The sequence below is a fragment of the Cottoperca gobio genome, chromosome 6 (genome assembly GCF_900634415.1).
Source record: "Cottoperca gobio chromosome 6, fCotGob3.1, whole genome shotgun sequence".
Lineage (NCBI taxonomy): Eukaryota > Metazoa > Chordata > Actinopteri > Perciformes > Bovichtidae > Cottoperca > Cottoperca gobio.
In genome coordinates this window covers 784,079-845,026 of record NC_041360.1, presented here as the reverse complement: position 1 = coordinate 845,026, position 60,948 = coordinate 784,079, and the positions used below count along the sequence as shown (strand labels likewise).

The following is a 60,948-nucleotide window of genomic DNA, read 5'->3' as shown; positions in this document are numbered from 1 at the left end:
CCAAAGATCAGGTGAGCAGAGAGCTGAAGAGTAAAGCAGCTGGCCCGGACAGAGTGTGTCCAAGGATGCTAAAGGCCTGTTCTGCTGAACTCGGGGAGCTCAACGTTCAACGTGAGCTTGCGGCTGGGGAGGTCCCAGTTCTCTGGAAGACTTCATGTCTCATCCCTGTCCCCAAAACGAAACACCCTAGGGAAAACAGATGACTTCCGGCCGGTTGCACTGACTTCACACATGATGAAGACCATGGAGCGGCTGTTGCACCATCACCTCAGACCCCAGGTCCGCCATGCACAAGATCCTCTGCAGTTCGCATACCAGGCGAAGGTGGGCGTGGATGACTCCATCCTCTATAACACAGGGCTTACTCTCATCTGGACAAGGGGAGTGGCGCGATGAGAATGATGTTCTTTGATTCCTCCAGCGCCTTTAACACCATTCAGCCCCTACTCCTGAGAGATAAGCTAACAGAGATGAGGGTGGACTCACATCTGGTGAGATGGATCACGGACTACCTCACAGAGAGACCACAGTACGTCAGGCTGAAAGGCTGCACATCCGACACTGTGGTCTTGTTCACCATCTATACCTCTGACTTCCAGCACAACTCTGAGCTCTGCCACATGCAGAAATACTCAGATGACACTGTGATCGTTAGCTGTGTCAGGAATGGACAAGAGGGGGAGTACAGGAGCCTGGTTGAGGACTTTGTGAGGTGGTCCAAGTCGAACCATCTGCAGCTGAACACCTTCAATACCAAGGAGATGGTGGTGGATTTCCGAAGGATCAGGCCACATCTGCAACCTGTGTCCATCGAGGGGGTCGACGTGGAGGGGGTCAGGTCCTACAAATATCTGGGCCTGCAGCTGGATGACAAGCTGGACTGGACGGCAAATATGGACACTTTTCATAAGAAAGGGCAGAGTCGTCTGTACTTCCTGAGAAGGCTGGGGTCCTTCAAAATCTGCAAGAAACTACTGTTGATGTTCTACCAGTCTGTGGTGGCCAGCGCTCTCTTCTATGCTGTGGTGTCTTGGGGAGGAAGCAGCAAGAAGAGGGATGCTGGGCGGCTGGACAGACTGGTGAGGAGGGCTGGCTCTGTAGTGGGCACAGAGCTGGACTCCCTGGTGACAGTAGCAGAGAGAAGGACCCTTGATAAACTGTCATCCATCCTGGACAACGCTCACCACCCTCTGCACAGCATATTCACCCGGCAGAGGAACGTGTTCAGCGGCAGACTGCTGTCCCTGTCCTGCTCCACAGACAGGCTCAAGAACTCTTTTGGGGATTCCAACTTTTGTAATTATTTATAAAAGTCTATATTCTTACATTTGTATTTATAATGTACAGCCTTTATCGCTTATTTTAAATTTTATTTGTACTTACCTTTTAATGGAGGGAGGGGTGGGGGGGGTGTAATGTCAAAAAATGTATAATGTCTTTTAAGCTACTGAATGCCAAAATTTCTGGATGAATAAAATATCTATCTATCTATCTACATTACATTACTGACGCTTTTGTCCAAAGCGACTTACAATAAGTGCAAATAATGATGAGGATACAACTCTGAACAGCAAGAATCTTGCAAATACATTAGCTTCAAATAGGTACAATCATTTAAGTGCAGAACACTACCTTCAAATAAGCCAAACAAATGTGCAACATACAGAAATAATATAATATGAATTCAACTAAAATATGAATCCAATAAATAAGCCAAACCAATGTAAGTACAACATACAAAGAACTGTGTTTATTTTGTTTTGTTTTTCTCATTCGCCGAGGTGCAGTCGAAACAGGTGAGTTTTCAGTCTGCGATGGAAGATGTGAAGACTGTCTGCTGACCTGACATCAATGGGGAGGTCGTTCCACCATTTTGGAGCCAGGATAGCAAACAGGCGGTTTTATTTGAGAGGAATCTGGGTCCCACTCGCAGTGAAGGAGCAGCGAGCTGATTGGCCGATGCAGAGTGAAGTGAACTTGCTGGGGTGTATGGTTTGACCATGGCCTGGATGTAGGAAGGGGCTGATCCATTCACAGCATGGTAGGCCAGCACCAGAGTCTTGAAGCAGATTCGGGCAGCCACTGGTAGACAGTGAAGGGGAGTGGAGAAGCGGTGCATTGGGTAGGTTAAGTCAGGGTGCTGCATTCTGGATGAGCTGTAGAGGTCGGATGGCACATGTAGGCAGTCCAGCAAGGAGGGAGCTGCAGGAGTCAGTGAAATGACAAGAGCCTCGACAAGAATCTACTTTTACGATATCATACTTTTACATTATCGCACTTTTACATTAATGTACTTTTACATTATCGTACTTTTACATTAATGTACTTTTACATTATCGTACTTTTACATTAATATTGTACTTTTACATTAATGTACTTTTACATTATCGTACTTTTACATTATCGTACTTTTACATTAATGTACTTTTACATTATCGTACTTTTACATTAATATTGTACTTTTACATTAATGTACTTTTACATTATCGTACTTTTACACCATTGTACTTTTACATTATCTACTTTTACATTATCGTACTTTTATATTATTGTACTTTTACATTATTGTACTTTTACATTGTTATACTTTTACATTATTGTTCTTTTACATTATCGTACTTTTACATTAATGTACTTTTACACTATTGTACTTTTACATTATCTATTTTTATATTATCGTACTTTTATATTATTGTACTTTTACATTATCGTACTTTTACATTATCGTACTTTTACATTATTGTACTTTTATATTATTGTACTTTTACATTATCGTACTTTTACATTATTGTACTTTTACATTATTGTACTTTTACATAGTACTTTTACATTATTGTACTTTTACATAGTACTTTTACATTATTCTACTTTTACATTATCGTACTTTTACATTATCGTACTAGATCCTAGGGGACATATCCTCCGAGATCCGTGCCTCCATCTGGGTTTCAGATCTGGGAAAAGACAGAATCAATTGAGTCATCTGTCATCTGCGTAGCTGTGGTAGGAGAAATCATGAGAGTGAATGACAGAGCCAATTGAGTTGATGTACAGAGAAAAGAGGAGGGGACCCAGGACGGAGCCCTGAGGTACCCCGATGGTGAGTTGGCAAAGGTCCGACAGAGCCCCTCTCCATGTTACCCTGTGGGTAAGGTCCTTTAGGTAATATTCAAGCAGGAAGAGAGCAGATTCTGGTGGTTCACGGTGTCAAACGCACCAGAAAGGTCCAGAAGGATGACAACAGAGGAGAGGGAGGCTGCTTTAGCAGCGTGAAGTTCCTCAGTGACAGCGAGGAGGGCAGTCTCAGTTGAGTGGAGCCTTGAAACCAGATTGGTGTGGATCAGAAGGGTTGTTCTGGTGACGGTAAGACAAGAGTTGATTAAAGACCGTATGCTCAAGTGTTTTGGAAAGAAATGGAAGAAGAGAGACAGGTCAGTAGTTGTTCACTTCAGAAAGGTTGAGTGAGAGTTTCTTTAAGAGAGGGTTCACTCTTGCCTCTTTAAGAGTGTTAGGAAAGCAACCAGTTGTTAAGGAAGTGTTGATGAGATGGGTGAGAAAAGGATGAAGGTCAAGCGCAATAGACTGAAGAAGGTGAGAGGGGATAGGGTCCAGAGGGCAGGTGGTAGGATGGGTACTATGAAGCAAGATTGTTGGTTTAGCGAATGTTGAGCCTAAAGCTAGAACTTTAAATGTCACTCTGTTTTAAATGGCTCGCCATGGTAACTTATGCTACAAACCTAAGGTTATGTTACAGTTATGAGTTTCCGATTGAAATTGGCGACAAAAAGTTCCTTTCACAAATCAACTCCTTTTGAAATGGCATCATCATGCCATGAAATTAGAGTAGTGCAAACTTTTTGCATCACAGTGGGATTTTTTCAGTTGGTAATGCAAAAATAATGTATGCCGCAAATCTCATTGTTTTTCCTGTTTGCTTCAGGTAATATTAACACTTTACATTTCATACAGCATATCATTCATAGTTTTTCAGCTAATAGAACGCCGATAAGAAAATTGTCTATTGGTATTCATCACAGCTAATATTCAATCAATAAAGTGAACTTCACTTTGATTTGGACAAAAACTAAAGTGATTTCCACATATCCTTCATTACGAGACAGTGTCAGACCTAAATGCAGTTCTTGAGTACAAGGTATAAATCTGCTGCATCAAGTTTAAAGTGTAAGAGTTGTACACACACACACACACACACACACGCACACACACGCGCACACACACACACGCACGCACACACACACACACACACACACACACACACACACACACACACACACACACACACACACATTCAGACCCCTTCTCACTGCCTGAGGGGATTGCTAGAGGTGGATGGATTAGACATGTTCCTCTGCTGACAGAAATGCACCTTGTTCCTAATGGCAAACAAAAAACACTGACATGGATCCAAATAACTAATTGTATTCAAAACTTTTTTTTTTCATTGTTATATCAAGTGGTTGTAAGAGAGATAGAGGGAGAGGGAGCGAGAAGAGAGGGAGAGATGAAACTGTGTTTAACAGAAGAAGAACAATTCATACATTGAGCCGCAGTTTGTGTTTGGGAAAAAATTTCCTTGTATTTTATTATTAGCAAACTTTGATAATTTATAAGACGATAAGATGTGATGTAATTAGATGTGATGAGATGTGATGTAATTATCACATTTGTATATAGAGAGAGTGTTGTAATCCTGTAAGGTTGGAGGCAACAGTAGGAACAATCGCTGAGGCCTGGCACCGTATCATTATATCACAGCAGGGTTTACACAAAGAAGAAAACAAAGACTTTCTTACGCCTCAGTGCCATTGAGATATAAACACAAAGGTTTGCTAAGAATAGCTGCTGGGAATTCTCAAACGTTGTGTTACATCATCATAGTCTGACACAGCCTGGAGCTGTTTTGTCTGTGTGTTCTCATGTCAATGGCTCATGTGTGTGTCATTGCTGTGTTGTATTTCTTATTGAGGATTTCCTAATGGACTGAAATAAATAGATACAATTGTTTTTTATTTCTGAAATAAATAAATATATTTTAAATTGTTTTATTCCTGAATGTTCTGTGTAAATGAATTAAAAAATATCTTGGTGCTCTGAAACAAACAAATACATTTAAATGTTTTTATTGTTTAGTTTTTTTTGAGTGAAATATCAAAATAAATAGTTTATTTCTGAGTGTAATAAACAATAACATCTGTTCTTAAACAAACAGTCAAATACACTATTCTTCTTTTTTCTTTCTCTGAGTGTTCTAAAACTAAATTAATAAAGTTTATATTAGAGTTCTGAATAAATAAATCAATAAAGTTATATGTGTTCTCAAACAAATATATGTTAAAACAATACATGAGATTTCATTTGCCTTTGTTCTAAAATTAAAATGAAAAGTAAAACATATTTGTGTCCTGAAATAAACAGGTAAATGCATATTAGTCTTACACAAACGAATGAAAAGCCTCTGGATTTAACTCTTAGGTAGATTTAAAGTAGACTGAGAGCTCCCTTCAGCCAGTGTTCTGTTTCAACACACTGTTTGTGTTTGACAGCATATTTCCTGAGTGCCGTCAGCCTCTCGGCACTCTGTGTGTGGGTGTGCAGAAAACTCCTGGGCTACGCTCGGCCCTATAGGACTACCTGTAGGCTACTTTCAATTAGGAAAGAGGAAGTAGAGGAACAAAATACCGTTTCCATTTCCTCATGGCCGGTTATTCCCAGGTGCACCGGCTCAATAAATAGTAGACGGCTGAGGATGGTGGCAAGCAAAATCGAAGCAGATCCCCTCGTTAACAGTCAGACAGAAGAGAGAGAGACAGAGGATGGACATGAAGCAGGTATGTAAGACACAGACAGACAGAGAGACATACGGAGAGACGGAGAGACAGAAGCTGATACTGTTGCTCTCTGCTGCCCCATCACTTCAACTGTCTGTCTACCCCTCCACAGATTCTCATTTTTGGACTTCTTCTCGTACCTGTGTGGACGTGCAAGATGAACCGGTGCCTCCATGAGCACGAGCTGAGTGAGGCAGCAGAGAAGCAGTTGAGCCACTACCCGCAGCATCCGGAGCTTTTACAAGCGAAAGAATCTGGCTCACCTTACTCCTGCCCTGTGGAGATGTTCCCGCAGCAGCTGCCTCAGCACATCAACGCCAGATCCCTGTCCCCCTGGAGATACGTGTAAGTAACATCCTGTCACCATTAGCACAGTTATTAGGCCTATTTCAAACTGTTCAGATAGGCTACACCACAAAAGTGGAATCAGTGACTTTAAAGGGTTGGACCGCTTAATTGGGCCCCTAATGGAGTCTGACGGAATCGAGTATACTCTGTAGGAACTATGATCCTGACAACATAAAACATGGCCAAACTGGTTGATGCATGCTTGTCCCAGTGATTGATAGGTTGTGAGCTCAGAGGGGACTTTTGAATGGCATGCTTTGTCATTATGTGCTTTTGCTTCTTCCAGGTGTTAACTTCCTCTGAAACTTTAATTAAGCTCATATGTCATATAGTTTAGAATTGTCTTGGAAAAGTTGTGAGAGCAACTGGAATGGAAAATAATTGCATAGAGATCCTAAATAATCCTAAAGATCCTTTATAAAATAATATTCAAGCAAGATACATTTATTTTTATTTCATTATCTATATTTCTCTTTCTAACCAATTTTGTTATTCACTCTATTCTTTGGTAATTTCATATAGGCTATTGTCATGCATAATCATAATTGAGATTTGGCAACACATGCCAAATGCCATGCCAATAAAGCGTATAGAATCTAATTGAAATTGAGTGTTTGCATATGATAGGATGGTGCAGCCATAAAACTCAGGCATCACTCAGCATCATAACGTTTCAGTAAAACTATAAAGTGACTCTTAAAGGGAAAATAATATTTGCACAATATTTGCTCACCCCACGCCACCGCCCCGGCAGCTCCAGAAAGGCAAAATTCCCCTCTACATGACGGCAGCTTTGTTGACACATGGACGTGTGTCACATATGTGTCAACGTCATTCCAAGCAATTGTGTCACTGAGTGAAATGTGCAATCCCTAATCTAAAATGACTGCCTGTTTGTCAGTGATTGGAGAGTGTTTACTTACAGTCCTTCTGCGCTTTCTAAAGTCCCAGTAATGCTACAAAGTCCTCCTCCATAGCTCTTCCTTATCTTTAGGAGCTCACTTAATAAGGTTAGATTTTTAATGAGGAATAAAGGTGAGCAAACCTTCTTTGAATCTGTTTGGGTGCCCCATGACAAAACATGACTTGTGAGGCCCCTTTGTGCTTTGTGTATGTCTGTCCCTCGTAAATCCCTCTCAAGGGCAGTGCACAAAGCACACATTAAATTGAAGTTTTATTATTTCCCGAAAAACAGCCACTATGCTTGAGTGCTTACTGACTGTGTCACTTTGTAGTAATTTGATTAAACACAACTGTATTTATGAAAATGGTCCGACGCAGTGTGCCCGGGGCTTTTGGGCCCCTAGTTGGTGTGCAGTCCATGATTCAATGTGGACTCAGGTCAAGATAGGGAGAAGTACCCTCCAAATGACACCACTGTACTCAGAATATTTCCATTTGGATTTAATGTGCAGGTTTTATGTATGTTTGAACATACATAATTGGATATCACATATCTCAGTCACTCCTCACTGTCTTTAGATAAGCTGCTCACTGAGTCATGTTGTTCCTTTCCAGACTTGAAACGAAGGAGGATCACTTTCCTTCTACCTACGCCAAGGCTCAGTGCCTGTGTTCAGGATGTGTGCTGATCCAGAACAAGAGACCCCCAGTGGAGAGCCCCGACTACAACTCCATCCACATAATGCAGAGCAGGGTGTTTCTCAAGAAGGAGCCCTGTGGGGACGGAAAGAAATACCGTTTGAGGCCAGTTAATGTGAATGTAGCTGTGGGTTGTACCTGCGCCACAGTCAATTCCTCCTTCTAGAAGGGATCCATGCAGACCTGCTGTCACATTGTCACACTACAGTTCATGTTGTGTTTGTTTTAAAATACACCAAGGTGTGATAAGTGAGCAGACTGTTGTCTCAGAGGGAACAGGGTCCAGTCTGCTCTCTTATATACACGGACGACCCCCTGCGATCATTTATGAGGCTTCAAAAGTCAAAAGTCACATCCGCCTGTACCTATAGGCCTATTTATTGTCATAATGGATGACATAATTGATACATCTATAATGTGTTTTGTAGGTCTTTGTAGGCCATATGCTCTTTATTCTGACTTGTTTACAGTTCTGCCTAGTGCAGCCAATGTTAACATAATACACGAAATAATGTATTTATTTTCATATTGATGGCTTTGTCATCGGGAAAAATAGCTATTGTATAGTTTTGTAAATTAATTATTTAACTTCTAATAATATTTAAATAACTATCTATTTATTGGGTTTGTTTGACATGTGAAATGTTTGAGCTTTTGAAAGCTGGTGAATGCACATCGAGTGGATGTGGAAAACTTTGTATTTATTTATGTTGGATATCTTGTAGATTTTGTTCCAGTGGGACATACAAAGTCTGATAAAGACTGAAAGTTAAGCTTCTTTGAAGCAAAATAAAGAAAATAATTTGAAAGAACTAATTCTCCTGCTTCCTTATTGTATTCCTTTCAACATGTTTATTACAGTAAAGCTACCAAAGATGCAGAAGTATAGATAAAAAATACAACAATAAATTGACCTATTTTAAATTGTAATGGGTACTTACTTTATAACCCCAATATGTGAGTCACACTGTAAATACACAGTAGAGGCTACAATATATAATGTATTAATTATGAATCATCATCATCCAACATAACTGAGAAATAAACTCTGCACTAGCTCACTGAATAGAAGACTTTTTACCAAGAGTATATAATAAGTAAGTAATTCAAGGAGACTCTACAGGCAAAAACATCGCAGTCAATTTAGAGATTTTGGTCTATTTAGCTTCCTTACATGTCTTCATTCAGACTAGTGGGAAGAGTTTATTTGACTAACTTTGTCTGTAGATTTCTCCTAAATTCACCAAAAGTTAGCATTACATAATGCACAATTCGCATTTTTAGACATAACATTTCATAAAACTTGTAACACAAAAAATAATTGTCTTTATGCAAGTAATAAACTGGGGAAGTTTGATGGCGATATCTTAGTTAAAAGGTGTACACTATTCACCTGTAGTGTCAACCCCATGACGCAGTTGGAAGTTTGCTAATTGTAAACACAGAACAGGGTTTACTTACACATGCCAGATGAAACAGAGGTGGGACTGCTCAAACAAAAACACATGTTGCATTAATCTGGGAGTCTTCATGACAGACAATATAACAATAAGCCCCTTTTGGATTAATTACACATTTGTTAAGGAATTTGCATCACTTTAGTTCAATATCAATAGACAGATCCTGCATTGTTAGCTTGTGTTGAGGGTCTGCCTCGTCTCATTATCCACTCCATTATTTAGTTATTGGCTTTTTACAGAAGACATGTTGCCATATCACAGTACGAAATGTACAGGCGTACATAATAAAATGAATGATTGCAGCATTCCATTTAGCTGCTTCAGCTTCAGGGTCCTGGTAGTTCATGTTGGCTCATTGTCACACTGCCATGTCTCACTGGGACACTTGACAAGTTGGAAAAGTCTGGCAAAGGTTAGATGTGAACTTGTGACTGCCTACATACACAATGCACAGCAGGTGGAGGTTGCAGGGCTAATGGTGGTTCCAAAATTCTTCTCTCATGATGATGGTGGTGGAGATTGCCGTCTAACATGTCACTGTAAAAACCCCCAGGTGTTCAGCTGGGTGGAGATCTGGTGACTGAAGGTCCTAACATGTAATACTTTTAGCATATTTCACATTTAGTGATATCTCAAATGCAACATGGAACATTGACATGGCTGTAAAACTTCTGACCACAGAAGCTGCAAAAGCCATCTTGACATAGTTATGACATATTATTTTCAGTGTAATTTTGAGTTCAGGTTAGGCATCAGTAGGTGTAAAGGCTATACTTTATGAAATTATAATCCAATTCTAAATGCAACTACAAACATGCTGACACAGGAAAGCTCTAGCAGCCACACTGACGGTGCCTCAGCAGTGCTCTCTGCTGTCTGAACAGCAGGCTGTACCAGTTTGTTTCAGATTGTGAAATAAGGTTCAGAAATAATTTCAGAGATAGTAATTGTCTGTCACTTATTCAGAGTCTTTGAAAAGACAATTATAATTCTAGAAAGGGAATGGAATAACAGTGATTTTATTAAATACACCTCTCAGTCAAACAATAACAGTAAATCATTCCATTTATTACTTTATCAAAGCATTTTTTTTACAAAGTGGTGACACAGTAACACTTGTTAAAAAAGATTTTAGATGTCACAGTGAGGTAACAATCCTGAACACCGGGCTGAGACATCTTCGCTTCATTTATGTGGCAAACTTCTTCTGGCGGACAGGTGCAGGCAGCTGAGACATGATGTCCAGCAGGGGGCGCTCCACTACAACAAGAGAGTGGTCATCCAGTAAACGCACACACATGAGGTGCTGTGGGACAAGAGAACAAAACACATCAGTAGGATTTAAAAGGAAGGTTGAAGTATAAGGTTTGTTTGCAAAATCAAACATTTATCAAAGTGTGGTTAAAAGGGTCCCTACTGGCTTATTACCAGGCATTTAATACAGTGTACCTTCACACTATCACTATCTATATAGGAAGGACGTTCAGCTGCATGGAACAGTATGCATTGCAGTGTTTTAGGAGACCATCAAAAAGAAAATACATTTAGGTCACAGGAAACTCTGATGATAATGAAAACAGTAAGTGAGTGCTTTGGATCGGAATACCCACAAAAAAGACTCCACAAATTTTGAAATCGGCAGATCGCTGCACTGTTCACACTACAGAACTTGCTAGTCTCACACACAGTTTTTGAAAATGAAACGCATATAGTAACATTCCTTTTGTTACAGGCGACCCACCACCAGGCTTCCTCTCAACCTACGTTATCAAATCAAAGTTTATTTATAAAACCAATATCACAAATTTGCCTCAAGGGGCTTTACAATCTATATAGCATAAGAAGCCCCCTGTCCTTAGACCCTCGCAGTGGACAAGGTAATACTCCTTGTGCTCCCTGAAGAGAGCTTTGATCTCAATAGGATCCTGCTTAAATAAAGGCAATAAATAAAATAAAACAGGTAAAGTAGAGCTCCACTGTGCTCAGTATAATGGTACCTGGAAATTCTTGCATATCTTAAAGGCATGGCTGTGTATGATCCTCTCTGACTCAGGAAGACTCCTCAGTGTCATCTGATTGTAGAGCAGAGTCTTTGCTTCAGGGAGGGGCTGCATGTGGAAACAAAGACAAAAAAATATCAGAATTATTTAACCTCCATACCATCACCATCCTTCTATCACAGAGGAAGACAACTGAAACGTGCATGGCACAGATAAAGCAACAGTCATCACTTGTTTTGCAACGACATGGCAAAAAGGTGTCAATTTTAATGACTGCTCGCATACCAGACTCTGGTCAATGATGCAAAACATGAACATGTCGTGCAGAATGACATGAGCTGGATTTTTAGGATTGAAGGTGACGTGGGTGATGGGTGTGTCCCTCTCCAACCACAGAGAGTGCAGTCCTTGTTTCTGCAGCTTCCGACTCCACTCAGTGTACTCCTTTTTTACCAGAGCGTACTCAAAGATCTGCAACACACACACACACACACACACACACAACAGAACAGAACAGAACATATACACTGTAACTAGACCGGTGCATCCATCTCAATATTATCTTTGAAAAATATTATGTTGTATTACCGTAATTTCCGGACTATAAACCGCAACTTTTTCCCCATTTTCCGACCCTGCGGCTTATACAACGGTGCGGCTTATCTATGGATTTTTACACCTATCGGCCACTAGGGGAATTCCTAAATCTATGGATTTTACAGGTTACAGTCCACCGGATGCCGGGAAAGAGCACGAAAAGTAGCAAAAGTAAAAGTGGAACCGCGAGTGGTACGAGAGACAGAGAGACATTACGAGAGCGAGACAGTTTGAGAGACACCCTCATTATGGAAAAAAAACGTAGAAATGCATATGATGCAGCTTTTAAATTAAAGGCAGTAAATCTGGCAGTAAACGGAGGAAATAGAGCTGCTGCACGTACCCTTGGCATCGATGAGGCAATGGTGAGACGTTGGAGACACCAGCGGGAAGAACTGTCTCAATGCAAAAAGTCAAAAAAAGCTTTCAGAGGTAACAAAAGCAGATGGCCCGAACTTGAAGACTTTCTTGAAGATTGGGTGAACACACTGAGAACAGACGGCCGAGGTGTTTCCACCGTGCAGATCCGACTGAAGGCCAAAACAGTCGCCACCGAAATGAAAATTGAAAATTTTAGAGGTGGACCATCCTGGTGTTTCCGATTTATGAGGCGAAAGGGACTGTCCATCAGGGCGCGGACGACTGTGTGTCAGCAACTCCCTCCCGACTACCAGGAAAAAATAACAAACTTCGGCAAATTCACACAAAGAAAGATAAAGGAATATTCCATCGGACCGGACCAGATCATAAATATGGATGAAGTGCCTTTGACGTTTGACCTGCCTCTCACTAGGACTGTTAACAAGAAAGGTGAGTCGTCCATCACGTTGAGAACCACTGGCCACGAGAGAACGAATTTCACTTGTGTTCTTGGCTGCACAGCATCTGGATTAAAGCTTCCGCCAATGGTGATTTTTAAGCGGATTACAATGCCAAAAGAAAAGATCCCAAACAGCATATCCTTTAAAGTTAACAAGAAAGGGTGGATGCTGGAAAGCGTAATGAAGGAGTGGCTGAATGAGTGCTACGTCAGGCACCCTGGAGGATACTTTCGCAAAGAAGGAGTATTAAAACATCCACGATCACCAACGGGTTCCGAAAGACTGGAATGCTGCGTGATGAAGAGGAGGACGCCGCCACAGCTGAGGCATTTCAGAGGCTGTTCGATTGAACAGTGATGAAGAGGAGTTTGTTGGTTTTGAGAGCGACATCGAAAGAGAGAGGAGAGTGGCTGACGAAGCCACCCTGAGCCTGTTCGTTTCCGACACTGAAGATGAGGACTTTGGTGGTTTTAGTACGCAGGAAGAAGATGAGAATTAATGAATCCCCTCTGTGCACGAACGTAATATATGTTATGTTATGTTATATGTTAATAAAATATTTAAAAAACCTGCGGCTTATAGTCCAGTGCGTCTTATATATGTACACATCAGTCAATTTAGCGTCTGCGGCTTATAGTCAGGTGCGGCTTATAGTCCGAAAATTACGGTAGTCTTTTTTTTTTATGGTAAGCAGAGCAGATTATGAACAGCTTGTTAAAAGATAAGAGTCTGACTTTACCTGCTGGTCAGCATGCACCACCACTAGGTTGCTGGTTGTTGGGTGGATTGCTATGGCAGTGGGACATGAGCTGTAGACTGGAACTGTACAATGAAGCTGCAAACAGAGACATTGGGAGTTTACCGTTGTTGCTGCTTTGGCTACAATTCAAATGTTACCCATCAAGAAATACCATGGATAGAGTTCAAACTCACCTTGAGCTTTTCAAGATTGTAGACAAGGATCTCACAGTCTGTGTTTGCTGTAGCGAGCCATTTGCCATCCTCACTGGCAAACAGCAGGTGGACTGGCTGTCTGGAGCCTGGACATTACACAGAGACTGGTTATACACTGACACTGACATAGAAAGCTGCAGGATGCTAGGTAAAGGTCACACATATCCGTAAAGTATGCTGGTGTATACGAAATATCGGCAATACGTTGATATAAATTAAGCGCAAGTTGTGATCGTTTGAAGGACGCAGACGATACGCCGAACACGCCAGACATACGGCCCTGTCACACATGCCGGCGTATATGAAAAGTAGCTCAAAAGTTGTCAGAGTCCAAATACGTCCAACTTTTTTAGCTGACTTATACATAACAAATACATAATTAATTATTATACGCATGTCAAACCTATTGATAGCGTATCACTTATACAAAACGTATCAGAGCGTCTGGCCAACGGAGCTGGAAAAGTGCCATTTGGTTCACGTCATGCTGATGCTAGAGAACAGAATGTACTCTTGCCGCAGCCTCTCAGCATCCTCCATGCTCTCTGATGATGGGTTGATGTATTCATCAAGACGTGCTGTGAAGAAGTGAGGATGAGCTACTCACAGGGACCCTATATACTATATTCAAACCCCAATAAGCTCCCAGAACACTAGCTGTACTGTAGAAACACGTTTAATAAGTTACCCCGTCGTCAGACATAAGTTTAACATAGGGTAGGAATAGGTTATCCACTCGTTATCAATAAATTGGCTGTAGGATTCACCGTCAGCCGACGTAGCCTATATCTAACGTACCTCTAACATAATCACGTACTGTATTTACGTAGGTAAATATTAACGTACGTATTGCGTATTCACGTATGTCTAACGTAACGTCATTTATGTGTAACGTCTGCATAATTTGAAGACGTCGGATACGTCCGGTAATTTTGAACATGCTCAAAACATCAGCGTTCAACAACGCACCCCAGCGTAACACCGCCTGCTCTTAACGAATACTATCTATACCTTATATCAACGTACACCAGCGTGTTGCCGATATTTTGCATATGCCATATTTTTGTATAAGTTATGCATTTGTTGGGTATTCGTCTGATTCATTTTGTATAAGTAAGTGATACGCTATCAATAGGTTAGACATGCGTATCTGTACACGTTCACTTTTCCGATCCGATGAAAAGTTGGTCGTATTTGGACTCTGACAAATTTTCATATACGGCAGCATACATTTCTGTCATACGGATATGTGTGACGGGGCCTTTAAGTAGTATGTGTGCGGTGTAACTTTTAACATTGAGTCAACTAGTTGTGGTGGAACGTTGGTTACGTGGTTACGGTAAGCGCGTCATTTCCGGTTGTTAATGTTTCTGTGTTGCTGGTAGCATACTTCGGCAGCTCCAGCTTGACCCAGTTAATGTTGTTATATTCTTGATCACATCGGCTAATTACCTGTCATCTATCTAAACCTATACTTGTACTCCCTAAGCACTTACAACTCTCTCCTTATTCTCCCTTCTTAGCGACTCTCGCTAAATCCTCAATTCTTTACGCTCCGTTCGGCTCTGCTAACGTTAGCTGCTGCAGCTCGGCAGCTAGCGATGGCATCTCCCTCTTCTGCTCTCTCCTGCTCGGTGTGTTTCATGTTTAGCTATTGCTCGGCCTCCTTTAGTGATAATGGTACGTGTATTAAATGTAGTTTATACGCAGGGTTGGAGGCGAGTTTTAGAGGGATAGATGAGCGGCTCCGCACCATGGCTAGTCAGCGGTTAGCAAGTGTAGCTGTTAGCAAGCCCCCTATAGTCGGTGCGGGCCGACCAGTGGTATCTCCTGTTAGCCGTCCCCCGGCGGGACCCGAGCAGCTGGGAGACTGGGTGACTGTCCGAAAGAAGTGTTATCAGAAGCCCACGGTTCACCACCAACCGCTTGCTGTTTCTAACAGATTCTCCCCACTCAGTGACACACCAGCTGAGAAGCCAACTCTGGTTATCGGTAGCTCAATTTTGAGATACGTTCATTTTGAGACACCAGCGACGACAGTCACGTGCATTCCGGGGGCCAGAGCGGGCGACATAGAAGCACATTTGAAACTGCTGGCTAAGGCTAAACGTAAATACAGTAAGATTGTTATTCACGTCGGCGGTAATGACACGCGATTGCGTCAATCGGAGTGTACTAAAGTTAATGTGGAGTCGGTGTGTACATTTGCCAAAACAATGTCGGACTCCGTAGTTTTCTCTGGTCCTCTGCCAAATCTTTTGAATGATGACATGTTTAGCCGCATGTCATCATTCCGTCGCTGGCTCTCACGGTGGTGTCCAGATAATGATGTGGGCTTCGTAGACAATTGGCGGACTTTCTAGGGAAGACCTGGTCTGATTAGGAGTGACGGCATCCATCCTACTTTGGCTGGAGCAGATCTCATATCCAATAATATTACACAGTCTATTAGTGGACCTAATCCATGACAACCCAGAGTTGAGACCAGGACAAAGAGTTGCAGTCTTACACACTTCTCTGTGCTTCTTTCCGGGCAGTCACCCACTCAAATCCCCATAGTGACTGTGTCTGCCCCACGACCACTGAAACTAATCAAGTCTATGGTTAACAGAAGAGGAGTTATACATGAAAACCTAATTAAAATAAACACCACCGCTGCAAAAGTGCAACTAAATCAAAAAATTAAATGTGGGCTCTTAAACATCAGATCTTTATCAACGAAAGCTGGATTGGTAAATGATTTAATATCAGATAATAAGATTGATTTATTTTGTCTCACTGAAACCTGGCTGAGACATGAAGAATATGTCAGTCTAAATGAATCTACTCCACCTGGTCATATTAATACTCACATTCCTCGAGGTACTGGCCGAGGAGGTGGAGTTGCGGCCATATTTGACTCAAACCTCTTGATCAATCCTAAGCCTAAACTAAACTATAACTCTTTTGAAAGCCTTGTTCTTACGCTCTCAAACCCAACTTGGAAAACAATAAAGCCAATTTTATTTGTTACTGTGTACCGCCCTCCTGGTCCGTATTCTGAATTTCTATCTGAATTCTCAGAATTTTTTATCAAATTTAGTCCTTAAAACAGATAAAGTAATTATTGTAGGTGACTTTAATATTCATGTGGATGTTGATAGTGACAGCCTTAATAATGCATTTATCTCAATATTAGATTCAATTGGGTTCAGTCAAAATGTACATGAACCAACTCACTGTTTAAACCACTCTCTGGACCTTGTTCTGGGATATGGTGTTGAAATTGAAAGTTTATTAGTGTGTCCACATAATCCTCTTTTATCAGACCATTTTTTAATAACTTTTGAAGTCCTGTTACTGGACTACAAGCCAGTAGGCAAAATATCCTACGCTCGATGTTTATCTGAAAGTGCCTGTGACTAAATTTAAGGAAGTGATTCCATCAGCACTTAATTCAATACCAGGACTCAATATCAATATAACAGAGGACTCCAATGCTAACTTTAGTCCCTCCCAAATTAATCATCTTGTTGATAGCGCTGCAGCCTCACTGCGAATAACACTCGACTCTGTCGCTCCTCTAAAGAAGAAGATCATAAAACAGAAAAAGAAAGCTCCATGGCTTAATTTACAAATCCGCAAACTAAAACAAAAGTCGAGAAATCTTGAAAGTAAATGGCGTTCCACTAAATTGGAAGAATCTCGTTTAGTCTGGTTAGATCATCTTAAAATGTATAAGAAGGCTCTCCGTAATGCCAGAGCAGCTTATTACTCTTCCTTAATAGAAGAAAATAAGAACAACCCCAGGTTTCTTTTCAGCACTGTAGCCAGGCTGACAGAGAGTCACAGCTCTACAGAGCCTTCTGTTCCTATATCTCTCAGTAGTGACGACTTCATGAGTTTCTTTAACGATAAAATTATAATTATTAGAGACAAAATTACTCTCCTCCTGACCTAAATTGGTAATGACTTAACTTCAACTGTTGGAATTTTAAAAACATCTGTAACTCCTGAAATATATCTAGACTGTTTTACTCCAATCAACCTTAACCAACTAACTTCAACAATCTCATCGTCTAAACCATCAACCTGTCTTTTAGACCCGATTCCAACTAAACTGTTTAAAGAAGTTTTACCCTTAATTAACACTTCGTTATTAAATATGATCAACCTGTCTCTATTATCTGGCTACGTACCAAAATCCTTTAAAGTAGCTGTAATAAAACCACTTCTTTAAAAAGCCTAGTCTTGATCCAGAGGTTTGATATCTAACCTACCCTTTCTCGCTAAAATCCTTGAGAAAGCAGTCGCAAAACAGTTGTGTGACTTTTTACATAATAATAGTTTATTTGAGGTTTTTCAATCTGGATTTAGAGTTCATCATAGCACAGAGACGGCACTGGTGAAAGTTACCAATGACCTTCTATTGGCATCAGACAAAGGACTCGTCTCTGTTCTTGTCTTGTTAGACCTCAGTGCTGCTTTCGACACTGTTGATCATGACATTCTACTACAGAGACTGGAACATTGTGTTGGCATAAAAGGAACAGCACTAAGCTGGTTCAAGTCCTATTTATCTGAGCGATCTCAATTTGTACTTGTTAACGATAAATCCTCCATGACAGCCAAAGTCAGTCTTGGAGTTCTGCAGGGTTCTGTACTTGGACCGATTCTATTCACCTTATATATGCTTCCTTTGGGCAATATTATAAGGAACCACTCTATAAACTTTCATTGTTATGCGGATGATACCCAATTATATCTATCAATTAAACCAGATGAAACCAATCAATTGGCTAAACTTCAAGCATGCCTTAAGGACATAAAAACTTGGATGTCTAGCAACTTTTTGATGTTAAACACAGACAAAACTGAAGTTATTATACTTGGCCCTAAACGCCTCCGAAACGCATTTTCTAATGACATAGAAGCTCTGGATGGCATTAACTTGGCCTCCAGCACCACTGTAAGGAATCTTGGCGTCATCTTTGATCAAGATCTGTCGTTTAACTCCCACATAAAACAAATCTCAAGGACTGCCTTCTTTCATCTACGTAACATTGCAAAAATAAGACACATCCTGTCTCAAAATGATGCAGAAAAACTAGTCCATGCATTTGTTACTTCAAGGCTGGATTACTGCAACTCATTGTTATCAGGTTGTCCCAAAAAGTCGCTTAAGACTCTTCAGTGTACGTGTATTGACTAGAACAAGGAAACGGGATCATATTACTCCTGTATTAGCTGCACTGCACTGGCTCCCGGTAAAATACAGAATAGAATTCAAAATCCTTCTCCTGACTTACAAATCAATTAATGGTCAGGCTCCAGCATATCTTAAAGATCTCATAGTACCTTATAAACCAACTAGAGCATTACGCTCCCAGACTGCAGGGTTACTTGTGGTTCCTAGAGTCTCTAAGAGTACAATGGGAGGCAGAGCCTTCAGCTATCAAGCTCCTCTCCAGTGGAACCAGCTTCCAGTTTGTGTTCGGGAGGCAGACACACTCTCCACATTTAAGAGTAGGCTAAAGACTTTCCTTTTTGATAAAGCTTATAGTTAGGGCTGGCTCAGGTTTGCCCTGGATCAGCCCCTAGTTATGCTGCTATAGGCTTAGACTGCCGGGGGACACCTCCCTGCTCTCTTCCTTCTCTTCCTCTCTCCTCCCCTCCCTCTCTCTTCTTCTCCCTCTCTATCTGTATGCCCGGAGTGTCTGTCTCTCATGTGGCAGGTTGCCACTGATAAAGTTTACGTCAGGATCATGAATCGTGACAGCGCCTGCTGACCTGGTCCTGCTGGACACCGGGGAAGCCTTATTGACGTTTTCCTGGATTCATCCATACTTTCTATTTCTTATTTTTCCAACACAACATAATTTCTGTCAAATGTTGTATTTGTACTATGTTGTTTATCCTGTACACACGACATCTATTGCACGTCTGTCCGTCCTGGGAGAGGGATCCCTCCTCAGTTGCTCTCCCTGAGGTTTCTTCCATTTTTTCCCTTTTAATTTTGGGGTTTCTTTTTAGGAAGTTTTTCCTTGTGCGATGCGAGGGTCTAAGGACAGAGGATGTCGTAACCTGTACAGTCTGTAAAGCACACTGAGACAAATGTATAATTTGTGATATTGGGCTATACAAATAAATTTGATTTGATGATTTGAACTAATGTCATCGGCAGATTGCCATTTTGGTCGGATTCATACAAGTATGCATCAATAAGTTTATACATAGTTGTTTTTGTTGTCTTTGACATCTGGAACAGGATTTAGCATCTCATAAAAATGCTATAGGAACACAGGCCTGACAGGCTACTGAGAAAAACTCTGATCTGGGTAAAAGGTTTTGGTAGGATCATTTTAGAGTTTATTGTTGTGATATTCATTTAGGCAAAAAGTGCACTCGAAACACTGAGTAATATTATTTGTTAGCAAGTTATGCAACATTACCGTTATGTCTTTCTTTTGGACAGAAATTGATTTTAAATCGCTTTTAGTCCCATTTAGAACAAGAGGAATAGGTGCACTTCAGCCTCTTGTGGCTGAAATGAGTATGACAACAATAAACACATGGATCCTTAAAGGTTCAATGTGTAAGATATGCCATCATTTAAACTTAAAACATTAAAACAATTAACTAACATCAACAGAGTGTGAAGAGGTAACAGTGATGACGTTATGTCAAACACATCTCTGTGTTGTGTTGCAGAGATATCTACTGAAGTTAGCATGCTAACAGCTAGCTGCACTCCATCTAGTCTGTAATACCACTTGTTCCTCTAGAGGCGATAGTGAGTCAGTGTAGCTGCAGTCTGCCTCAGTACAGAGGGAGAAGAAGTACAGCTGCTGACTCTCTTGTAGATATTACAGCCATGTTTCTGTTTTATAGTTTGTTTATTTGGTTACATTCAAAGTGGCAGAAATAAAGGTTACTTAGAACAATGACTCTGGCAGAACTTTTCATCTATTCTCAAGTCAAACACAGGAGAGAAAACATTCATGATCACCAGAGAAAATGTCTCATTTCACTGGCCCGACAGGTCTTCCGTACAACTTCTCTTGGATATAATTGCAAAAAACCCAATGTGTATAAAAACATTGAATTGCCTTTAAGACACCCAGGATTATGGTTTTCTAGATTCTACTGGCGTGTTATAAATGACCCACCCTAATTAAGAATAAGTGCTTGCATAAGAAGAAAATGTGATTTCTTTCAGTATTATTTAAAGAGCAACATAACAGCCCGTTTTCTGCTTTGACACGCACCTTTCACTCAAAAAGAATGTATTACCCCACTGGGCCATAGCCACGGATATCATGAAAAGGGCAATAAACACCATACACAGGGACCAGGATCAATTGATAGAATAATAAAATAACTATAAATATAATTAACTCAAGAAAGTGGATTTAATGACCTACTATGGGAATTTTTCTCCTAAAGTAGCATATAATGCCATGAATTTGTAAAATAAGTTGCACATGCTGGTACATTACTGTAAAGTGACCAAGGTTCACATGAAAATCATCATATTTGTTGACTCTGCCTCTGTGGAATGTGCTTCTTATTCTACAATATTACAGATTGGACTCACTCACCTGACTTGGGTTTGAGGGTATGAAGGTATTTGCACTCCGGCTGGTTAAGGGCAACCACAACGACTGATGAATGGTTGGAGGAAGCAAAGAGTTTGGAAGAGTCAGAAGAGAAGCAGAGCTGGTGGGCAGAGCGAAGGTCCTTAGGTAGTTTGGACACCTAAAAAGGAGGAAAAGGACAGAGAGGTGTGAGCTTTATCATAGTTCTCATTACATTACATAAACCGCCCGTTCCAAAAAAAAAGAAAAGTTGCACACTAATATTTTGTTGGACCGCCTTTAGCTTTGAGGACGGCACGCATTCGCCGTGACATCGTTTTGATAAGCTTCTGCATGTCACAACATTTATTTCCGTCCAGAGTTCAATTAAATTTCCACCAAGATCTTGTATTGAGAGAGAGGCACGAGACATGATGGTGTATCACTTCATCCGCCTCTCTTCTCACCCTGATGCACCGTCACTCTGGAAAAGGGTGAATCTGGATCATCAGATCGCATGACCTTCTTCTCCGATCTCTTGAGTTCCCTTCGCATTGTGCGTGAGGAAATGTTCTTGCTTTCACTATTAACATAGCCCACGACCACAGGATGTGTCTTCCCACATGGTGGTTTAAGAAATGAGAAGCTACTCACCGCAACCGTTTAAAGAAGTTTTACCCTTAATTAACACTTCGTTATTAAATATGATCAACCTGTCTCTATTATCTGGCTACGTACCAAAATCCTTTAAAGTAGCTGTAATAAAACCACTTCTTAAAAAGCCTAGTCTTGATCCAGAGGTTTTAGCCAACTATAGGCCGATATCTAACCTACTCTTTCTCGCTAAAATCCTTGAGAAAGCAGTCGCAAAACAGTTGTGTGACTTTTTACATAATAATAGTTTATTTGAGGTTTTTCAATCTGGATTTAGAGTTCATCATAGCACAGAGACGGCACTGGTGAAAGTTACCAATGATCTTCTAATGGCATCAGACAAAGGACTTGTCTCTGTTCTTGTCTTGTTAGACCTCAGTGCTGCTTTCGACACTGTTGATCATGACATTCTACTACAGAGACTGGAACATTGTGTTGGCATAAAAGGAACCGCACTAAGCTGGTTCAAGTCCTATTTATCTGAGCGATCTCAATTCGTACTTGTTAACGATAAATCCTCCATGACAGCCAAAGTCAGTCTTGGAGTTCCGCAGGGTTCTGTACTTGGACCGATTCTATTCACCTTATATATGCTTCCTTTGGGCAATATTATAAGGAACCACTCTATAAACTTTCATTGCTATGCGGATGATACCCAATTATATCTATCAATTAAACCAGATGAAACCAATCAATTGGCTAAACTTCAAGCATGCCTTAAGGACATAAAAACTTGGATGTCTAGCAACTTTTTGATTTAAACACAGACAAAACTGAAGTTATTATACTTGGCCCTAAACGCCTCCGAAACGCATTTTCTAATGACATAGAAGCTCTGGATGGCATTAACTTGGCCTCCAGCACCACTGTAAGGAATCTTGGCGTCATCTTTGATCAAGATCTGTCGTTTAACTCCCACATAAAACAAATCTCAAGGACTGCCTTCTTTCATCTACGTAACATTGCAAAAATAAGACACATCCTGTCTCAAAATGATGCAGAAAAACTAGTCCATGCATTTGTTACTTCAAGGCTGGATTACTGCAACTCATTGTTATCAGGTTGTCCCAAAAAGTCGCTTAAGACTCTTCAGTTGATCCAAAATGCAGCGGCACGTGTATTGACTAGAACAAGGAAACGGGATCATATTACTCCTGTATTAGCTGCACTGCACTGGCTCCCGGTAAAATACAGAATAGAATTCAAAATCCTTCTCCTGACTTACAAATCAATTAATGGTCAGGCTCCAGCATATCTTAAAGATCTCATAGTACCTTATAAACCAACTAGAGCATTACGCTCCCAGACTGCAGGGTTACTTGTGGTTCCTAGAGTCTCTAAGAGTACAATGGGAGGCAGAGCCTTCAGCTATCAAGCTCCTCTCCAGTGGAACCAGCTTCCAGTTTGTGTTCGGGAGGCAGACACACTCTCCACATTTAAGAGTAGGCTAAAGACTTTCCTTTTTGATAAAGCTTATAGTTAGGGCTGGCTCAGGTTTGCCCTGGATCAGCCCCTAGTTATGCTGCTATAAGCTTAGACTGCCGGGGGACACTTCCCTGCTCTCTTCCTTCTCTTCCTTCTCTTCCTCTCTCCTCCCCTCCCTCTCTCTTCTTCCCCCTCTCTATCTGTATGTATTTATGTAAATGTATGTTACTAACTCACCATGCGGGGTATCATCCCCGGAGTGTCTGTCTCTCATGTGGCAGGTTGCCACTGATAAAGTTTACGTCAGGATCATGAATCGTGACAGCGCCTGCTGGACACCGGGAAGCCTTATTGACATTTTCCTGGATTCATCCATACTTTCTATTTTTTCCCAACACAACATAATTTCTGTCAAATGTTGTATTTGTACTATGTTGTTTATCCTGTACACACGACATCTATTGCACGTCTGTCCGTCCTGGGAGAGGGATCCCTCCTCAGTTGCTCTCCCTGAGGTTTCTTCCATTTTTTCCCCTTTAATTATGGGGTTTCTTTTAGGAAGTTTTTCCTTGTGCGATGCGAGGGTCTAAGGACAGAGGATGTCGTAACCTGTACAGTCTGTAAAGCACACTGAGACAAATGTATAATTTGTGATATTGGGCTATACAAATAAATTTGATTTAATTTGATCAGCTCGGGTTAAATAACTTGATGCCAGCAGAAACATATTAATCACTGCAGTAATTATCCAATGGAAGGCTCTTACCGATCTGCTTAGTTAAATCCAGGTGGTGACTTTTGTTTTGGACAGGCAATGCATCTGCAGTTTATCAGACTGTAACACGGTATTTCTTAAACACATATCTAATGTTTACAGAACTTACTTTTACATTTAGCTCATGCTGTAGACAGACTTGGAATGAATGAGTTAGTGAGGTTTTACTCATATACATATTACTATGTTGACGTGTGAACAATGACTAATACAGAGAGTAGCACAAGAGAGCAGCATGGTCAGTGTGGATGAGCCCACCTTGGTGATGCTGATGTTGTTGTTCTGTAATCTGTAGAGACGGAAACTGGTGACAGTAGAGTATGCCAGCCAGCCTCCACATGGAGACAAAGCACTGCAGCAGATATGATCCTCTCCCTGCAGAAGCAACAGCACAGTTAGATTTTGTTTCAAGATCCTCTAAACTCAAAGATAATACATTTTTTATTTAGCCTTCATTTATACAGGTAAGAAATTTCATTGAGACACAGGTTCCCATTTTCAAGAGAGACCTGATCAAATGGCAACAGCACCATACAAGTTACAGACTTACAGGACACTAAACACAGAGGCAACAGTCAAATAAAACATCATAACAAAAATCATAAAAGTCCATTTTCAATGACAAGAACAAACACCGACAGCTGATTTCTCTAGATTTTTTTAATGAGTTTAAAATGTCCCAGGGGATCGAGCTGGACAGCTTAAGTTCCTGCTGAAGCGTGTTCCAGGTTGAGGGGCCGAGTATGACGAGGCCTTTTTTACAACTTCCGTGCAAATTGAGGGGACGGACAGAGTGATGCAGTTCTGAGATCGTAGCCCATAGCTGTACTGTGTGTGTGATATGCAAGTGGATATGTAGATGACAGCAGCAGTCCAAGCAAAGATGTGTAGATGAATTTGTACCAGTGCAGAGATCTGCGCATTGATAGTGATGTCCAGTTGACTAGAGCGTACAGTGGTGTGTGAGGGGTTTACAGTTGGTTATGAACCTCAGAGCACCGTGATACACAGCGTGCAGCAGATGAAGGGAGTGATGTTCCGTTAAGCCAATATTGTCATCGACAGATTTTTTAAAAGAATGATAGATACATCTGAAGACAGTCTGTCACCTGGTGTTCCCCGGCGTACACCGTTTCCTAACAGGTTCTGCCACTATCATACTAGTACAGTCCCCTGATGTGCATCTCCCATAAATATATATTTTTATGTTTTAATTGACAAAGTTGCACAACCCAGCACAGTTTCTCTAGTCTAAATGGATGTTGTTAGCTTAGCCGTAGCCAGTCTGACTAATCAATAACAGCAATCTAGAGCTAACCAACTAAATTATATTGGTATTATTTTGGGGATTTATAATATTAGAATGCGATCATACATTATATACAATTCCAGGTCGCAGAACATTAACTAGGCACACGCATATTAATTATCCACCATAAATATGAGTGAGTGGCTTACTTGTTGCTATTGTAGCATTATCCGTTGTCTACCGGTGTAGATATGACTGGGAGTTTTCTCACTGTAATCTATCTTCCAATTGTGTGTGTGTGTGTGTGTGTGTGTGTGTGAGAAACAAAGATACACACACAACATCAGTACACACCTTCCTCTTCAGCTGAATCAGCTTCTCTGGTTTTCTCTCCACAGGCAGACTGTCACCAGGCTTTCCTGTAAACAATCATTACACTATTACAGCTGTTCTGTCAGATACTTCCAATATTATTTATCAGATCTTTAGTCGCCTGTGTGTGTGTGTGTGTGTGTCTCACTCACCATGTCCATCACTCTCCCCTAGTCTCCACAGCTCTAAATGATCAGGGAACTGGAAGAGCAGCAGTCCTGCTTTTTTTGCACAACACACCAGGCTTCTCTACATGGAAGGCACAGAGGTAAGCAGGTTGCCATGGGAACAGTCATCATCTACATTGGCCTCTTATACAGTGCATTCTGAAAGTATTCAGATGCCTTTCACCTTTTTCACATGTTGCAGCTTCATGCTAGTCATTTAAATTACCTTTCCCTCATCAATCTACACAGCCTGTCATAATGACAAAGCCAGAACAGGGTTTTTTGTGAGCAAATGTAGCCATGTCAGCTGAGACCGTATAATAGACATGTGCATGCCTTTCCAAATCATGTCCAATAAATTACATTTACCACACGTGGACTCCAATCGTAGAAACATCTCAGATATGATCAAGATAATGCGAGGCACCTGAACTACATCGTCATAGCAAAGAGTCTGAATACTTATCACAATGTGATAAGTCAGCTTTTTATTACATACATTTACATCAATAGCTTAATTATTGGGAATTGAATGTAGAATTCATTAAACGATTTAAGCATAAGGCTGCAAAATAACGAAATGTGAAAAAAGTGAAGGGGTCTAAAATACTTTCTGAATGCACTCAATATTGTCAAATTATACACAAAAAAAAAACTGTTCAATATGCGATTGCTTATTGGCTAATATTCAAAACATGACACAAAATCTTCAAATTTGGGAAAGAGATTTTTTCCCTCCTAAATATGTACTCACATGTGGGAAAGCCACTTTACGCAGTGCTGACTCCTGAGTGTTCTTCTCCACTTTGTCCAAAAGGGGTCGCACTACCAGCTGGGTGTCCATACCTGACAGCATTACAGGACATCAAAATCATCTTGTCATATGACAAGTTCATATTTAAAATGGAATACATTGTTGAACTGTATACTTCACTGCACAGAAAATGTGTTTTGGAGACTGCTCAAACATACTGAATTAATACCAGAAATAAGCACATGTACATACATTACTAGTCAATGTGTTGCTGCATTGCATCATTAAGAAGGTTGAGTCAGGTTAAACGTTTTTGGCTGAAACTCTAGCGGTTTCAGTGTTTCCCCTAGGTTTACTGCTTTGGAGGGGCGCTCACGGTGCGTGCGCGGCGCGGGGAAATTGCGTGTGCGGCGCGGTTTCTATTTAGCTCTCCCCTCTCCTTTCTTCCGCTCTGTAGGTGTGTGCGCACGTGTAGGTGTGTACGCACGTGTGTGTGTGTGTGTCAGCTGCGAAGCCCCGCCCTTCGTAAAACGGAGCGAAGGAATGTGAATGCGCAAAGTAGACAGTACAAACTGAAACGTGCACATAAATTAGATCAATAGCATAAAAGTTTAGTTTATTTAATAAAAGAGCACCCGTCAGTGTGAACAGTGAGTTGTGAATAAAAAAAAAAATATTTATTTTATTCGAGAAAACAAAACAAAAACCACCTTGAATTTCAGGCAGGGCGCTGGGCTCCGTTGACAGGGCCAGCGCCCTGCCAAGACAATGGTAGGGGAAGCACTAGTTTTCATTGAAATGAATGAGAAGGTTGTGGTTTTGCAAAGACAGTCTAAAACACATCCTTAGAAGAAGAATCCATGGCTATGCCTCTGAATAAAAATAATATTGGATATCACTATTAATGTCATCAATAACCTTGAGTCTGAACAGTGTAAACAAGACTGCACCCTAATTCAGACTACGTGATACACGGAATCTCTAAAGGGGACAACGCGAGGAGAGGACTTGTATGACAAGGTGTCTGGTGTCATCGAGAGGCTGAAGCTACGGTGGTGTAAACTTGCCAATGTCACCACAGATGGGTCGCCGAACTTAACAGGAAAACACGTCGGGCTGCTGAAAAGGATCCAGGATAAGGTGAAAGAGGAAAACCCTGAGCTGGATGTCATTTTCCTGCACTGCATAATCCACCAGGAAGCACTGTGTAAATCTATATTGCAGCTTGATCATGGTGTGAAGCCAGTCGTAAAACTCGTTAATTTTATATGAGCAAGGGGACTTCAGCATCGTCAATTTATTAAGTTCCTTGAAGAAACTGATGCTGATCACCAGGACTTGCTTTACCACTCATGTCCGCTGGTTAAGTTTGGGGGAAGTATGTCAACGAGTGTGGGAGCTCAAAGAGGAGATTAGCTCATTTTTTAAGTTGTTCAGGAAAGCTGACGATTTTCTTGAGCTGAGCGACGCAGATTGGCTTTGTGATTGTGCTTTTGCTGTGGACATATTGACACACATGAATGAGCTGAACATGAAGCTACAAGGGAAAGATCAATTTGTGCACAAAATGTACACACATGTGAAAGCCTTCAAAGCCAAGTTGACTTTATTCTCAAGACAAATGTCAAACAAATTGTTAGCTCATTTCCCCACACTAGCGACGTTGAAAGAGGCTCCTCGACATGTGAAGAAATACAGCAAATCACTGGAAGACCTGCACAGAGAATTCTGCCATCAGTTCTCTGCTTTTGAAAAAAATGGACAAGTCACTTGAGCTGGTGTCATGTCCCCTGTCACAAGACTCTGAAACAGCGCCACAAGAGTTGCAATTGGAACTGATCGATCTTCAATGTGACGCTGTCTTAAAGGAGAAGTTCAACTCCCTTAAACTGGATGAGTTTTATGCTTCACTAAGAGAAGCCAGGTTTCCAAACATTAGGAGGATGGCACAGAGGATGCTGCTGTTGTTTGGTTCTACCTATGTGTGTGAGCAGACGTTCAGCGTGATGAACATTAACAAATAACGCCACAGATCCCAGTTAACTGATGAACACCTCAGATCTGTCCTGAGAATTGCCACAACCAAACTTTGATGCACTGTCAAAAAAGGGCGACCAACAACACTGTTCCCACTGAAATTAAATGTAAGTTCTCTTTTCTTTTTAGGTAATGGCTTTTACTTGTAATGTATATTAGTTCACACAAACACTCTCCATCTATTTACTACTAGCCCAAAACACTGACCTCCAGAAACCACAGCTATTTTGGTGTGGACGAGCGCCCTCACATCATGAGAGTGGTTTTTAAAGGTCCTTGTTCGGACCCATTCCTTATCGTGCTGGTCAACAGTAGAGGAGAGGAACTGAAACTGGACAACTGTGCCTTCGGATGTCCCAGCCACCACACTGCTCTCATCCTGTTAAACATGTAGAAGGTTTAACATCACTCATTCTCTGGGGCTGTGTACCTAAGGCTGCTTTCAGCCCAGAAGTTTTGTAACGTGTCCTAATTCTTGGTTGTACACTTACCTGTGAAATAGACAGAGCCAGAACATCCCACTTGGTGACCAAGTGAGTTCTGACCAGAGTTCCTGTGAGTCCGTCCCAGATCTGGACCTTTCCTGCTGAGTCACCGCTAATGATGGTGTGGTCAGACAGGAAGGCAATGCTCCAAACCACCACCTCTTTGCTCTTTGATGCTCCGACACCTCTCTCTACCAGCAGTCTGTGTGTGGCGCGGCCTGAAGTCCATAAAAGCAAACAAATTAAAAAAGGTCACAATCATATCATTATTGTTTTAGAGTTAACATACACAAAACTCATTTGATGCTCGGTGCCAATAACTTCAGGATGGAGGTGCATCTACTTACCTGACTCTGCGTCAAAGATTTTGATCATGTCCATCATGCCAGCAGCAATTAGTGTACCAGAGGGATGCCACGAGAGAGAGATAATACGACCTAGAAGATCACAGAAAATGAAACTCTAAATGTCACCAAGTCACATGTAGGTCCAGAATGTACAACTCAATACTGATCAAATGTTTCCTTGGAGGAAAACAAAAATGTATAATTATCACTACACAAGGTTAAAACTACAGCAGTGGTAACTACTAGCCATGATATAAAAAAATATTTTGCTTTATAGTTTCTACATCTGAAATGTTCACTAATTTGCCATTTGATCAAAGTTTTGACACTTAAAATAATGTGTAATTATCCAAGCTAGGGATGTCGCGATCAAGTTTTGCTTCTCCAAGTCATCGAAAAATATACTGATATGATACTTCTATTCTCCTAGATAATACACACTTCAAGATCAACTCTTTCCTGTTAAAAGGGTCTCCCAGGGTTACCGTCGAGTGTTTTTGTCGTCTGTAGTCTACATCTTTTCCGCGGATAACATTACAATAATTTACTCTTATGGTGTTTTGCAAACAAGGTTTTTTGTTGCAGTGGCGTACACATCTGCCTGAGTCTGTGCTGTTTGCGGGGAAACACAATGCACCATAAATTACAGCAAAACGCAAGAGACACTCACACTGAGCTGAAATAAAACGAGTGCACATAAATGAGGTAAATAGGAGCTCAGCGAAGTGGAGGAGAGATGGACAGCAGAGTGTTGGAGAGTTTACGACGGCTGCATTTGTGGCATTGCTGTGTATGAAAGTTGTGTGTGTAAAAAACCTCAATAGAGCACAAAATAAATAAATGTAAACGCTAAAAGAATACCTTGTACCGATCTTTGAGATCAGTTCAGGAAATGCCTAATTTGAGCACGTGTTAGAATTTTGCAAGCTAGGCATGAGGTAAATATTTGATAACGTTGTTGAATAATGGGATAACAATATGACTTGCGATAGATATTAAAGTGAACTCAGTTTGGCCTTCCTGCTGCTTTCAGTATAAAGCTAAAATACAACAAATAGCTTGTTTAATTAAAAGAAAAGGAAATTATTTCCAACATTCTTTCATTGAATATTGAACTGAACACACATTTTAATGTTCAGTTTTCTAAGGATACTCTCTTTAAAGCAACTTACATAATAATCAGTAAGTGCAACATTGCATTCTTTCACATTTACATCGTGATGACGATTACAAAAAACAATATATTGTGCAGGCCTAATGTAAGCATATGTATATATTAATATAACTGCCAGTTGAATAGCATAAATACCTCTTGATCAGCTTGTTCTTACCTTTTTGCCTGTCGAGGTTCCTTTGAAACTGAATCCTCTCCTCCAGTATTTCAAACATCTTTACTGTCCCATCCTCACAACTGACCTGGCAAGGAAAACATCCATTCTGTTAATTATCAAAGCTGTAAGCTATATGAGGCTTGTCACTTCAATTCCAACCTATGACACCGCCCTGGGCGTAGATTACATTTATTATACACAAGGTCTTGACTGACCGCTAGCAGGGTTTCCTGGCTGTTTATACTGATGTTCCAGATGGGTCCCCCGTAGGCCTCCACTGTGTACCTGGGCCTCAGGTTCTCTAGGTCATACTCTGTGATCTCTCCATTCAAACCTGCACTGAACAGACGCTGGCCCACCCAACACAGAGCCTCCACAGCCCTGCCGTCCTGTCCTGGGATGACCTGTGCATCAAACAAATTAAAACATCTAAAAAAAGAAGAATGGGACTTGGGAGCCCTCTTTAACACGACAGACATGTACACGCACTAAAGCGGTTTCATTGCATTTATTCAAGTTTGAATGTTAGAGCTGTTCAATTGTTAATTGGCAGATGACTTTAGAATTCCAGACAGAACTAGATGATGTAGGAATGTTGTCTGGACTCCCTCGGAGTTGTGAACTTACCTTTTCTTGGAAGTAGTTGTCAGCGAAGTTGAAGATCTCCAGAGCTCCATCAGCCCGGGCCAGAGCAAGACGCTCCGTGCGGCTGTTAAACGCCATGGCTCTGATGGCAGTAGGCATGTAGTCGAAGAAGCGAACACGGTGCACCTTGAACTCACCCATTGTTACTATTAGGTATAGTTATTACAGCTGGGAAAGCGACACCAAAAAACAACCTTTAAATCTGCTTTCCGTTAGCAAAATCAAAAACCTATTCAGTCTGTATAGTTAAACACACTGAATGCGAACTACCAACTCATTTAAAGCCAGCAGTATTTGCAATGCTTATAAACATCGTTACCCACAGTGTCTCTTCTTTGCTATGAACTCCGCACGCTGGAAAACATCAGAAGCCACGTTGAGAACCTTTGAACCGGTAGTGACTCTCCCAGACCGGAAGAAAGGGAAGTACGTCATCACACTGACAGCTGGCGGGAAATAGTCCCAGACTATGAATACGGTGATACTCAAGGGTGTTGGTTATTGTTATCAAAACTGTAATGTAAATTTGTTATTAGCGTATCTTGTTAATGTTACAAGACGGTCTTCGCTATCTAACGGGACAATGGTTCAAATAGTCATAAGGTAAGGTACGTTTGTATTTCTTGCGATTTATAGGCAGCTTTAACGTTACTTAAAGTGTATAATGTCTGGAGAAATGATTTAGATACTAAGATATAAATGTTATCACAGGGGGAAAACACTGTTTTACCGGAAGAAGTTTGTAGAAGGAAACTTTTCACGATTCAGTGAATACAGTGGCGGACTTTAACTAAAGTACATTTACTCTAAAGTACAAATTCAAGGTACTTTGTACTTACTTGAGTATTATCATTTTATGTAACTTTATACTTGTATTTACATACATGTATTTTGCTGCACTACATTTGTCTGACAGCTCTAGTTACTTATTATTATATTCAGATTAAACCATGTATCTCCAGATGTGTTGATTTTTAATGTTTGTGATAAACCGAAGGATGTTCCTTTATGTGTGAAGGAAGTTTCTCCTCCTTCAGCTAAATAAAGTCTTTAAAAAACCTCTTGGATCAGCTAGATTAGAACATGCATCATCACAAAGCTTAAAATCATATGAATATGATGCAAGACTGTAGATTAAACTACCTAACAGTATATCAAGGACGTAAAATGAGCACAACTTTAAACATCTGCAGCAGTAAAATGCAGCATTAATATTAATCCTAAAACCTCATATATATAATTGTGAAACAATGACCGGGAACATTTTACTGCACAATGACTACTTTTACTTTTCATTCTTTATGTACGTTTAGCATATAATACTTACACACCTATGTAAGGTTTTGAATGCAGGATGTTTACTTGTTACTTGTTACTTGTATTTTCACAGTGTGGTGTTAGCACTTTTACTTAAGTAATGGATCTGAGTACTTCTTCCACCACCGAGTGATTGGATATGAGGAAAACTGAAAAGTAGCTCATGGTGTTTATTTAACGTTTTGCTATATTGGCAGTATAATGCCACATTTGGAAGCTAATGTTTGACTGCAGTTTGGTGTGATTCTCTTTGTATACAGCTCAGGGGGTAATGGGAAGAACTGTCAGCCCCCTCTCCTAAAGTCTTGACATTGTAATATAATGGACTTCGACAATGAAGTCCTGTCTTTAGTTTATGTTGCAATGTGTTATCTGCTCCTGCAGATCCAGTGTGGATGGCAGCAGTCCTTCAGAGTGGCTGCTGGTGGAGTTGCAGGGAGAAATGTTTTCCAGACACAACTCTGCTCTGACAGGAAATGTGATGGGAGACCTGCTTTACACTAAAGAGGTAAACAAAAGACTGAACCGCACACTCATGGTTTTCAAATGCAAACTGAGTTTTAGACATACATTGTGGACAAACAAAACTAGCTAGTTTAGTTCTCTGATAGATTAAATTTCATAATTAAAAAAGAGAGAACAATTCAATACATAATGTACATGCAAGCTGCAAAAATTGATAATTAATCGGCAACTATTTTGATAATCGATAAATTGGTTTGAGTAGTTTTTAAGATTCTTTGATTTTATACAAACCCCAATTCCAATGAAGTTGGGACGTTGTGTAAAACGTAAATAAAAACAGAATACAATGATTTGCAAATCCTTTTCGACCTATATTCAATTGAATACACTACAAAGACAAGATATTTAATATTCAAACTGATAAACTTTATGTTTTTTTTTGCAAATATTCACTCATTTTGAATTTGATGCCTGCAACACGTTCCAAAAAAGCTGTCAACAGAATAATCCACAATGAAAATAATCGATAGTTGCTTGTACATGCAAGGCTACAATGACAGTGTATCAAGACAATACATTTAATGGTCGAAATAGTCAATGAGTCATCAGTAGAAGTAAAAAAAAAAAAGAAAAAAGTTCTGATTGTCTGATCCTTTTCAGTCCCTCAGTCTTATTTTACTCAGCTGTCTTTTGTTCTCCCTCCACCAGGGGGTGCCAGTGCTCATTGTAGGACATCATATTCTGTACGGGAAGCAGGTGAAACTGGAGAAACCCTTTGCTGTCCTCACCAAGCAATCCAGCCATTTGCAAGACAGCCATGACAACGACAACGATGATGTCACACAGGAAACCAACCAGCAAGGACCAACCTCCACCTCTTACTATGTGTCTGCCCTCATCAAACGAAAGTTGATCTTTAAGACGCGCCCCAAACCCATCATCACTAACGTTCCCAAGAAGGTGTAGCGGGACTACGTTTCCTCACTGGGTCAGAGGTCCTGTGTGTGATTGTAACACACTGATTCATCTGACCTTCAGTTAGTGTCACCCAGCTCTAATATGATGCCGTTTGATTACACATTTCTCGTACAATTGATCAATACTGCCAACCTTACACCTAAACTGACGGAGACTTTAATTAGGCTCATTGCAAGTAGAAATGAATGTTGTATTGTTTTCCTGAGCTTCGTAGGGAACAGTGACTAGAATCAAATTGTGGATGGAATACTGAATAATTTTCTGTAAAAAAATAAAAATGAATATTTTAATAGTTTCAATCCATAAGTATCCAAACAAGGGACACACAGGAAGCATTTCCACTAGATGGCAACGTTATCATTTATTGTAACTGGATCAGACATTTCCACTGCATTTCACACAATAGTCATAGTTTTCAGATCAACTTTAAGATAAGCAAGGTAAACCGTGACTGTTCAATATTTTCTTTATGATTCCAGGAGATGTCTTGTGACGTCAGCTAAATGAACTGTAACGTAATAAAGCGTTTTCATCAATGTACCTGCTCCCTATTTACCCATCATGTCTACTTCTACTTCAGTTAAAATTAATCAAGTGCACATTCACGTGGTGGCAGGTAGCAGACAAGTTCTTCGCACGTCTGAAAAGTACCAATACTTAACACTTGCCTGGATGGGCTCTTCTAACACTGCTTTGAAGCTGAATCTAAATCTAAATGTATCCCACAATTGGTAATGCTCCTATGACCAACAGTAATCAGCAGATATGTATATAAAGTTATATATATATAACTTTATATATATATATATATATATATATATATATATATGTATATATAGTATATATATAAAGTTATATATATATAACTTTATATACATATCTGCTGATTACTGTTGGTCATAGGAGCATTACATATATATATATATATACATATATATATTACATATATATATACATATATACATATATATATATAACATATATATACATATATATGTATATATATATATATATATATATATGTATATAGATGTGTATATATATACATAATATATATATTAATGTGTATCATATATATACATATAGGTATATGTATATATATATATGTATATATATATATATTACATTATGTATATATATATATGTATATATAGATAAGATATACATATATGTATATGTATATATATGTATATATATATACACATATTATATATATACATATTATATATATATATATATATATATGTATTTTATAATGTATTATATGTTGTATATATATACATATATATATATGTGATATCTATATATACATATGGTATATGTATATATATATATGTGTATATATATATATATATACATATATGTATATGTTATATATATTTATATATTATCACATATATATATACATATATATATATATACATATAATATACATATATATATATACATATATATACATATATATACAACATATATATATATATATATATATATATATATATATATAATATATATATTATATAATGTATATATATATATATATTGTGTTATTATAGTATATATATGTATTTATATATGTATATATATGTATATATTGTATATATATATATTATGATATAGTATATATATATATATTATATATATGTGTATATATATTATATATGTATATATATATATATGTATATAATATATATATATATATTATATATGTTATATATATATTATGTATATATATATGTATATAATATATATATATATGTATATATATATGTATATATATAATATATCTATATTTATATATAATATATATATATATGTATCGTCCTCTCTAATATCTCTATCTATTTCTATCTATCTTACTATATGTTATATCTCTGTATCTCTATTGTATATGCTATCTATACTCTCTCTCTATATATATGTCTCTCTCTATCTTATCTCTCTATATATTGTATTTCTCTCTATCTCTTTTTCTCTCTATTACTATATTTTATCTTTGTCTATATATCTGTATCTCTCATATGTTATCTATTCATCTTTTCTATTTTTATATTATCTCTATTTTATTCTCTCTGTCTCTATATGTCTATATAATATCTTTTTACTCTATATCTATATCTGTTTTCTGCTATATTTATATGTTCTCTCTATCATTTTATTTCGATGTATCATGTCTTCCTATGTCTCTTTACTCTCATTCTCTATGTTCTCTTTGTCCTATCTATCTTTTTCTCTCTCATCTCTCCTCTCTCTCCCTCTTTTTCTCTATATATCTCTGTGTACTATCGTTCTCTCTCTCATCTCTCTCTCTCTCTCTATCTCTATATCTACATCTTTTGTCTATCTCTATGTCTATATCTTTTATATATATCTTGTATCTCTCGTCTCTATTTATCTCTATCTCTCTTTATCTATATTTTTATCTATCTCTATTTATATATATATGTCTCTCTCTCTTGTCTCCCTGTATCTCTATAGCTATATTTATCTCTCTCTCTGTTATCTAATGTACCTTTCTCTACTCTTCTCTCTCTCTCTCTCTCTTCTCTCCTATTTATCTCTCTCTCATTTCTAATCTCTATCTATATCTATATCCTATGGTCTACTCTCTTCTCTTTTCTCTATGTATATCTCTCTCTATTTCTATCTATCTCTCTGTCTCTCTCTTCTTTCTCTCTCTTCTCTATGTATATGTCTATGTCTGTCTGTAGTTTATTGTGTCTCTGTGTATATTATATGGTGTCCTCTGATATATATATGTGTATATGGATATATATATATATGTGGTGTATATATATAGATGTGTTAGATATATACACATATATATATATAATATATATATACACATATCTATATACACATAGATATACACACCAACATATATATATAAACCACACTTTATAATTAGAGATACATACAACATATATATATATATACATACCTATATATACATTATATATATATATATATATACATACATATATATATACATTATATATACATACATATATATATATATATATATACTATACTATATACCTACAATATTATAATATATATATACAATATATCTATATATACATATATATATATACATATAATCTATATATATATATATATATATACATATATATATATATATATATGTAAAATGCCTAACTGTGTTGTTGGGGGAAGTTGCAGGTGCTGTCGGGGAAACAAGTGTTAAAAGGTTTGCAAAATGTGTTCATGTTCACATTCAACTTTTGTCCATATTTTCTCGAGTTGTAGCAGCATTATTCTATAGATTTAATCATCAGCTGCAGCCTACGTAGCCTAGTTGACAGTGCTTGTTGCTCAGTTTCTAATACAAAACAAAATATTGACAATTGACTAAAATCTTTCAATTTAGCCAAGAAATATACATGGCTGCCAATTACTTTAAATGACAAATGTCTGATAAATAACATCCACGCTTTCTAACCGACCTATCTTACTCAAGTAGGCATTCTCTGCTATTAACCTTCTTTAATTAAAGGGGTATACCAGCTTTTTAGTGTTGCTCGTCATGAATTTGGGAAACAAAACCAAGGAAGGAAGCAGCAGAGGATGAGACACTTTACTTTCAGGCCCTAGTTTGGGTCAAGCTCCAGAAGCACTGGACCCCACACTTCCCATGATGATAGCATATTTGTATTGCCTGGTGTTTACCAGGCAATACCACATTTGTCAAACTCTATGGCTCCAGTTTGTAAGGATTTCTGTTATGAATTTGTAGTCTGCAAACCCAAGTTTGGAGGCTTGTCCAGTAACCCTGATGACATCAATAAGGGTTATTTTCTCCAATGTTATAGCTAAAGGTGTCTGCTGCATCCTGACAACAGACTGTAGTGAATATACTGCAGTGTGATGAATAGATGAACATGGATAGAAGTAAAGGAAGCTTCAGTGTGGACCACCCTCCCTCTAACTCTGACTCAGGATTGGACCAATACTGAGTGACTAACTGACTATTAATGGGATCCGATGATAACCTCAGTGCTGTCCTTCACCATTCACACTGACTGAATGTCAAGTTTTTGAATACAGCAAATACCTTTTGCTACCTTAAGATTAAGTGCAAAGACATCCAGATACAGTACTGGTCATATGGTCACAATCTGAATGTGATAATAAAGTAAAGCAGCACTGCTCACATTATTTACATTAAGAATAAATCAGTGAGTGCAGAAAGAACATGTGACAACTGAGCGATCAGTTTGCTGATAAACATTTTTAAATATTTGACTCAGTCTTCTGGCAAACAGCATTTTGAAATGCTGCCAGAATATGTACAGCGTGTAAGTTTGTGTGCGTTTGTTTGATGAAGGCCGTTCCCATGCTGAGGTGAACCCACAGAAGTGAAACGCCCTCCTGTTGGTGCGCGTTGAGTGAAGGGACCAATTCATTCAGCTGCTGTTGAGCTTCTGTCTCCTTTCCTCAGCATTCAGACACCTCCCACATACAGACACACGTTTTTAAAGTCATACCAAGAAATGTGTTGTTAAAGGCAAAGCTCAGTCAATTTAATCAGTGTCTGACAGCTCTTCTGTGTTCACTCTCCATACTGGTTTGGAATGAAATACAGTGGATACAGTAAAACAATGTAGCTTTTCATCAAGAGGTCCGGTGAAAAAATAAAAACAGACATATAATATGACATGATTGAGGACTGCTTTAATTAAATAAATCCTCCAATATAATCATGCTATTTTTATCAATTTGTTATTCATCAAACAGGTTACATCTTCTTACAATTACGAACATGCCCACAGACTTAACAGTTGTTCTGAGGAGCTGCAGCATTTATTCATTTACAAACTGAAACCTACACTGTTCATTTTCTCCCACTTGACAACTTTAGCCTACTGCTCTGTCACCTCGCCACACAGCTGCACCCACACTACGCTACTTGTAACATGCATCCAGCTTTGTGAACACTTCACTCTACAAGACTTGACCATGTTTGAAACACATACAGGAACATATACACTCACTGGGCACTTTGTTAGGTACACCGTGCTAGTACCGGGTTTGAGCCCCTTTTGCCTTCAGAACTGTCTTAATTATTCGTCTCATAGACTCAACAAGGTGGTGAAACAGATGTTGGTCCATATTGACATGATAGCATGATGCAATTGCTGCAGATTTGTCAGCTGCACATCCATGATGCGAATCTCTCGTTCCAGCACATCCCAAAGGTGCTCTATGGATTGAGATCTGGTGACTGGAGGCCATTTGAGTTCAGTGAACTCATTGTCATGTTCAAGAAACCAGTTTGAGATGATATGACCTTTGTGACATGGCGTGTTATCCTGCTGGAAGTAGCCATCAGAAGATGGGTACACTGTGGTCATAAAGGGATGGACATGGTCAGCAACAATACTCAGGTAGGCTGTGGTGTTTAAACAATGCTCAACTGGTACTAAGGGGCCCAAAGTATGCCAAGAAAATATCCCCCACACCATTACACCACCACCACCAGCCTGAACCGTTGATACAAGGCAGGATGGATCCATGTTTTCATTTTGTTTACGCCAAATTCTGACCCTACCATCAGAATGTCGCAGCAGAAATCGAGACTCATCAGACCAGGCAACAGTTTTCTAATCTTCTATTGTCCAGTTTTGGTGAGCCCGTGCGAACTGTAGCCTCATTTTCCTGTTGTTAGCTGACAGGAGAGGCACCCGGTGTGGTCTTCGGCTGCTGGAGCCCGTCTGCTTCAAGGTTCGACGTGTTGTACATTCTCCTCTGACCTCTGGCATCAACAAGGCATTGTCGCCCAGAGAACTGCTGCTCACTGGATATTTTCTCTTTTTCCATTCTCTGTAAACCCTAGAAATGGTTGTGCATGAAAATCCCAGAAGATCAGCAGTTTCTGAAATACTCAGACCAGCCCGTCTGGCACCAACAACCATGCCACGTTCAAAGTCACTTAAATCACTTTTCTTCCCCATTCTGATGCTCTGTTTGAACTTCACCAGGTCGTCTTGACCATGTCTACATTCCTAAATGCATTGACTTGCTGCCATGTGATTGGCTGATTAAATATTTGTGTTAACGAGCAGTTGAACAGGTGTACCTAATAAAGTGGCCAGTGAGTGTACATGTTATAGGCCAGAAAACAACAACCGTGTTTTTATTGAGGAAGTGGATCAGCTGAAACACGTCACCACTATTCCTTTTGGAAGAGCAACGGCCGATGGTTAGGAACTTTGAACAAGCGGACAACATTTTCCAGTTTGGGCCCCTCATCCAAGGCTCCAGACAAACCTTTTTTTATCACTGTGATTGATGATTTCAACCAGAAGTCAGTGTGAACCGTCACAAATTCTAATTGTGGTTACAACACACGCAAATCAAATTATTAGGAAATAAATTATTTTATTTTTGTTGAAATGTTTGCTTTGATTAAAAACAATCTTTGAATTGGTAGTTAAAATGTATTATAAGCTACTTAGAGCTAGTATGAGGAAAAACATATTTTTTGAACGCACCATGATAATGTTATAATTTACCTTTGTAAATCGTAGTGATACATGGTGCTGTTGGCAAAAAGTCTAAAGCCCATCTAGAAGTGCAACGTTCAATGTGTGTATATCGTACACTAGGTATCCCATTGAACTGTAGTTTTTAAGCAAACTTCAGAGTCTGGTTAAAATAACACCCCCAGAGTGGCATTAAACACACAGAATATGGTACCGAGACATCAGCGTATATTTTAAAAATAATAATACGTTATTGTGGTCCTTTATTGCATCTTCTCTATTTTACAATGGAGCGGCTGTGGCACAGGAGACAGAGTGGTATCAATATAACTGGTCGGTGGTTCGATCCCCAGTCCTGCAGTCAACATGTCGAAGTGTCCTTGGGCAAGATACTGAACCGCAAATTGCTCCCGATGGCCAACGGTGTGTGAATGTGTGTGAATGTGTGTGAATGTGTGAATGTGTGAATGTGTGTGTGAATGTGTGTGTGAATGGTTACACTACTGACGAGCCTCTGACTCCGTATGAATGTGTGTGAATGGGTGAATGCTGATGTGTTGTAAAGTGCTTTGAGTGATCGTAAAGATTGGAAAAGCACTATATAAAAGCAGTCCATTTACCATTTGTAAAACACCAACCAAAAATAAATAGGATACATCCTCAGGGGACCATACACATTAACAGATACCTACAGCAGGTATTCGGCTTTCTCTGTAAGACTACAGAGAAAGCCGAAGGTGCTGTAGGTATCTGTTAATGTTTATGGTCCCCTGGTGTCTCCTCTCTGTTAACACATGGACTTAAACCTGAGGCCACATTCTGTAGCTTCTCAGCAACAAATGCTGAAAGCCAAAGGACCTCATCAAATATGAGCAGCTGCTGCTACATCCAAATGACTTGTTTACTACCAATAACACTATAGAAGGAGACTATAACTAAATAAGATTGTTCACCACAACCTGTTTTGTGCGTATTATTGTATTATTATAAATGTATTTCTTTAAAAATAAAGTGAACATACAATACAGTGAACAAAATAGCCTGGAGAAACTTTCAATGCAGTCGTTTTTTAATCATGGGGACATTCTCATTTTGGTATAAATGGGATGATTGTGTCCGAAACAGGAAGCATTTTTAATGACTTCGGAAAATTCTAGTATCTTGGGATTCCAGAGATGGAAGCAGCAGAGGTAAAGAAACAAGACCTCGTGCATCGCTGGTTGACCATCAGAAAGGCAAACTGAGCTTATAAACACAATTTCCTTTTATTTTTGTAATTTTCGAACTTTCAGGTTTAAACTTATACAGCCTGCACAAAATAAAACAATGTAAACATAACTTAAAGAGGAAATGTCCACTGCCCATCTGTCAGTGTAGGCACAGATATGAAAAAACCGAGTGAAAGCAAAGCTCTCAAGTCTCTCCCTTCAGGAGAAATCTCTTTGGTCTTCAGTCTTTACACTGTTGATGGAATGAATAAACAAAGACTACATCTAGTGTAAAATGAAACACATGTCTAAAGTTAAGAGACTAGTGTCCTGTAGTAAAAGCTTACTGTTACATCATTTGGCACTTTTACAATATATAAAAGTGACCATATAAAAATCTCAGAATCACTAAATGAAACTACGACCCACTGGTGGCTTTAAACGGAGAACTGGAGCACGATGTACAACAATAAGTTGCTCATTGGAGACGGCACCAAAACAGCAAATATTCAAAAAAACTATGTAACATGTTCAGAAATGTTAGATTGTCTGTTCTGGTAAATCATAGCTGCTCTGCAAAATACAGCTGGAGCATCTGTGCTGTTCATGGCTGGTGACAGTAAATGAGGGATCTCAGAGCTGAGGAATAACACTGCCAACTGTCTCAGTCTCCACAACATTACATCCAATCACAAGTAGTGTATTGCTTAAAAGAGTTTGAGGTCACTGTAATCATTCCTCCTGTCCACACTGGCTGTGTGACAATACCTTCCTCACGTGACTACACTGTAAGAGATAGGGGATTAAGTATCCCCAGACATATCCTTAGCTGTTGCTTACAAAGTGGAAACACAAAGAGGGCATTTTGTACTGGAAAATACCCTCAATCTGCTGAAGCCTCATGTCTGCTAGCTTGGCACAGGGGATGTGAAGAGTAATAATGTGACTTTTGGTAATGAAAAATGTGGATCTTAGTTTTTCCAAAGTTGTTTTATTGTGCATGTTGTGCCCTCTTAGCTGGCTTGCAGCTGGTAGGTAGGTAACTAGGTAAACCTAGCACACATAAAGTTGGAGGGTATGAGAACTGCACAGCTGAAGGTTGAAACAGTCACCTAGGCTAAGCCTAGGTGGATCGTCAATAAATCCCTCCAAATTGTATGGCTGCTTGTCAAACCACAATGTCTCACTTTCTTTAAATACATAAGATGCAAAGTAGGGGTGTAAAGGGTTTTAGCAGGGCTAAAAAAACCAAAATCAATGTAATGCTGGGGATAGGATTTAAAAAGATCAATCTTAGAAAAAGATATCACTTCACGGCCTGCATGGAGAGGAATGATTACAGAAAGCAATACCTCTTAGAAAATACATATGGCGTATGGGTATTGTACTAAGATACACTTGTAAAAATACTAATTTTATGGTGTGTAGAGACAGAACCAGAATTTCACATGTATTTTGATGCTAAAACTGCAAAAGAAGTCCATGTTTATTGTTTACAAACAGTTAATGTACCATCTGTAGGCCTGTATATGTTAACTGTAGCTGGCTAGTACCTCATGCACAAACCATGTGTGGAATGGCAGTGTGTGTTTCCGTGTCACCTCTGACTAATCTCACTAAATTCATCAAGTTCTTCCTGTTATTTTCCTTCAGTCTGTCTCTCTTTTATTCCTCTCTGTACTTTTATAAAGTAGATTCATAAAGCCCAGAGTTCAACACATATTTCTATGCTCAAGTTTACATTTTCGACTTGCAAGGACAAATTTGCATCTATCATGCCCAATCAGTTCTTTCATTTGATTCTGTAGGCAATTGTATCACTTCTAAAATGTGCTTTGTGTTTTATCTAAACACCTTTCAGATAGTCTCCAGTGTCTAAATCCATCTGAGCTTCTCTGCTCTTATTTGAAATGCAGGTGCTTGAACTAGAGAGAATTGCCTTGCTATACTATTTATTGTTGTTTGTTATAGACGTTCAAGGGATTGCCACCCTGCTGCCATCTCATCTCTATCAAAATAACAAAAAACTGACTAATCAGTAAGTAAGACTTATATAACTCTTAGTCTCAATGTGTCCCTTTATGTTCCTTAACAACACTTTACTGCACCCTTGTGTCATAGTGCACAGCTAACCTGTACCCATATACTACCTAATGTTCTTCTAAGCATTGCATTATTTACAAGTGTATACACTTTATAAACTGGATCAGTTCTGTTTGGTTTGGTTTTTCAATGTGAAGCACCATTGAGCATGATATAAATGGGAGAGCTCTGTGGATCTAGTCATCTCTGAGTCTCCCTCAATTGGATTATATTCCTGCTACAGATTTCAGATTCACACCTTTTTGCACCCATAATGAAGGTGTGAGTGTGTTCCTGGTTCACAGCTCATCACTTGAGCAGTCCACAGTGTCAGAGACTTTGCTAGAGTCATACTGCAGTGAAGTGTCCTACCAGACTCTCTGGTCGCAGGTTTAGGCCTCTGCATATGGCAGGTGATACTGCTCTTCCCTTTTGTTACATCGTTTGGCTACGATTGCCAAGTAGAGCACCAGCAGAATGAGCCAGTAGCAGGCGTAGAGTATCGTCCCTGCTATCAACAAGGCTTTCTCTGTCTCACTAAATGGCTCCTGTGTTTCACAGTAGATTGTATACACCACACCTCCGAGCAGCACCATCGCCCACACTGTGACAGGCACAGCGCCAATAAAGTTGACCACGATCTTCCTGCGGCCTGAAGTTCCCCATCCAGCCTTGTTGATGGTAAGCAGGGCAAATATTTTTGCAGGGAGCAAGCTGGACATGTAGAGCAGAGAGTAGAGTGACATGAAGATCATGACCAGGTTGCCACGAAGGAAACAGGCGTAGGTGGCCTTCACCATCCCAACCAGTTGGACCGTCAATAAGAAGAGCAGGATGTTCCACAGCCTTCCACGGTAGAAGAGATGGATGACTGTGGCAACCAAGAAGAAAGGGAAGAAGCCGGTGACCACGGACTCATAGGTCATCCAGAGGCTGTGCTGGTGGAACCACAGGGCATTGTATAGCCACTCACGGAAGTAAGACTTGCTCCATCGAGTCTGCTGGTTGAGCCAGCGCAGATACTGGGTAGGTGTCTCAGTCTGGCACTGTGATCGCGCCGTGAATTTTGTCTTGTAGCCGAAGCTGAGCACCCGATTGGTGAGGTGGCGGTCATCACCGAAGCTGCACTTAGAGCCTAGGAAGGTCTGATGGTACCATGGCTCCAGGAAACGCTGAAGCAAAGAGTTCCTATACATCCCCAGAGGGCCGCTGATACACTGGACGCATCCAAAGTAGGACTGACAGGCCCGCTCGATGTTGAAGGCCATCCAGTAGCGCACGCTGCTGAGGAAGGAGATCCACGAATCATACTTGTTAAGGATCTGTAGGACAGGAAAGTAGAGGGAAATTAAGAAAAGGAAAAGGAAAATCTTAAGGATTAAATGTACTTTCATGACATGTTGTAGTGAACCATCAATCATCTCCCATGGTAGCCCAAGAGTTTCTAAGTTGACTTTCAAACCAAACATTTTAGTCTTGGGTCTTCAATACACTTTTCACGACTGAAAGGTATGGTATTTTACCTGCACGTCTCCACCAACCCCTCCCACCATCGGATCTTCCTCAAGGATCTTCAGCATTTCTATGGTACATGCTGGGTCAAGAACTGTGTCTGAGTCACACACCTGAAAAAGGACACAACAAACACAGAAGGTACAATAATGCTGAGAATCACACACAGACTTAAACATATACATCCATTGGTAAAATTAAGGCTGCAGGTGTTACAGATTCACTGAGTAGTATTTATGCTAAACTCCATGAGAGAAATGAGTGGCTGTTGACAGAGATCCCAGCTGGTTCATTCTAACTGCACAGAACTGGGTCAGCTGTGGACATAACCTTTGACCCACAGCAAGGGCACAGCAGGCATGCAACAGCTGGCTATGAAGAGTGAGATGGTTGTTCAACATAGGTCCATCGGTTTGGATTGCAAATAAGTAAATACTTTAAGTCCAGTATTCATTTTCAGTTGACTTGGGTTGCTAATTGTATTTTAAATGTGTTTTAAGTAACACACAGATTTGTTATATACAGTTTAAGATTTCCATTGCCTGTTTGATTCAAATTAAAAGATTAAAATTAGCCTAAAAATGTGGTTTAAGATTATGATTATCTGTGGAGACTCAACACATAGGCAAGGTAAGGCACCTATAGATGCACATCTACATTATAGCACCGTTTAAGCACTAGTCTAACCAAGTTCAATGCTGCTGGTGTTTCTACTACTAATAAGTTGGACTTACAAATACACTGTTAGCATTCACAGTATGCAAACAATGTTATGGTTTAATCTATTTCTTTCGAGGAATGATGATATCAGTATGCACCAGCACAGAAGCAGGGCAGATATCAATAGCACCAGCAATACAATTAAAGCTGACTTCAATTATATCTTGTTGGAGTCTGCAGATGAATATAAATTGTCTTGCTATGTGTAAAGTGATTATTTTTGGCCACTGCTACACACTCAGCCCTCCCTACCCAACAGTTGTATTGATGTTTAATGGGAATGCTTTAATGTTGGGCCTGCTGCCAAAGTCTGCTGTTAACTTAATATAAGAACATTTTCTGAAAGATAAAAATACTCTGAAGTTACTAAAGAAGCTAAACAGAACAATGGAAAATGACAGATTCTCTTTCAGCAATAGTTAAAAACTACACAGCACCAAAACGTACGTATGCACCAGAATATTATCAGAATATTCAGGTGTCGTATACTGTACAGGTTGTGAAGGACCCTGAGGAAAATTTGCGATGTTATATTGGACTATATAAATAAAACTGTCAAACTCAGAGCAGATTTATTGGGACAATACTACACAATGGACCAATAAATTGACAAAGATGCTCTAACCTAATCAAAGATGGGGCAGAGAAATGTGGTGATTCTTTCTTTCTGAACACATGACAGGTCCTGCAGTCTTGAGAGTGGGTGTTCTTTCATTCTTTCACTTTTTGATTATGTCATTATTTTGTAAGAAGAGTCATGAGAAAACATATCATTTGGGTTCTGAGTTGAATCAGGAAATTTCTGACTTCATTGTTTACTTTCATCTCAGACGTTAAGTTTTAGTTTTTAGCAATGCTAGCAGCATGGCTTTAAGGATGGCAATGTCTGTGTGTGGGTGGGTCCACCACTTTGGTCCAAACTGAACTATCTCAACAACTAGTTGATGGATTTCCATGAATTTTTGTTATCAAGTGCCACAATTAGGTCAACGTTTACACTTATTCTGCAAAATATCTCAACATCTACTTGATTGATTTGGCAAACAATCTGGTTTAGATATTCAAGGTTCCTAGACGATGATTCCTACTGAGATTGGCTGTAGCTCACTTATCCTCTAGCATCACCATGACCCATATGGGGTTTTAAGTGAAATGGTTGAACAACTATTGGATGAATTGCCATGACATTCAAACATTCATGTTCCCCACAGGATGAATTGTAAAATATTCACCTTTGGAGTAGATGGGTTTCTTTCTTGCAGTAACCTTTTAATTCCACCATTTAATAAAAAATGGCTATCAAAGTTCATCATTGTTAATTGTAAATAGTTGCAGTGCCATCTACTCATGTACAGTATGTCAAGACCTAAACAGAAAACATGCCTGACACACAACAAGTGAAGCAGAACAAAGGGGATACATGGACCTGCAACAGAGAAGGAATTGCTAGCTATGTGAGAAAATCTGACGTGATATTAGAATTCATCAACAATCGTTTCGACTTGCTGGAACAGAATAAACACTTTTAAACACTTGTGAACCTAGAACATGCATTAAATAAGAGAATGGTTGTTCATGGAAGAACAAGCCTCTTAACATGAGCACTTTGGAAAAATGTCTGATAAACATGAAAAGGTCAAACGACTCCAAATGAAGATTGAGGACCTGGAAGGACGTTCTTGTTCCAAGTTAGTGAAAACCAAAAGGCAAGGAAAGGGGGAGACTTACAGAATCAATCACTGGGATAATCCCAAGACTACTGGCTGAGAACAACTTTGTGAAGCTGTAATTATCAACTGGGAGCATCGTATTCCTCTGCCTAAGCTCCTGTGCACACAAGATGTTGAACCATTATTGGCAGGATTCACATCTTTTAAGATCAAAAATGTTATTTGTCAAATAAAGTGGTTTAAGACAAATAAGACCTGCTAAACACCAGCCTCAGTTGTACATTGTGTTTAGTGCTAAATAGCAATTAGGTTCAGGAACTCACATGAGACAGATAAAAAAAAGAAAATTGAAGATTTTCAGAATTGAAGCTGCAAAAGTCAATATGCTGACTTTTCCTAGCATGAGTCGTGTTCTAAAAACACTTGATCCTACATTTCTCATAATGCAAGCAATATTATATTTTCATCAGGCACTCCCTGCCTGGGAAACGCCAATGTCTCTCAAACTCCTCACCTCCAGTTTATAACACAGGCTTTCCGTTAAAAATCCAAGCCGAGTTGAGCCTGGTGATCCTCAGGGACATTTTCTCAGACTTCACAAATGTTAGACATTTTATAGCCGTTGTCACAGGCTGAGTAGTCCTCCTAAAGGTTAGTAAACAGTTCTTAAAGTGTAAAATTGATGATGTGGCCCTTTTTTTTCTTTTTACAAAATATTTTTAACATTGTCCAAAACCTTTTATGTACTCTTTCAATGGAACATGCATATTATTTTCTGTGTCTGTGACCCTTACCTGCACATAATCCACACTGTCCCCCAGTGCTTTAAAGGCAGTGTACATCACCTCTCTTTTCCCTCCCCACTCCTGCATGATACAGGAGTAACGGCAGTTTCTGACCAACCGAGCCACTCGTGCTGCCTCCTCCATGTGCACTGTGCTCCTCTCTCCGCCTCCGCCTCCTCCACCTCCACCCCCATCGCTGTGGTAGTTTCCCTTCCACACCATACTCCCAGCCTGGTCAGCCCCGCCCATCACCTCCTGGAAAATGTCAATCATGTAGTGGTCCTCTGGCCGGTTCCCATCTACCACCAGCACCACCTTCAGGCCAGGGAAAGAGATTCGGCGGACACTGCGCAGGCACTTCCTCAGGTAGTCTGGGTCCTCCTGGTAGGCGGCAATGCAGAGAGCCACGGAGCGACAGAGGTGCTGTGGCCGGGCTGGCCTCCTCATGCGCCGATGTTCCAAGAAGGCAAAAAGGCTCTGAAGGAAGAGATGGAGGGAGAGGAAGGCACCATAGAGGCCAAAGGAGAGGTGGTGTTGCTCAGTGTGGATGAACTGGTAGCCTTTATAACAAAGAAACACAGTGTAGACAAGTTAAAAAACAACAACATGACAATCACTTGTGTTCATGAGTGTGTATCCATCATTCAAATTCACAAGTTAACCTGTGACGTAGGCCAGCAGGATGGTGAAGAGGACCACCGCAGCAAAAACGGTGGTGACCACGATGTTCAGCGCATTCCTGCAGCGAGAGGGCATCTGGAGGTAGAGGAGAATGTGAGGTGAAGCTCGAAAAGTAAGAGGACACATGTTGAGGGATAAGTTGAGGGATAGGTACAAGGTAGGCAAGGAAAGAGAATACCTTTTTTGCTAGTGGTTAAACTGTTTAAATTGTTTTACACTAGAAGACATTTATAGCAAAGTATTACACATCAATTTCTTCTTAAATGCATATATGGACATATACGTGACCATGTTATTCATTGCATGAAAGCATGAGTATGGACACAGCTCTGTTGTACATGTGAGCTGAGACCGAAGGCTCTGAGAGAGAGACCTTGTAATTCCTTATTCCTAGATCCAAGTGCTATTTCCTGTTTCTTCTGCTAAACCTTTCATCGGCCACTGTCAGCTGAAGTCAGTGACATCATGGAGACATGGTGCCAGGAGCACATGAGAAGATACTACCTACCCAGTGTAGCAGTCATTTACAGCTACTGTACTCCTATTACTAATACTCAACTCTTTCTGATACTGGTACTACTACTCAACCCACTTTTTATTTCTACTATTACTATCACTGCTATTACAGCTGCTATTTGTACTACTCTTAATAGCATTGCTGCTGCTGCTGTTACTACTTCTAATACTACTATTAGGACTACTATTGTTGGGGCTACTGCTACTGCTACTCCTGTTGCAATAAGCACTACCACTAAAACTACTACTAATGCTGCTTTTTGTACTACTACTACTACTACTACGAAAAGTACTGTTGCTGCTTATATTATTTCTACTTCTAATACTACTACTGCTGTAATTAGTTGGCTAATGCCACTAAAACTTGTACTACTGTTAGTGCTGCTATTAGCACCACCAGGTAACACTTTAGAATACAGCCCACAATGAACATTGTAATTCTTCCAGTTACAGTTTATAGTGGTTTTTTTGTTTCTAGTTACAAGGGAACTTTAAAATAATTTATACTGTAAGTATTTTTTTAACTAATGAGTACCTACCTTATTATTACGAGGTATAGTATGACACACAGCGCTGAACAAAATGTGGCACTTTAATGTATAATGTAAGTAACTACTGGGTACCTATTCCAATATATGGAGATATAGCTATTGAGATCCGTTGCCCTTTTGGCAGTAGGTCTGTCTAATTGTTTAAAGACTGGTTAGAGACGTGCTGAGTTTGAAAGTTATGACTTGACCAATAGCTCTTTGTGTCATACTTAAATTTTGATAATGGGGAATGACTCTTCCAAAGTAAAATCACAAGTGTACCCTGTGCTTATTTAGTAAGTACCCCAACCCCTCAAAAAATAACTACGTAGTTTGTCTATCTTCTTTTCCTTATTGTCTTTACCCCTTCAGTGTTGGTAAATTACAGCCCTGTTAATAATGTGCCACGAAACTCATTACCCCATATTCTCCCAATCTACTAGCTTTGTTCCTCAGTAATAGTCGTAATATACAACAAAAGATAACAATGTTTACCTGCTAGTTAAAAAATACCTACTGTATAAAAAATGTTAAATTCACAGATTGTTACCCCCCCCCCCATATTCCGTAACTTCCCATGTTGTTCCCATGTATGTATCATACCTACTGTACTATTACACTGTTAGTACAATTATAGTATAGTTAGTATATATAAGAATTACTCCTGCTGCTACAGTAATAATACATAACTATTTAATACTAAAACATATGCTGCATTAATCAAATCAAATCAAATGTATTTGTATAGCCCAATATCACAAATTATACATTTGTCTCAGTGTGCTTTACAGACTGTACAGGATATGACACCCTCTGTCCTTAGACCCTCACATTGCACAAGGAAAAACTTCCTAAAAGAAACCCCATAATTAAAGGGGGAAAAATGGAAGAAACCTCAGGGAGAGCAACTGAGGAGGGATCCCCTCTCCCAGGACGGACAGACTGTAATAGATGTCGTGTGTACAGGATAAACAACATAGTAAAAAATACAACATAGACAATCCATGTGATAAAAACGATGGTGTGATCGTATATGTATATATATATATATATATATATATATATATATATATATATAAATATCAACATGGCAGGACCAGGGTAACAGGCGCAGTCATGATTCATGATCCAGACGTAACCTTTGGGGATAATGCCCTGGATGCTGAGTTAGTAACATTTAAGGGACATGAATGCATACAGATAGAGAGGGGGAGGAGGAGAGAGAGACGGGGAAAGGAGGAGGAGAGAAGAGAGAAGTGTAAGTCCCCTGGCAGTAGTAACTACTACTACTAAAACTACAACTATGTAACTAAACTAAACTCCCGCTGCTATAGTAATACTACCAAACCTACTAAACCTACTATTACTAACCTACTTGTACTAGTGCTACTGTTACTACTACTACTACTACTACTACTACTACTACTACTACTACTACTACTACTACTACTACTACTACTACTACTGCAAGAAGGTATTACTGCTCTAATACCACTGTTAGATTGATTCTTTTTTGTAATTCTTTAGAATAAATTATTTATTTTAATTTTTCACTTTCATATGTATTTTGAGATTTGAGATTTTATGTTTTCAATTTCAGACTTTTGATCCTGATCTGGCATGGGGGGCGTGGCTTCATCTGAGAGGGGCGTTGAAATGTGAGTGACAGCAAAACAAAGAAGACTGAGGACCTTCCTCAAACATGTTGCCCTCAGGAAACGAAGGGAGCTCGAGAAGTATGAGTCAACACTTTCTTTACACATATTCTCGTGATTGGCAGTAAAAAAATACGATCTGAATCTGAAAACATAAAATCTGCAAATGAAAAAAACAAGAACTCAAATATCAAAAGTCTGAAACTGAAAACATAAAAGCTCAAATCTCAAAATACATATGAAAGTGAAAAATGAAAATAAATCATTTATTCTAAAGAATTAATGATTAACATTTTCATACACTTATTTTTAGTTTGAATATATTATTGTATTTTTTAAAGTTCAAGATCAAGATCAAAACTTGAACTTTCAGTTAAAATGTTTTCATGTTCATATTATCCATCCATCCATCGTCTACCGCTTATCCGGGATCGGGTCGCGGGGGCAGCAGCTCCAGTAAAGGACCCCAATCTTCCCTTCTCCGGGCCACATCCTCCAGCTCCGACTGGGGGATCCTGAGGCGTTCCCAGCCAGTGAGGAGATATAATCTCTCCACCGAGTCCTGGGTCTTCCCCGGGGTCTCCTCTCAGCTGGACGTGACTGGAACACCTCCCTAGGGAGGCGCCCAGGTGGCATCCTTACTAGATGCCCGAACCACCTCAACTGGCTCCTTTCAACGTAAAGGAGCAGCAGCTCTACTCCGAGTCTCTCACGGATGGCTGAGCTTCTCACCCTATCTAAGGGAGACGCCAGCCACCCGTCTAAGAAAACCCATTTCGGCCGCTTGTACCCGTGATCTCGTTCTTTCAGTCATGACCCAGCCTTCATGACCATAGGTGAGGGTAGGAACGAAGATCGACCGGTATATTGAGAGCTTTGCCTTCTGGCTCAGCTCTCTTTTCGTCACAATGGTGCGGTAAAGTGACTGTAATACCGCCCCCGCTGCTCCGATTCTCCGGCCAATCTCTCGCTCCATCGTCCCCTCACTCGCGAACAAGACCAAGAGGTACTTGAACTCCTTCACTTGGGGTAATGGCTCATTCCCTACCCGGAGTAGGCAATCCATCGGTTTCCTGCTGAGAGCCATGGCCTCAGATTTAGAGGTGTTGGTCTGTTGTTCCACGACCAGGACGGAATCCGCATTGTTCCTCTTCAATCAGAGGTTCGACTACCGGCCGAACCCTCCTTTCCAGTACCTTGGAGTAGACTTTACCAGGGAGGCTGAGAAGTGTGATACCCCTGTAGTTGGCTCACACTCTCTGGTCCCCCTTTTTAAATAGGGGAACCACCACCCCGGTCTGCCAACCCCTAGACACTGTCCCAGACTTCCACGCAATGTTGACTGAGACGTGTCAACTAAGACAGCCCCTCAACACCCAAAGCCTTCAGCATTTCTGGACGGATCTCATCAACCCCTGCGGCTTTGCCACTGTGAAGTTGTTTGTCCGATGATCCCCCATCAGCTTCCAGCTCTGCCTCTACCATAGAGGGCGTGTTAGTCGGATTCAGGAGTTCCTCAAAGTGCTCCTTCCACCGGCTGATAACCTTCTCAGTTGAAGTCAGCAGGGTCACACCCTTGCTGTACACAGCTTGGAAGGTTCCTCGCTTCCTCCTCCTGAGGTGCCGGATTTTCCAGAAGCACCTTGGTGCCGACCGAAAGTCCTTCGATACCCTGCAACTGTTTCCGGAGTCCTCCCGGATAACATAACCCGGAAGGACTCCTTCTTCAGTCGGACGGCTTCCCTGACCACCGGGGTCCACCACGGTGTTCGAGGGTTACCGCCCCTTGAGGCACCTAAGACCTTGAGACCACAGCTCATCACCGCAGCTTCAGCAATAGAGGTTTTGAACATCGGCCACTCAGGTTCAATGCCCCCAACCTCCACAGGGATGTCTGAAAAGCTCCGCCGGAGGTGTGAGTTAAAGATCCCCAGGACAGGGGCTTCCTCCAGACATTCCCACCCCGGCCTGACGCCTCACACCTGGGCAACTCCGGAGAAGAATAGAGTCCAACCCCTATCCAGGAGTACGGTTCCAGAGCCAAGACTGTGCGTGGAGGTAAGCCTCACCAGATCCAACTGGGAGCGATCCACCTCCGCACTAGTTCCGGCACCATGAAACTTCTCCAGTTCATTACTTACAATACATTCAATTATTCTTTGTACAAGTTTCTGAAATGTCATGTTTGATGATGCAAATGCTGCATTATGTATTGCTAACTTTTAGTGAATTTAGGAGAAATCTACAGACACAAATAAGACAAAGTTCGTCAAATAAACTCCGAAATGTGGATGTTGGATATTTTCTTTCCTCTAGTCTGAAAGAAGACACGCTAGGGAAGCTAAATAACCCAAAATCTCTAAATTGACTGGTGCATGAATAAAATTATTTATTTTTGCCTGAAGCAGTATTATCCACCTTCTGCCTTATTATAACTATGCAATCAAATACTGCACATAATAATACCTTTTTAAAGAGTATCTGGTTCAGATTTGATGGGCATTCAATCACTTTAAGTGAAAGAACTTAGAGTTGAACACCACTTGCCCATCTGTTCTCCCCTCTTTAAACTTCCTCTCCCCTCAGCCTTCGTCCCATTAGCCCCTCTGGCACTCCCTCTCCCTGGGTTAATAGTTCTAATTAAAGGCCAGTTAGGGTTTGGCCAGTGCTTGGTCGAAACTGAGGAACAATTCTGTCCTTTCATTCATGAAATTACCTCTTGGCCCCCCCCTCACCCTCCACGCCCACCTGGCCAGGCCGGCGCAGGAGAGACAGACTGATATTTATATTATTATATTCAGCTCTGTGGGACATACTGGCACAGACAGATGTATCCTCCTTTCTGAGTGGATGTATAGATTTACATCCTGGCACTAATCACAATTTGTTCACAGATCTACATTCTGCATGGGTGATCCAGGAGAAACGGTTTATGTGATATGCAGATACTGGCAGTGGAATCTTGTAAATAGAGGTTTTGTAAAACATACAAAAGACTGTTCTTCATGTGTTGTCACTGTCATTGAAAGCTCTTGCCACAAGGTCATCTGGAGATATGCATGTATATGGATCCAGCAGAAAAAGAGCTTCTGCTAGTTTCAATGGTGGATTCTAGCAGCAGAACGTCGCGGGGCCATGGGCCTGATAACAAGCAGACAGTAACATGGACTGTTTGATTGGAGGGCCACAGTCATCAGAGGGGGTTGTTGGCCGGCGGGGAGCTGGAATTAGTCCTGGGACTGGGTGGGGGGGGGGGGGGTTTACAATTAGCCCCAGGGTTACATCTATCCTGACTGCAGCAAGATGGTGTTTCATGGGTTGTTTAGATATTACTGGTGATTGTTATGTACCACAATGAAAACACCTCCATTATTTGTATTCAATGTATTAACCACATTTCACTGTCAAATAAATGTGAGCTAAATTAAAGTTTTATCATTTACAAGATGTCTGAATTCCTCTGAACAGGATAATGAAGCAGAATTCAATAACTGGTAGATATTGTTGTCTACAGGCACACGTCAGGTTATCTCTCAGTTTAGAATGATTTGTTTCTATCCCAGTGGGAGTAACAGTAGTAACATCAACATATAGGGAAAGTTTCTACTTTAAATCCACCCAATGACAATCAACAAAATTGTGAAAGATGAAAAAAAGTAGTTATCACCTTGTTATCGTCAGTATGAATTCAATCTCCCTGGGTAAATGTGGTCAAAATGGCATCGCAGAACTCGTATGTAAAACCTGAAGCTGTGATTTCATATTTCCCCCACATATCCAGAGTGATTCTGTAGTGATGCTGCTCACATTCTCCTACCATGTGTACATGTGCTTCAAGTCCATGTCCAGATCCAGATTAGGATACAGTTCATTCCAAATGTCCAAATTAAGAACATTACATAAAAAATAAAATCCAAAGTTTTCATTCCAAAGCTAATCAACATTTCCAGGTATAAATTCTATTATTCCCGACCCTATCCCAGGAATTACAGAGCCACATGGCCTGCATCCATCTGACAGAGGTCCAGGTAACGAGTTGGGGGGATGTACCTGACTGACTGATAGTTTTGGCTTTGGGACAGAGGAATTTAACCAGCTGAGGGAGAGGAAGAAGGGAGGGGAATAGGGAAATATGTTTGGGTGGAGCAAGAGAAGGAGGGAGAAAAGTTAGGAAACAGGACAATAAAGTGTGTTCAATGAAGGGTCAGACGACAAGGCAGAAAAACTTTTAGGGACAACGCTGGCTGGCAGCTTTGGATCAGCTTTTGTTTTGTTCAGTGAGTTATAGAGTTTTCTACTTTTGTTGTATTGGTCGGTTTAGAAAAACACACTTCACTCAGGTGTTTTTCACTTGATAGCACTTGGTATTAGGCGTGGCAGGCTTAAGGACCCTCATCTCTTACTCCCTTGAATACTTACTGTGCTTCCTTCTAATGTTACTTAGACAGAATTACTTCTTTGGTTGTACTCTTTAAATTTAAGCCTCCATTAATTCTTTAATTAATTCTCTTTCTTTTTGGCCACTTTGGAGGCAACATACGTATACGTAGCATATATAAACTTATAACATTGATATATTATGAATGTATCCAGTTACAACGTGTTAGCGAAGCAGTTGTATAATTAAAGCGCAGAGGAAAATGAGCATTATCTTGAGTGATGTTTTCTTTTCTCCTCACAAAATGAGAGAAATGACTTTAGCTGCTTGATGCTTTGTTATGTCAAACTGCAAGTCTCTAACTGTAGAGTGGAAGATATACTGCATGCTGTGCCATTTTGTATGCATTTCTCAAGAATTCAGGACACATTTGGTATCTTCAAATCTACTCACCTTATTCTCTTGCACCTGTCTGTATAACAATCTTTTAACATGTGATGTAGTTAACTACCTTTGAAATATTCATCCTAACTAGATCCTATTGATGGTGATGTCAATGTCATGCAGTTTGTCTTTTATCCTGAGCAGAATACTTTGATAACTACTGGCCACTAGAATTAGCTGTATCATTTATATTCATATTATATGAATCCTTTCCGTTTTGGACACTTCATGACCTTCTCTAGCGCCACCCTCAGTCAGACTCTAATAATAGAACAATTAACAGCAAGTTGCTTCTTTTGTCCTTTTGTTTTACCTTTTGTTTGCCTTTATTGGAGAGTTAAAGTAAAGACACAGATAGGAATTGGACAGTTAGAGTATGACATGCAACAAAGGTCTCTAGCTTAAACAATAGCGGCGATGTTGTGGTTATGTGGCATGCACTGTTAGAAACCTTTTGTATTAGGAGTGTAATGAATGAGGTCATCTTTAGGAGCTTTTGATGGGGCTTTAGACTTAAAGCACACTAAATAGTCCATTATTTCCCATCACTTTCTTGAGTCATGTGCATTAATCAGCCTTTATTCTGCTACTTTTCAGCAGAACTCCACAACAAGCTAAAATGACACACATTTGACAATATCCAAGTGGTATTATTGTTAGTACCGCCGTCTCAAAGACAACCAGATTTCAATTTTCCTCAGAGCTACCAACAACACAGGACACACTGCATTTGTTCCCAAACAAACTGTTCAGCGGATACATTGAAAACATATTTCTGTCTGCTAGCAGCCTGGCTAACGTTACTGTCCTAAGCAAGAAACAACTGTAAGAATCCCAAAGAACTAGAAACCCTGATCTCAGTGCTAAGTTAAAGGTTTAGCTGAAATAGTTAGCAACCAAAAAGTTATGAAGCTCAATAGAGCTGAGGGGAAGTTGGGTGATAATTATCTGTGGGTTCGTCACTAGGACCAACATCACAAATACTGCAGACTGCAGACATCATTAGATGACTTGAGAGAACGCAGGTATAGGAAACACGCCTGGGGTCTCATGTGTTCATTGTTGTACTTTGAATGTACTAAAATGTTTATCTGTGGCTTACTCAAACATAGTGTAACATTAGTACAAGATCATCAAAGTTGAAAAAATAAAGTTACACAGCTATCTAAAATGTGCTAATATTTGCTAACATTAGACAGGCTATAGCAGCAAAATCCCAGAGCATGTTGAAATGAGCTAGTGTGTGTTTTAGTGCTATGGATTAAAGTTTTTAAGAGGACAAATATGTTATTTCTTCCTTTAAAAGTGGCATACAAAAGTATTTTCTTTAATCTTGTTTCCAGTGCTTCACATTCTTATAAGACCCATAAACTGAATGCACTGGATCAGAGTGCTGTTGATACTATATAGACTTCACCTGAGGTCTTACCAGTAGCCTGTCAAATACCAGCAGGCTTTGTGTAAAAGGCAGCCAGATCAGGCAAGTCCGGCATGGCAGTGATGCCATGGAAAATCAAACAGACCAGCGATTTATTTGGAGACGGCAGCAGCCTTTAAACAGTTGACAGTGTTCCTGTCAACTGTTTCCTACTAACGGTCACTGTCTGCCTCCACAGAGGGAAAAAGCAGCACATGTAGTACATGCCAGAAGTCAGCACAAACACACAAACATAGTACATAATGTACATACATAGGCAGCGAACAGAGACACACACTTATTCTCTACTTATTAATGAGTCATTTTACAACTTCTGCCAGCAAATAAAGCAGAAATGAGCAGCAGTTCTTTAGTCCTGTTCAAGGGAGTAGTTGACTAATTCACACACACACACACACACACACACACACACACACACACACACACACACACACACACACACACACATACACATCCACAAGCACACACACACGGACACACACACACACATACACAAGCACACACACACGCACACACACACACACACATACACACACGCACACACATACATACACGGACACGCACACACATACGCACACGCACACACACACGCACACATGCGTACACATGCACATGCACACGCACACACACACACACACACACACACACACACACACACACACACACACACACACACACACACACACACACACACTCAGTGTCAAGCAAAATAAACATTTTCTCTACCTCACATTGCGAACACATTCACCACACAAGCCAGAGCACACTCAAGTCTTTGTGCTGCACGTTCTCACTGAGCTTTAATGTTGCTTATTCCACATTTTCCAAAACTTTCCATTCAGTTTCTGTCCCTCCACACCTTTACACCTACCTGACAAACCTGAAACATTACTCAACAACTTATTCTATATCATTTTATCAGATATCAATCTTGAACCCAAATGTAAATGCTAAAACAGCCCTTTATAGAAGTGAGGACCACCAAAGGAAAGATTTGTCTTATATTTATGTTCTAGTGGAGCAATATACATCACAAGGACAAAGTCTCTTAGTGCAAAACATATTTTTAAAACCCTTACCTTCTTGATCCAGTGGACCCTCTGTCTTTGTCTCCCCCTCAGGACTCCCCCCAGATCTCTGTCCGCCTGGTCCGTCCGTTGAGCCGGGACGTCCAGCCCTCTCCTGTCCTCAGCACAGCACTCTCCTTGTTCTGTACCCCTCCTTCCACTAGCTCACACTACATCTTTATTCCAGCTTGCTCACTTAATTCAGGAGATCCAACATCCAAAAATACAGCAGGCAGCTTAAACCACCACCCTCCACCACTTCTCTGAGCCAGCCTCCCCGCTGCCTGCTCCTCCTCCACCACCTCCTCCCTCTATCTCCCAGGACTGTCCCTGGGCATGAAGCCCCCCAGCTGAGATGTGATCAGCGGTGCTCAACCAGCAGCTGATGCTTGTGTATTCTTACGTCTGCAGATTACAGGTTGGGGGCAGCAGCTAGTCTGGTCTCTGTCTCTGTCGCTCTTCATCCTGGCTCTGGATTTCCATCACGAGCACGTGTCCAAAGTGATGGTGGTGTTGAAGGTGAATATAGCCGGCCAAAGTGGCAATCTCGATCTTGGCCTCGTCTGATTTCTTCCTTGCCCCCTGCAATGAATCATCCCCAGGTTTCCTCACACCCCCTTCCTCTGCCCTGTGCAGCAGTATTAGCCCGTCTCTGCATCCTCTGTTTGCAGCAGAGCCTGAATCCTTCTCCTCCTCTCCTCCTCTGTCACACTGGCCCGCCTGGTTGGCAGACTGACACTGCTGAGCTTCTCCTCCACAGCTCCCCTCTGTGTCTCCTTTAACCCCCCCCCCCCCCCTCCCTGGACACCCCAGTTAGCTCCATATCTCTCTGCAATGCAGCCAGTAGCCTCCAACAAGCCTGGGGACTGTTTGACCGGAGCCCCCTCTCCTCTCTACCTCTCAAAGCATCCTTTATGGGCTTATTTATATATCCTCCCTCCCTTTCCTCTCCTGCTCTGAGGCTGAGCTGCAGACGTCCTGCAGGTTCCACGGCTGGGCTGGCAGCCTCACACAAACTGCAATACGCCTCTGAGAATTGGTACACGGTCGTCAAAGCCACTCAAACACATTTTATTTACGTTAGGTAATAGAATGCATATGACCTAAAGCAAACTCTCTAAAGGTAAATCCACTTAACCACCCAACATTCATAGCCTTTCTCACACTGCTCTCTACATTCTCCTTTCGGGCTCTCTGACTGTGACACATGGTGAGATATAGTAATTACTGTAATAGGCTTCTCATGGTTTCAGCACTCCCTCCCTCTCTCCCAGTAGTTGTAAGGGACCGTATTAAAGATATGAGACAGAATGCCAGAGTTAACTGAACAAAAACGTTTTAAAATTCAACTAGCCATGGTTGGAGATTAAAAATAATGTCTACCTTGAAGATGTACTATAGTTAATTGCTTGAATGTTACACAAGTTGGTGACTGAGTTCAAAATCAAAGCAGCAGAGGCAGAGATGCCCTGACCTTTATTCCTAGTATGCGTAAAGATCCTACAAGGATCCTACAATTCCCACAATACCACCTGACAGCATCATTTGTCAAGCTGGACTTATAATTC

The 60,948-nt window shown here is 40.2% G+C and overlaps 4 protein-coding genes across 5 annotated transcripts; 2 read left to right on the top strand and 2 right to left on the bottom strand.

Moving 5' to 3' along the window:
- Positions 1-5,717: 5,717 nt before the first annotated feature.
- il17c (interleukin 17c) lies at positions 5,718-8,534 on the top strand. The gene is made up of 3 exons (XM_029432893.1): positions 5,718-5,849; positions 5,962-6,194; positions 7,716-8,534. The coding sequence occupies exons 1-3, from the start codon at positions 5,835-5,837 to the stop codon at positions 7,963-7,965; spliced, it is 498 nt and encodes a 165-aa protein (XP_029288753.1). The 5' UTR covers positions 5,718-5,834; the 3' UTR covers positions 7,966-8,534.
- A 1,728-nt stretch (positions 8,535-10,262) lies between these two features.
- On the bottom strand, positions 10,263-31,885 carry utp4 (UTP4 small subunit processome component). The gene is made up of 17 exons (XM_029432888.1): positions 31,752-31,885; positions 31,411-31,596; positions 30,999-31,187; positions 30,784-30,868; positions 29,453-29,542; positions 29,112-29,323; positions 28,828-28,999; positions 26,584-26,675; positions 25,815-25,911; positions 25,645-25,709; positions 24,300-24,416; positions 21,212-21,368; positions 13,611-13,717; positions 13,417-13,512; positions 11,545-11,730; positions 11,257-11,367; positions 10,263-10,565 (listed from the first exon to the last, which is right to left on the bottom strand). Exons 2-17 carry the CDS (start codon positions 31,567-31,569, stop codon positions 10,449-10,451), a joined length of 2,052 nt encoding a protein of 683 aa, XP_029288748.1. The 5' UTR covers positions 31,570-31,596; positions 31,752-31,885; the 3' UTR covers positions 10,263-10,448.
- chtf8 (CTF8, chromosome transmission fidelity factor 8 homolog (S. cerevisiae)) lies at positions 31,651-34,460 on the top strand. 2 transcript variants are annotated; one of them, XM_029432891.1, is made up of 3 exons: positions 31,651-31,854; positions 33,130-33,253; positions 33,919-34,460. In XM_029432891.1, the coding sequence occupies exons 1-3, from the start codon at positions 31,688-31,690 to the stop codon at positions 34,174-34,176; spliced, it is 549 nt and encodes a 182-aa protein (XP_029288751.1). In that variant the 5' UTR covers positions 31,651-31,687; the 3' UTR covers positions 34,177-34,460. The 2 variants fall into 2 exon arrangements, with proteins under 2 accessions (XP_029288751.1, XP_029288752.1); XM_029432892.1 differs by lacking the exon at positions 31,651-31,854 and adding an exon at positions 31,861-32,031.
- Positions 34,461-41,757: 7,297 nt separating this feature from the next.
- Positions 41,758-49,427, bottom strand: has3 (hyaluronan synthase 3). Its single transcript, XM_029432889.1, has 4 exons — positions 49,334-49,427; positions 48,681-49,231; positions 45,508-45,609; positions 41,758-45,306 (listed from the first exon to the last, which is right to left on the bottom strand). The coding sequence occupies exons 1-4, from the start codon at positions 49,425-49,427 to the stop codon at positions 44,377-44,379; spliced, it is 1,677 nt and encodes a 558-aa protein (XP_029288749.1). The 3' UTR covers positions 41,758-44,376.
- Positions 49,428-60,948: the final 11,521 nt, after the last annotated feature.

Coding starts and splice junctions, on each gene's coding strand:
- chtf8 (XM_029432891.1), top strand. CDS start 31,688: ATGCGAACTACCAACTCATTTAAAGCCAGCAGTATTTGCAATGCTTAT. Junction 31,855..33,129: donor CCAGACCGGAAGAAAGGGAA/GTACGTCATCAC, acceptor CTGCTCCTGCAG/ATCCAGTGTGGATGGCAGCA. Junction 33,254..33,918: donor ACCTGCTTTACACTAAAGAG/GTAAACAAAAGA, acceptor TCCCTCCACCAG/GGGGTGCCAGTGCTCATTGT.
- il17c (XM_029432893.1), top strand. Junction 6,195..7,715: donor CTGTCCCCCTGGAGATACGT/GTAAGTAACATC, acceptor GTTCCTTTCCAG/ACTTGAAACGAAGGAGGATC.
- has3 (XM_029432889.1), bottom strand. CDS start 49,427: ATGCCCTCTCGCTGCAGGAATGCGCTGAACATCGTGGTCACCACCGTT. Junction 49,232..49,333: donor CCTGCTGGCCTACGTCACAG/GTTAACTTGTGA, acceptor TTTGTTATAAAG/GCTACCAGTTCATCCACACT. Junction 45,307..45,507: donor GGGTTGGTGGAGACGTGCAG/GTAAAATACCAT, acceptor CCTGTCCTACAG/ATCCTTAACAAGTATGATTC.
- utp4 (XM_029432888.1), bottom strand. CDS start 31,569: ATGGGTGAGTTCAAGGTGCACCGTGTTCGCTTCTTCGACTACATGCCT. Junction 31,188..31,410: donor ACAACTACTTCCAAGAAAAG/GTAAGTTCACAA, acceptor TTTGATGCACAG/GTCATCCCAGGACAGGACGG. Junction 10,566..11,256: donor AGATATGCAAGAATTTCCAG/GTACCATTATAC, acceptor CTTGTCCCACAG/CACCTCATGTGTGTGCGTTT.